The sequence below is a fragment of the Gadus morhua genome, chromosome 18 (assembly GCF_902167405.1).
Source record: "Gadus morhua chromosome 18, gadMor3.0, whole genome shotgun sequence".
NCBI classification, from domain to species: Eukaryota; Metazoa; Chordata; class Actinopteri; order Gadiformes; family Gadidae; genus Gadus; species Gadus morhua.
Window position 1 is genome coordinate 19,964,981 of NC_044065.1, and position 71,389 is coordinate 20,036,369.

The following is a 71,389-nucleotide window of genomic DNA, read 5'->3' on the forward strand; positions in this document are numbered from 1 at the left end:
GTGCGTCGGTTCATGATTATGATCTGTGGTAGTCTGCAACTCTCTGCTCTATGGGACCAATAACCTATAATAATTGATCTCTACCCCCGCCTATGAATGACTTAAATCAAATCCTGGAGTGGACCGGTCACTAGTGGACTGGAGTTAGATGCTGTTGGGCTGGTGGGTCTGTGCAGAGCAACCCCCCCCCCCCCCTCAACATGCTGGGGCCTGCTGATGAGTTTGGTATTAAGCTAGGTGAGAGACGCAAAGAGAGAGAGAGAGACAGAGAGAGTGAGAGAGACGCAAAGAGAGAGAGAGAGAGACAGACAGAGAGAGAGAGAGAGAGACAGAGAGAGTGAGAGAGAGACGCAAAGAGAGAGACGCAAAGAGAGAGAGAGAGAGAGAGAGAGAGAGAGAGAGAGAGAGAGAGAGAGAGAGAGAGAGACGCAGAGAGAGGGAGAGAGAGACAGACAGAGAGACAGACAGAGACAGAGAGAGAGAGGGAGCGAGAGAGAGAGAGACGCAGAGAGAGAGAGAGAGAGAGAGACAGACAGAGACAGAGAGAGAGACAGACAGAGACAGAGAGAGAGAGCGAGAGAGAGAGACAGACAGAGACAGAGACAGAGAGCGAGAGCGAGAGAGAGAGACAGAGACAGAGAGAGAGTATCTTGACCACACTATATAGATAATGGCTTTTTCTCGTGACCTGAAGTGAACTCTGGAAGAGGTGGGAAACGTTTGAAACCACAAACAAACAAACCAACAGTGGACCTGTTGAAGTACCGTCGTGTTCCTCCTGGAACACCAGTGCAGCTTCTGGGACGGGGTGGGAGGGTTCAAGTGTACAAGCGAGGATGCTGATTGGCTCGTTAGGCTCAGTAGTGAGAGCGCATCCTCAACAATCCTCTGGCAGGGAATCCAGAGTGCATGTTTCCCGTGCACGCCCCTCGATCCTCGTGCACGCCCACAGGCAAGTGCACTCAAGAGTCTTTTGGGGGCGTGGCGGAAAATAAGTCAAACAATTATTATGATCCTGACTTCCTGTTGATCCAGGAAGTCAACCCCCCCCCCCCACCCCTTCCCCCATGGCACATCCCCACTGCAAGACCTGGTGACCCCCAGTGTGTGGAGGTCATTGAGGTCACAGGTCGGGGGGGGTCATAGCGGCCGGGGCCGGTGCAGGCCGTCGATGTCGGGGGTGAGCTGGGGGCTGTGCGTGGCCTTGGTGGGGGTCCAGTCGCCCAGGGAGGCCTGCGCCGCCTTGCGGTGTGCCAGCCGGTGGGTGATGGAGAAGCCTGCGTTGCCCTCCAGCTGGGACAGCACCACCAGCACCTGCCTGCAGGGGGCGACAGAGCAGCGCCGCCTTTAACACTTTGTACCCGTCTTCTGTTTTACTTTGTACCCTTTACACTATACGCCATGCTGTCCGACTTAGTTAGACCAAAGAAAGATTAACATGCGTACCATTTGATGGAAACGTCTTTCTGTGCGTGCGTGCGTGCCTGTGGGGATGAGTGTGTGTGTGTGTGTGTCAGCGTGTGCGTACCTGTGTAGAGGCGGGACACTGTCGATGGTCTTGAGGCTGCAGCGCGTGGAGACCACGTTGAAGCTGTCTGTGCAGTCACATGACACATGCAGGAAGTACTTGGGGTGGCGATTCTCCACCACCACGATAAGCCCCGCCCACCCGTGGGTCAGGTAGTAGCAGGTCATCCCCTCACGGCCCTGAACACAAACACACACACGGTCACACAACATAGATACATAGACAGTAGGGATGGGCACGAGTAGTAAATTCCAAACTCGAGTGATCGAAGGAATTCCTCGAGGATCAATCGAGTACTCGTTTCATCAAATCTATTTTTAGAATGCAACGCATCTTCAGCAGGAATTGGCCTAATGATGAACGGCAATATTACCAACCAAACATGTAATGCTTATTCTCCATCAAAACAGTCAGAGTTATCAGAGAGTATTCATTATTTATTTTTGCAAACGTTCAAAACACATTTTCCGTACAAAAATAAATATGCGTCTCACAATTTAAATGACGTCGAACCAAGGCCTGTAACGGTTTAAAAAAAACAAAAACGCACGCGCCACACAGAAATTGGATACATTTCATTTGCTTTGTGCCCACGGCATGCGTTAGTGCCGCCGCACAGAATTGATACATTTGCTTCAGAAAACTTTGTTTGTGTGTGTATATGCAAACTCGAGTTTGCCTGTCCACCAACCGAGTTCATTTGTAACGAGGAGTACTCGAGTAATCGATTCCTCACGCCCATCCCTAATAGACAGCTACACAGGGAACAGACAGACATCTAGACAGACAGACAGATAGACAGACAGACAGACAGACAGAGAACAGACAGATGCCTGGACAGACATACAGACGGATGGACAGCCTGAGAGACAGCCTGAGAGACAGACAGGCGGACAGACAGAGAACAGACAGACAGACGGACAGACAGACGGACAGACAGAGAACAGGCAGACAGACGGACAGACAGACGGACAGACAGACAGACAGACGGACAGACAGAGAACAGACAGACAGACGGACAGACAGACAGAGAACAGACAGACAGACGGTGTGCGTGGGCTCGTACCTCGTGTCTCTCCCCCTTGTTCTCGGTGAGCAGGATGATGGCGTCGGCCAGGGTGGTGGGCGTCACCTCCACCTGCTCAACCATCACCTGCCGGGAGCTGTACACCGCCAGGATGTGAGCCGGGTAGTCCTGGCCCCGCCACGCCCCCCCGGCCCCACTGCCGCTGCTCGCTGTGGGGCTGGACACTACGCACACGCACACACACACACACACACACACACACACACACATGAATATACACATTTATATACAGACACACAAAAACATATATACACACGCACACAAACGTTGACACACGCACACGCATTTCCTAAGAACGCAATATTTAACAAATACACAAACGCACCAGACAAGCATTACACACACGTGTATCTGTACACACAAACACACAAAAGTATAGTCGTACACATAAAGGCACACACACACACACACACACGCAAACTCTACATACAATTCTCCATACATGCAAACAAGAGGATAAATATAACCATGTATATTGTTTAGTGCAGCAGTACATGTGACAATATGCCCATATCTGGGTGTGGGCGGGGCCTCACCAGGAGTGGGCGGTCCTATAGAGGCGTTCATCTGCCAGTGGTTGAAGGCGCAGCAGACCACGGCGTACTCCCCGGGCTCCAGCATCACGTCGCAGCCCACAAACTTCTTGACCGCTCGCTTGCTGTGGGCTAGCAGGCGGCCTAGCGTTAGCCTGTTGGCGCCGCCGAACGAGGCGCGGAACACCATGATGCACAGGTCCAGCAGGTGGCTGTCTGCTGTGTCCGAGCGCCTGGGGGGGGGGGGGGGGGGGGGGGGCTGGGTTAGCACACTATATAGCTGCTAAAGTAGCATCTGGGAGCAGGCAACGTAGCGGCTAGTTAAACAGACGATGCACATGCTAGCTGAGCAGCTAGTTCAGCTGCTAGGCAGACTAAGAGGAATGACTTAATGGTAACCGGGACAGGTGCTCTGCATGAATAAGACAAATCAATGAAGAACTTATAATAAATAATAAAGCTTACGAAGTAATTCATTATCAAAATATGAATTAAATAAATGATGTGGGCTGTATATTCAGAAAGATTGATGTAGAAGACTTGGACCCCTGTGGTTCCCCCCCCCCCTCCCCGTTGGTCCAGCCCTGATCACCTTAAACTGGTCTCCACGTCTCCTTCCATCCACATCATTAACAGAACTAGTGCGCTTACCCCCGGACTCAAGACTAACCTGTTCAGAGTTCCCCTGGACTCTGCTCAGCCTCCCCCATCCCACACACTTATTGTATGTTGTTCCCCCTGGCACTTAACAATAGTACTTAGCATTGTGTAGCATCTAATCCTAGCTATCTTTGTTGTATACGGGAAATGGGATAACCTTTACCCGATTGTTAGCGCTTTGCCCCCTCTATGAATATCTTTAGTGTACCAACAGCGATATATTGTTGTCTCTTCTTCTTCGGACAAATGTACTTATTGTAAGTCGCTTTGGATCAAAGTGTCTGCTAAATGCCCTGAATGTAAAATGTAATGTAAACGGATGTTGAATGTGCTCCAGTCTGGAGGTGTGGGGGGGGGTCACCTGCTGCCCTCCTGGAACAGGGCCAGCTCCAGGGCGGTCCTCTCCAGCACGGTGAGGGCGGTGACGGTGATGGGCCCGCTGGCCCGGCTGGGGAAGCAGCCCTGCAGCCGCACCTCCTGCCAGTCCGAGTGGATCTTGCAGATGTCCACCGAGTCAAAGAACCTGCGGCGGGAAAACAACAGGGCTCGTGTTGACGTTCACATGGAGGACTCACATGTGGACCTGTGTTATCCTAAAGCCACTCCCAGGTCAGGCTGAGGAGCCTCAGAACATACCGTCTAAAAGACGCGTCATCACATCTGGTCTTTTTTTCACAAGAGAAAGACAGAGAAGACAGAGGGACATAGAGAGAGACAGAGAGACAGAGAGACAGAGAGACAGAGAGACAGAGAGAGAGAGAGAGAGAGAGATGGAGAATGAAAGACAGAGAGAGTGGGAGACAGAGAGATATATTCAAGGCAACATGGTCTACTACACTACCAGGGGTCTTAGAACATCTCAAACCCAAAAGACCGTCACAGATTAGTGTCAGTCTCCTTGACAACAGATTCCTCAACAACAAAGCACCTCAAGAACAAGCCTCCCTGACAACAAGCCTTCTTCATAACCCATTTACTAAAGCTTTAGACAGAGAGAGAGACAAGCCCAGTGACAGTCAGACAGACAAGCGTATAGGCAGAGAGATAGAGAGACGGACAGGCTGACAGAAACATACACAGACAGACAAACATGCAGAGAAAGACACACACACAAAACACGTGACCAGACAGACGGGTAGACCTACTTGATGAAGTCAGAGTACTCCATCCAGAACACTCCCTCGCTGCTGCCGTGAGCCATCAGCTCGCTTCGAAGGTGCTGCGGCCAATCAGACCACTCGTCCGACCAGCTCCCGTTCCACGAGAACCGCCCCCATGGGTTACGTAACCGTAGCAACCTGCAAGAGCCAGAGAGATGGAGAGAAGGGGGCAAGGGGGAGAGAGACGAGGGATGGAAGAAGGAGTCAGGAAGGAAGAAAGCACGTGGTCAGGTGTTTTAAAATAACAAAGTAGTCCAAGTGACGCATTGTGTGCACGTCCAATGTGCTGAAGTAATGTTTACTCTAATCATTCTTTATCAAATGTGTTGATGCAATGTTTGCTCTAAGATTTTTCTATCAAATGTGTTGATGTAATGATTAACTTTAATCATTCTTTATCAAATGTGTTGATGTAATGTCCAAGTCTTATCAACATTAATCAAATGCCGGCATTTCTTAATAGTGTAATGTATAACTTTATAAAACACACTAAACAATCCAGACACCAAAATGACGGCCAGGTCATGTGACCTGCATGTGTGTGTGGGGGACGGGGGGACGGGCGGTCACCTGTATCCCTGGACGTCCCGGACGTCCAAGATGGAGTAGGCGTGTCGCGGGCGCAGGCCCTTGGACTCGTAGACGACATCGTCCACCTTCATGTTGCCCCCGCCGCACGACGCGCCCATCAGGAACCTGACACACACACACACACACACACACACACACACACACACACACACACACACACACACACACACACACACACACACACACACACACAGTTTAATGGTTGGAACATAACTTGATCACTTTAGGAAAGCACAAGGGGAGGGATAGAAGGGAAAGGGAATAGGTCAGCATCTCCGTGCGTCGTAATGCATATTAAAGCATCCGAGTGCGTCTCAGTGAGTCTAATTTAGACGACTTCAAGTTTGTCATGGTGTCTTTCCTGCTGGAGCTATTTACTCCAGGGAAAAAGGCCCTTTCTTTCGTTTTCATTTTGTGCACAAGTCTGTTTCAGCTTCCACCATTGTACACATATTGAAAGACAGTATAGGCTGCATTTCTTTATCCAGTCTATGTGTGTCCACACGGTAGCACCTCTGGCCACAGCGTTTTACCTGCTTCTGACTGTGGTACAGCTTCTGTGATACACTTCCAGACAGTGAATCCTGTTGGATTCGGTTTAAGTTGGGTTACTTTGTAATGCCCCTAATGTGTAGAAATATTGACCAATCGATGGCTCTATTGAGGAGTACGTGTTGAATATGAAAGATCTTTCTTACAAGCGAAAAACCATGATCAAACTATATGAAGTGCTATTGAGATGTGTTGTTACTGAATCCACCATCACAGGAGGGAGGTGCTCTACATTACGCTGAGGTTCATAACTGGAACACTGTCGCCCGGGGAAACGTCTAGCGGCCAGCAACTGGGCGCTGGCTACAGACCTGTTTCAGTCCACCATATGGAACAGAGAAGAACTAACGGCTGTTTAATAATATGTGGTGCCTCAAAATCGTTACCAAAATACTTCAACATAATATGATATATAATTATCGGATCATTTATATGACACTAAAATATGTATGGAATTTTGTGGTTTGCTTGAGGAGTCATCGTTTACTTGAGTACAGTTGGCACCACTCATATACTCCATTCAATAAATAGAACTAGGAAGGCCAAAGCCATCGGTGAGTGACAGCCGTCAGCCATCGGTGAGTGACAGCCGTCAGCCATCGGTGAGTGACAGCCGTCAGCCATCGGTGAGTGACAGCCGTCCGCCATCGGTGAGTGACAGCCGTCCGTCATCTGTGAGTGACAGCCGTTAGCCATCTGTGAGTGACATGCTGTGACCCCCGTACAACGGCCAGCCCATTTGTGATCGGCATGCCTTCTATTCACTTTGTATCGGACACGTCCTCACGTGGCATTGAAAGGGCGGGACAGAAGTTGAATCCTATCTTTATGCAAATGATAGCATTCGGCCAGGTGATTGGACAATTGACATTCGGAGTTCTATCGGAACCAACAGACTCCTGTTGATCTTAAGCACTGCCACCGACCACCTGGTGAACTCCCACAAGCAGCCACCAGAGGGCCGTGGGTCACGCCACACCCTGTGAGACTTTATCTGGTCGGACCGGGCCTGAGACCACTGACATTTAAGACCGCTCTCCACTCATTTCTGACCAATCAGGGCAACTCTTCCCCGGATTGGTCAGGGGGAGCCAGCTCGGCAGTCATTCACATGCAGGCACACCGCGTTAGCACAGCTCCACCACAGGGGCAGGGTGCAACACGGAGGGAGGGAGACGTTCTGATCGCTCTCTCTTCAACTGATCCCTCCTACAGCGTCTTTAAGGGGCTCAAATTCAGTCAGTCTACAAGGTTCAAACTCAAGTCTGTCTCAGGTCAAGCCTGCCCCCTCACCCAGCCTCCTTGGAGCTCAGCATTTTGGCCCAGATGAGGTCTGTGTCGATGGCCTCCTCGCGGGGGTTGGTGGAGCTGACCTGCAGCATGAGGGAGTCGCAGGGGGCCCCGGTCAGCGTGGCCAGGCCCTCGATGGCCCGCCCCGCCTGCAGGGCGTAGTACGACCCGTGGAGCTTGGCCAGCGCCTTCTCGATCAGAGCCACCCACAGCTGCTTCCTCTGGGCCTGCGGAGGACACAGCCGTCACTCCACTGGTCGGGCCACCGGGCGTACCGGTGGAACCGGTTACACTGGCGCCGCCGCGTGCCGCCCCTCCTACCTGAGAGAAGAGCAGGTAGCCGTAGTCGTCGCAGGGCAGCATGTCGTCCACCAGGACCGTGGTCCAGGTGCCGTCCTTGCACAGCCTCACCTGGTAGGCCCCCTGCGGACACAGGCCGCGCGTGATCATGACCCGCTCCACCAGCTCGGGACGCTCCGCCAGCACCGCCAGGGCACTCAGGAACCTGGAGGGAGGGGGGGGGCAGAGAGGACGGAGAGCTTACACACACACACAGACAACCAGAGAGGACGGAGAGCTTACCCACACACACACGGACATCCAGAGAGGACGTAGGGTGAGGAAGGAGAAGAAGGGGGGAGAGAGAGAACGGGTGAGGGAGAGAGAGGGAGGGGGGAGATAGGGAACGGGTGAGGGAGAGAGAGGGAGGGGGGAGAGAGAGAACGGGTGAGGGAGAGAGAGGGAGGGGGGAGATAGGGAACGGGTGAGGGAGAGAGAGGGAGGGGGGAGAGAGAGAACGGGTGAGGGAGAGAGAGGGAGGGGGGAGATAGGGAACGGGTGAGGGAGAGAGAGGGAGGGGGAAGAGGAGTGATCTACCTCGCCCACCTCCTCCCTATCTATACACCCCAATGGGCTCCTCGCTCCCCCCCACCAGGTGAGAACACTGCGGAGGGCCCTCTAGGGGAGGGGCCCTCTCGGGGAGGGGCCCTGTAGTGCAGGGGCCTGAAGGGCGATGGACCTATCTCCCTGACCCCATTCACACAAGACCCCTCCGGCCCCCCGAGGCACAGCTCAAAGCCGCGTCTCGTTGAAGTGTGTGTCCTCACCAGCAGTTTCCCAGCAGGCCTTGCAGGATGTCGGAGGGGCGGGGCGTCCGGAACACAGACCACTTCACTCCTCTGTCCTTGAAGTTGCTGCAGTTAATCTCGTGGGGGCGGAGCCACTTTTTGATTCGCTGCTGGACGCTGTCACTCTCAGGGAAGCCCACTGAGCTCGGACCGGGGGGGAAGCTGTCGTCCACAAAGTTCACCACGTTCTGGTGGAGAGACAGAGGGACGATATGAATATGGAGGACACACACACACACACACACACACACACACACACACACACACACACACACACACACACACACACACACACACACACACACACACACACACACACACACACACACACACACACAGAGAGCATGCTAGCAGTTAGCCAGCCCAGCTGTGAGGATCCAGTCAGTCCCTGGGCCTCATCACACTGCGCCTCATTGCCCCTGGCACCGGGAGCCAACATGGCCGCCGCTGGCCTGGGAAGATCCACTAAAGAGGGCATTTAAGGGATCAAGATACGCTATCCGACACCCAGAGCTGCCCTGGAACCGCCTGGAGCAGAACCACCAGGCCCTGGTCCGGGTGTCGGACTGGACCCGGTCCAGGACAGCGAGGGGAGGCAGATTGATCATTGTTCCCATGAATAAATAAACAGGACCCCTGTATGAAGGAACCTAATCCTGTGTCCTTGGCACACACAGTGCTACCAGTGCCAGGCTAACAGGACTCCAGACTACACACTGGCTAGCCATTGCTGGGTGGTGCTCTGGGACTTCTTAAGTCCCCTGGAGCCAAATGGACCACTACGTTTGGAATAGATTGGGAAGAGCTCAAGCTCTGTTCATCTCTACAGACCTCCCTGCTTTTTGCTCTCCATTCATTTCTCTATGTCTTGCCATTTCTCTCTTTATAGTCTTTACAAATGGCTCTCTATCTCTCTCTCTCTCTCTCTCTACAGTCTGTCCGAATGTCTCTCTCCCGCTCTCTCTCGCTGGAAGATGTCGATGCCGGTTGTCTTCGCTACAGCAGGGAAGATAATTGCTGCAGCTCTCAGGCTAAAAATACAGCAGCCTCAAGTTCACCTCACACACACACACACACACACACACACACACACACACACACACACACACACACACACACACACACACACACACACACACACACACACACACACACACACACACACACACACACACGATGGGGTGCTACCCTGCGGGTGTGTTTATGAGGAGGAGGAAAGAGGGGTCTCTCTCTCTCTCTCTTTCTCTCTCTCCCCCCCAGCCTAGATATTGATAAGCGATGCTGGGGGATCATCCAGGTTCATCGCTCGTCGTATATTGTAAACACACCGTGAATTCTAATCCATGTGATGAGTACTATAAAGCGCCATACCGTCAGTAATGGATTATGGAGGTGAAGGAGCGTCTATAGATCCACAAACTTAGCATTTTACAATACTTCTGCAATAGGAAGGAGCAGTGTAGTGTTTGAATATAATTCCATATGTGTATATATATATACATACACAAATTATAAATTACATAGGACAACATCATCTTTCCTATCTTAACCATCCTGGGATCAAATCTCCCTGTCATGTTCTGAGAACCAATCAGGGGTCAGCAGTAGACGATGGGGAATGGCTGTGTAGAGTAACTGGAGAACGACGCCACAGAAACACCGCCACTAATACCGATCTGCTAATATGAAGGATGCCATCTATCTTCCAGCCGAGCGGCAGAGAGTGACAGACCACTGGGTTGCCAAGGGCAACAGTAGAACCGGCGCAAAACTGCCGAGTCAGGCCAATGAGAAGCTCGAACAAGACAGGGTGACCTCCCTGACCCCGCCCCCTGACCAGCTTCCAGCGCTGACGCGGTCTGACGCCGTGGGTCTCCTCTTGGGTCAAAGGTCCTCACAGAGATCACTGGATCAATCTATAGCTACATATAAGCCTTTCATTAACGCCGTCTCTCTTTAGCCTTCAAACTGCTGAGAGAGAGTTCATCGTTTTTGACCTGAATTATAATCATTCGACTATTTTTTTTTTTAAGATGCACTTGATGAAAGTTTTTCCTTCGGATCGGATGAGATGTCATCAGGTGAGGCCGAGGCAGTGAGGTGTGGAGTCTACACAGGGTCATCTTCAGCTGAGGACGCTGTCTACACCACCGACCGCTGCTCCTCCTGTGTGTGGGACATGTTCTCCCTATGGGTTCACCTTCCTGCTCTCAAAACAACTCGCCGGCTAAGAGAAGCTCCAGCTGGGGATTACGGCTAACACAGGCTATGCTAACTAAAGCAAACATCCGTAAACAGCTTCTCTTGGCAGGCTGTCGTAGACAGACAGGTCGAGAGGGCGGGCGAACCGCCAACCTCTTCAAACAGACCGGCTACGACGCCTTAAGCATGCGTGTGAGGACACATTGTACAACATTCTCAGGGTGATGTAATTCTAGAATTAATATGCCGTTGCAGGTGTGCCAAAAACCCTGCAGGTGTGCAGTATTTGGAAGGTTGTTCTTGCAAAATGTCTGCGCTAGATACTTTGTTTGTTTGACTTTTTCTATTTGTATATGTTGTTGTGCCCAGGTTCTGTGTTGTGAGCAGTTCTTCCTCACCAGCTAAACCAAACAGCTATTTCCCCTCGCTATTGGATCCTGGTTGCATCATGTATCAAAGTTCCTGGGCTCACCACTACACTAACTTAGGCTCAAGGAGGCTAAAGGGAGGGAGTCAGGCAGCAACGTTCTGTTTCTGTTTACAGTCTGTTACCAAATGTGGGGGGAAAGCTAACGATCTGTATCCCAGGATTAACCATCAAAGAAAGAGTTCAGAAGCCTGGCGCCTTATCACTCTTGTGGGACCTCAAAAACTGGGAATCCGTCATATTATTAAACCCTCAGGCTCACGATATTCTCAATCATCTCCAAGAAACATGACTGAACTCATGTGAGTGAACACCTCCTCCCCTCGTCTCATGGAGACCCTCTCCCACCAAGCCCATCGGGGCAGGGGTCCCGGCTTGGAGAGGGGTCATGGGCCAAACCTTCATCTTCAGAACGGGCCCACGAGCACACAACACGCATCCCGCCGGGGGGGAAAGACAACGCGTTCAAAGAGTCGGGCGTTCACGTTGCCATGACGACGGCGCCTCTTACCTCCTGACAGAAGCTGACGATGTTCTCCCAGAGCTCCTTGGCCTCGCCTTCGTCGTTGCGCCGCCGCGCCTCCACGTGCATGCTCTCCCGCCTCTTCAGCGGCTTGGCCACCTTGCGCAGCGTCAGGTACTGCTGCGGCGTGTGGCACGCCACACAGTTCTTGGCGGGGCCGGCGTTCAGCAGCGTGCAGGCCGGACATGCCCACTGCCCCGCCTTCTCCAGAGAGGAGGAGGAGGAGGAGGAGGCGGCGGCAGGGGGGAAGGCGCGGGCCTGTTTCCGTGCCTTGTGCCCAGAGGTGGCGTTGGAGCAGGAGCAGGCCGAGCCGCCGGCCCCCGTCGGGGGTCCATGGAGGGGGCAGCAGCGTGGGGCCCCGGCCTCGCGGTCCACGAAGCCGTGCAGCTTGGAGGAGCCGCAGGCCGAGCACTGCGCCGCCCCGGTGGGGTTGTGGAGGGTGCACTTGGAGCAGGCCCAGGTGCTGAAGTCCGGGCTGGAGGGGCTGGCCGGGGTGAAGCGCACCGCCTCGCAGCCCACCAGGTCGATGAGGTCGGCGCCCGCCCGCGAGCCACGGCACCCCTCGCACTTGGAAGCCCCGCCGAGGTTGGGCAGTGCGCAGCCCGGGCACTTCCAGGTGGAGGACGAAGAGGTGGAGGTGGAGGAGGAGGGGGGGTGGGGGGCTGTGGGGTGGTGGTGGTGGGGGAGGGGGTCTCCCTCCTCCAGCACGCTGAGCCTCTTGCCCGGGAAGGGGGGCTCCTGGGGCTGGGCCTGGGGTTTGGGTTTGGTCCGCAGCTGGGGGCAGGGCTGGGGGGGCGCCGTGGCGGCTAAGGGGGAGGTGGGGCTGGGGGAGCCGCCGGGGTTGGGGGGCCGCCCCGTGGGGGGCACCTCCCTCCGGCTGCGCGGCACGGGGTTGTTCTGGAGGGAGGAGAAGGGCGTGAAGGGGGAGGCGAGGGCCTGGGGGGAGGGTTGGGGGGGCTCCGGGGCCTCACAGGGCGGGGGGGCCGGCGGGGGGGAGTCGTCCGTGAGGTCTATGAGCAGTGGGGCGGCGGGCGGGACGGGGAAGCCCAGCAGCAGGGGGGTGTGGACCTCCGGGACCACCAGCGCCTCGGGGGGGATCTTGGGCAGGGAGAGCTTGCGGGGGCCGCCGCACGCCGAGCACGACAGCGCCACCGCCGTGTTGTGCAGCGTGCAGCGCGGACACGCCCAGCCGGCGCCTTGCGCCCCCCCGCCCGCCTCCCCGCCACCGCCCTCGGCCCGCCGCGCCGCCGCCGCCTCCTGCTGCTTGGGGGGCGGGGGCTGCTGCCCGCGGGGCTCCAGCAGGACGGGGGCCGGGGCGGACGGCTCCACCGCCGCCGGGGGCAGCACGCCGTTCACCACCACCGCGGGGGCGGTGGGGGAGGGGGAGGGGTTGACGGGCGGCGGAGGGGGGGCGGTGGCGGGCCAGGGGCCGAAGCCGCACACGGAGCAGGCCCCGGAGCCCGGGGGGTTCTTCAGGGTGCAGCGGGGGCAGGCCCAGCGCGGCTCCTCGCCGCTGCTCAGCCGCAGGATGTGGTTCAGGTCGGGCTTCTGGCGCGGCGCCTCGCAGATGGAGCAGCGGGGGGCTCCGCCCGCGTTCAGGAAGGTGCAGCGGCCGCAGGACCACTCGCTGCCCTGCACCACCGTTGCCATGGAGCCAGGGGAGTGGGAGTGGCTAGACAAGAGGGGGGCGGGGTTACTAAACATTATCTCTCTCCGTTTAGAAGGCATTGTTCGGTGCTGACATTTGTTAATATACAAAAATAGTAATATATATATGCCTATATAATATACTGATATTTGATATCATCTATGTATAGTCCTCCTTTAAAAAAACATGAACTCTATCTACCATAGAAAAGGTGCAGGTTTTTGATGTTGCATAACACCCTTATTAACAAGAACAGAGCTGAGCCTGCTGGCCCCACTTTAAAGATTAATTTGAAGATATTTAACTAATTTTAATGTAATGTAAATATCCTGTGACTAACCCTTTGATACCGACTCTACCGATTTTACAAGCATTTAAAGAAATCATTTAGAAAACGACTACATCTCAATTGTGACCCCAGATCCCAGTGAAAAACTACAAAAACTAGAGAACAATGGAGGAACTGGAGACAACGCACCCCACGGGGAGAATCAAGAGAGAGCAAGACAGAGAGCGAGAGAGTGTGAGAGAGAGTGAGAGCGAGAGCGAGAGAGAGAGAGACAGAGCAAGAGAGAGCAAGAGAGAGCGAGAGAGAAAGCTCAAGTGAGAGAGAAAGCGCGAGCGAGAGAGCGAGACAGAGAGCGAGACAGAGAGCGAGACAGAGAGCGAGACAGAGAGCGAGACAGAGAGCGAGACAGAGAGCGAGACAGAGCGAGAGGCAGAGAGCCAGGCAGAGAGCGAGACAGAGAGCGAGGCAGAGAGCGAGACAGAGAGCGAGACAGAGAGCGAGACAGAGGGCCAGACAGAGAGAGAAATTAAGAGAGAGAGAGAGACAGAGAGTGAGACGGAGCAGAAGAGAGAGCGAGACAGAGCCAGAGAGACAGAGCCAGAGAGAGGGCGAGACAGAGCAGGAGAGAGAGAGATTAGTGAGTGCAGGGAGTTCAGGTCTGCCTCCTGGGTTTACGAGGGCAGTACAGTCAGGGACTAGAGGAGGAGCAGAGGGGAGAGGAGAGCAGGGTGGGGGAGAGGAGAGAGGCGAGGGCAGGAGATAAGTGGAGGGGGGATGTTAGAGGAGAGAAGAGGAAACAAGAGAGGTCGGAAGAGAGAGGAGAAGGGAACATTAGAGGAGGAACCAGAGAGACACCAGAGGAGGAGAGGAAAGGAGGCCTTAGAGTCGAGACTACAGCAGGTCAAATAGAGGTTGCATCAATCAAAACCTAAGACAGCTCTTCTAAAAAATGATGATTCCCCATGACAAATTTACATTATTAAATATTCCCATAAATTCACAATGATTTCAAAGTACCAAAATACATTAAAAGAAATTTCAAAAAAAAGGAAGACTTTCTTTGCCGGAGCTCTCTTGCCATTCCTACAACTCATCAGCCAATGGTAACGAGGCCAAGACAACTGTGACAACTGGATCTGCAAACACAGGGTTTCTGTTCTGCAGAGCAGCCTGCCAGCTAACCCTTAGCCCTGCCATATATCTGTTCAAACCACCCCTTTCTCTAAGAGATTACCAAAAAAGAAACTTTCACTAGACTATAACTAGGTAACTAACAAGCTAGCTCAGCCAACAAAAATAATAGCTACCTATCTAACTTAGTAGCTACCAAACAACCTACCTACCGAACTAGTAAGCCAACTAACTCATTATTAAGAAGCCAACTACCTAGCTATCTAGCCAATTAGCTAGATATTTAGTAAGTCAACTAGCTAGCTACATATATAGCTGAACTACCTAGCTTGCTTGTTGGCTACCTAACTAGCTAGGGAAACAACAAACCAGCTACCCAAATAACTAGCCGGTAAGCGAACCAACACTGTGCATCAGAGAAGAAATCTGTTAATGCTGAATCAACCCAAGGGCCACAGAAAGGTGTCACACACACACACACACCCCCCCCCCCCCCCCCCCCCCCCCCCTCTGGGTCCTAAGCTCCACTTTGTATCCCCGTGCTGTGCCTGCTGCCTACAGACTTTATGCCCGGATAATTGCCCTTAGTTCAATTCCGTTAAAGCCTTTCTAAACGGGCCAGGCACAAGGACCCTGGAGAGAACTCTCCAAGACCTCCTCTACTCCTCTGTCCTCCCCCTGAGAGGTGAAGGGGGCGAGAGAGAGCATGAGAGCGAACTAGTCTCAATGTGATGTTGCATGTTGTGCGTGTCTCTTTGTGTGGCAAGTCATTAGGGAGGGCTTTGCCAGGGCATCGGATACAGCCAATCATGGAATTACATGGCCAACAAAGTGAGGCAGGGCTTCCTCCGTCCCTGCTCGACCCTGTAATACCCCCTCCGTCAGCCCCCCGGGGCAGGGCAGTGCAGGGTTGGAGAGGAGCTCACCTACACTCAGAAGCATCCATATCTTTTTTTATTTTTTTCACTTAGCACAATCACAGTGGGGATTGCAACTGGCAAGACTGGCAGCCAGTTCAATGAAAGCAATACGTTAACAGATTATTTGATGGTGGTTTAGGATGTGTTGAATATTGGTTCTCATATTTGATTGGATGCAACCCTAAGCTAAATTACTATTGTTATCTAGTATTAAACATAAAGGAAGTCCTTAATTATTCATAGCTGCATAGAATATCAATTTCTATGTTGATGACTCACTGCAGAAATTCCCATGGTACCCATCTGAACTGGCCTTCGAAACCCAGGCCAGAAGGAATGTAATGGTTGCAGGAAACTAGTTTGCTTAAGTATGCTCAACACTGGACCAGTATTAATGGTACAGGAACCAGTCACTTTATGTTTTGAGTCTGAACATTTGACAATGAAATAGGGTCTGGTCATAGTAATAACATCTCAAAACATCCTTTATATTACAATGTGCACAGTCAGACCAGCAAACAGACAGAAAGGGTTTATTAAGGCTAGATAATGGTAGGGGTGGGAAAAATTATCGATTCTTCGATGCATCGCGATATTATCTAGAACGATTCCTTCTCCATGCAGATAAATTAATAATCGGAATTTCTACAATAAAAAAGAAAATGTTGTTTTATTTTTATTATTTGTTTGCCTGCTTCAACATTCTGTTCACCAGAGAGGGATTTTTGTAATTTAAAAATATTTCAATTATGTTCAGTGTTTATTGGCCAATCTGATTTGTCTTGACACGATTGAGATTCAGGCTACGCATAGCATGCATGCAAACTCACAGCCAGACACAAGAACTCCTTCTAATTCAAGAGCAGCATTTTCTTTAATGACATAGAAAAGAAAGAATTAAAAAGTGAAGAAAACTGAACCCTATTTTTTTTACATACTACCATATTGTGTTGTAATGCAAGCTGCAATGATTATTGCATTGTTCATAGAAAGTCATATTTGTGACAAAAGCTTTTTCTCTAATAAAATATTAGATAAGGTATTTCATCTGTTGATGTCTTTAATGATCATTACAAAAGTAGGAAGTGATTAGCAAAATCTGAGTAGCAAACTCAAAAAAAATGATATGTTGCATCGAGATGCATCAATAATCGTTTTAGAATCGAATCGTTAACCTCATAATCGAAAAAAAAAAAATCGAATCGAATCGTGAGGTGCCAAGAGATTCCCATCCCTAGATAATGGCATGCTCTCATAAGTCAGGAAGCCTTCATACATAAACTGGAATTTTTGGCATGTGATTACAGTTTATGAGTTAGAGATGTTGCAAGGACATCTTTTCCGTTCCGTTTGTTTTTCCTACAACTTTTCTGCTCGAGTCATCCAGTTCTGGGAATGTGAGTGGAGCCAACCCCGAGAACACACTGAGCTCCACCATATCAAATCATCTCTCATTAATTCTTAATGTTCTGTTTTCACAAGGAAGACATCCTCACTGAGAACCACACCAGCTGTTGTTGACGCATCTTTCCGGGGATAACACTAATAAATCTTTGGCAGATGAACCATGTTTACCTGATCCACACAAGCACTGCTTACACTGGTGAGTGAATCCATATGCATACAAACCTAGCCACATGCCACCTAGCATGGCTCAGCTAATGTCGGTACACCAAGAGTTTAGCCGTGAACCGAACTGAGAGTGCATGCCACCTAGCATGGCTAAGCTTAAGCCGCTACGCCCAGGGATCAGCCAGGGAAGAAAGAACACCATACATCAACAGAGCAGTGGTTGAGGGAGTACGGGGTCAGTCCAAACCCATCCAGGAAGTTCACAACCCCATCTTGTTAGGTCATATAGAGATATATAAAAATACAGATGTATATCGTTAAATGTAGGCTATTTATTTAGAGAGGGAGATAGATGGTGAGTGATAGCTGCAGAGATAGATAGGAAAGATTAATAAGGTATAAATTAGAGTATAGATAGTTAACAGGGTTCAAATTAACACATGCCACCAGCGATCTAACCATTTTGCATTTGGTTGGATGCAGGCTTACATATAAAAACCAATTATTGGCCAGTAAATGTTTCCCTTCTGGCAGGTAAAAAGACTAAAATCTAATTTGGACCCTGAGGAAGACAGATGGCGATGGCTAGTGACAGGTGTCAGGCAAAAAAGTGAGTCTACCTGGGGGTGAAAAGGTCTGTGCCATTCCTCTCTACAGTACACATTTACCCATCCACCGGTCAATGTCCCTGACATGATGTGACAGCCCAGCACACAGGATGCTGAGATCTGCCTTTATATCTACAAGATCCTACCCGTCATCATCATCCAAGTCATCCCACCTTCATTGCAGAGGGGAGGACAACCAGTCCGTTCAGCTTAACCCCATAACACACACAAACGTGGACTTGCACGCTGGCACCTGGTCAGGCTGGTGCCAATACACAACAGCCTCGTACTACCATCCTAAACTGGCCAGGGCCCCTTCTGTCTCTGCACCAGAGTGGCACTGCATCAGTCTGGCCGCGAGTCGGTTGATAGTGTTTTTCAAAAACAACCATAGGACTAACCAAGGGGAGGGAATTGTGCCCAAGTGTCGCAGTCTATGGAGCAATGGAAAACGATTATTCTGAGATGGACTAACGATGTTAAAAGATTAACATAAATCTGCACAGAAGGCTTTTCTCAGATAATACATTTTTGCTTTACTTCCAAACGAATTCGGTGAAGCGAGTTGGTTATTCAATATGATTGGCTCAAGTTTTTTGAGCAACGTAAGACAGCAATCATATTTTGGGTTAATCAATTGCTGCCCGGTCAAGGCCAGACTGATCATTGCAAAACGCTAACTGGATGATCTTGTTAGGCCAACAGTTCACTGACTGAACACTTCAGAATGAAGTGTAGATATGTCAATTAGGATGAGTATGGCTCAGGCTTGGCTGGAGGTTGGCGCGGGGGCTGCTTGATTATCTTCAAGTTCGCAGTGCTAGCGACAGTGGCATGGGTCCTGGTTCCCATCGTCGATGCCATACTGCAGTCTGAGGGACGGCTGCATAATGTGTTGCGCTAGCGGCTGGTGTAGCTAGCTGGCAGAAGACGTTTGCTGGTGGTAGTTGGACTCGCAGGTGTGAGCCATTAGGGTTGGGCAAGGTAGTGTATACCAGGGTATTTAGAAATAGAAGGTAGGATCTTCAATACAGTCAAACATATAGATTCTCCTCTTTCTATTAAACTTTTATCCAACATCTTAACAAAATTTGTTTTTTATGTTGATATGCATTTAAGCCAGGTTTTGAAGTAGGTTATACAAGGAAATGGTCCTAAAGATATTCCACAGATATAAACCCTCTAAATGCAGCTATCTGACACTGTGAACTAAGACTTGATCCTTGTATGAGTGTGTGTGTCTCGCTGTGTTTACCTGCCCAGGAGACGGGCAGCAGCCCTCCTCTCTATAGAGCCATTGTTTGGTCAGTATTTCTACACAATCAGGGCATTGTAAAGTACTGTGCCCTTAATAGCCAAACTGAAAACACAATTCAACTGATTACGTCTCATCTTAGAAATTGTCTTCCGCTAACTAAACAGTCAAGAGCAAGTAAAAAAAGTGTGGCCAGTGGCACTCCAGTGTGGGTTTAACGCACATGGACTGAGGACATATTGAACTGACCCGATTTTCGTACACAACTTCCCATTGAAATTTGAACCGTGTATTAGGGCTTTGACTTTTGGCCAAAAATCATATTCGAAGTTCGTTTGTTTATTAATATTAGTATTCGAATATATTCGAATATTTATTAATAATATTTTGACCATTAAATGCCTTCAGTAATACCTGGGCTGAATCCGAGTACTTAGTACATACTATTTATGTTCAGTGTGTACTACTTGACCGTACTACACTTGTAGTACGGTCTACAGCTGCGTAGAACGCCTCTGAACTCTTCCGAACACCGCCGTAACTCCACCGGATGTTTGGAGATGACGTGTCTCCCCTCAGATGCCGGCAAAATTACCTTGATAAGTTACCTGTTTTCCATCTTGTCATCGTTGCTATTAAATTAAAATTGTCTCTTTTTACTTAATTACTTACTTTACTTTTTTACTCTTTTTAATGTCTCTTTTTTTCGCCGCTTTCTATGACGTCTTTCTAAGCCGCTGTTGGTAGTGTCGGGTCAGCCATCTCTTCTTCGTTCGTTACCACACCCGTAGTCTGGTAACGTAGTGACCTACCGTTGTATACTGTGGCGGTAGTACGCATTCGGAAACGTTTTCCGTGCTACACAATGCACACTGAGCATTCGGACGCGCTATATTTGTGGCGTACTACAAAATGCATACTATAAGTATGAGTATTCGGATTCAGCCCTGGATTGGGCTTTGCGAGGTTTGTTTACAGGCGTTGCTATGGTTACCGGTCTTGTGTTCCAACTGTTTATTATGTTTCTAATAAATCGCTGTCTAATCAATACTTCATTCACTGCCTCTTCCGTGGTCATTACAATATTATGAATAGACTGCATGGGTTCTCCGACGTCTCTCCCTCTTGGCCTGCCCATAACAGGTTCGAATATTAAGGGCTGCCTAATATTCGTTCGAATTATTATTTTTTTTGATATTCGAATTATATTCGAATCACGAAGTTCGAAGTCAAAGCCCTACCGTGTATACAGTTGTTTTTTTGGTATTTCTTGCATCCCTAGTCTGCCACCACCAGCTGCACATCATCTCTATTCACCCACTGATGTGTCCATAACCGCTGCGGGAACAAGTGTCATTGGTTCCTCTACCTAGGATCTATGGTCCAGCAAAACTTGTTTAACAAGGCAGATAGACTATTAGCATAGCGTTAGCTATATTATAAAAACACACAGCATTGTCTAATATGCTGATTTACAAGATATGTCTGCATATCTAGCCCACCCATCGGCCAACGTCAGCCATCTACAGACGTCGACCAGCCATAAACCGACACCATCGATGACTGACGTTGACTGACTATGGCGTACGTCAGCCATTGACCGACGTCAGCCATAGTCAGTCAACATCGGCCAATGTTAGCCATCGGCTGAGGCGCGCCTGGCACACTGTGGGCCTCCAGAGGAGAGACTCAAGGGTACGGTTACAGGCTCCAACTGCCAGGGTGTCACCGGCCGATCAAGTAGCAGAGCTGGGGATCCCTCCACACTCCTCCGGCACTCGTGTTCCTTCTCAGAGGTAAACCCTGGTGGATAGCATTTCACTGCCCAGCTCGACTGGTTCATCATCAAGCCAAGTGGAATAGAATGTAGTTGCATGGCCATTTATCATCGCTCGACCTCATAGAGGCATCACCGGCGCAATAGGCACATGCTTTGGGGAGTCATGAAGCTTGACTTCATGCTTACTACATTATAATAACCCAATCAAACCTTATATAGAGGCCTACCATATCAGAAAGTCATGACAGAAATCAGTGGCAAGAGAAAACAATAAATACAAGAGAACTTTTGCTCCATGAGGAGATGTATTTCATGAATTTTAATGAATAGGCCACATATAAAAAACCTAACCATGTAGACCAACAGTGGAACCGGCAGGTCAAGTGGTGCCTGGTTAATTCTGAAAAGCCAATGGGGTCCAAGCTGGGAAGAAAGGCATCCCGGTCAGGTTTCAACGGTGTTTGACGGCTCTAGCCTGCAAATACAATCAGTTTAACCAATCCCAAGCAGGAATATTTGTGAAAGTTACCATGCCAACTCTATATTTTGTAGGACATTTTATGTTTCTCACATATGTTAATCATATTATTAGGGTTAGGGTTATGGGCCCCGTTTAAGCGTTCATTTTTGACCGATGTGTTTTAATCTCTAAATGTAAATTGAATGAAATTGTCAGTTTATTTACCGTTCTACACTGTTGCAGACTTGGCAGCTTTGGTGGTTAATAAACTGAGGATTCGTGAATTCGACATTCACCTACGACCTGTATGTGAAAAGTTTACAATAATTATACTTACTTTAGTCTTCAAGATGTCATTTTTTTTACCCTTTTTAACTGAATGCTGCCAATTCTATACAATATACCTTAAATATCCATGTGTTATGTTTAAAGTTGGTTCTCTTCTATGGTTGGTCTTATCATATGGATCCGACACGCCCCTTACTTCAACTTGCTTTGGTTACCGTTTATGGTATTTATTTGTATTAGTATTTAATTTAAAGACGTGAATGCAGAATAGTTGATTATTTGATCGAGCTGGGGACTCAGAGTACTTGGAAGCGTCAGCTTTGGTTAAAGCTCTACCACATACTGCAATAGCAGTGATACAATCCTATTTCTACACATTTCATCACCAACATTTGACATCGTATTCAACCCATGGTCTCTTTTCTTCTCTCAAATAATTTAACATGTGAGCCTTGATGTTATAGCGGACATACCCTGCACACTCCTCCCCATCAAAAACATCACTGCACTAACATCGTTGTTCCACCAAATATGGAAACGTAACCTTGGGGAAATAAATGGGAAACAAATGGGTTCAAAACAAGAACGTCCACGTTGTAAGAGGTAAATGAGGCCAGTCCTTAGCCAGACAAGCTGCATTTTATTTACACAAACAAATGTGTCGCCCTGCACTGTACAACTGAAAGCCCACACAAAGAACCCTTTCAAACATAAGTACACTTGACTCAAAGCAGCTGAGGGCCAGTCTTTATGTTGGGAGGAGGGAGGGGGAACACACATCTCCAAAGAAAGGACATAAGGAGCGCCTTGTTGACAACGTCGTCATGTGTCCAAATGATGCAATCGCTGGGGCTCCGGGCTCCCCGGTTCCAGAGAGGAACGATTGTCAGCAGCGATGACTCAACGGTGGAGGGTTCCTGAATCTAGGCCGAGCAGAAGAACACATGACCGCCAATCCAGGCTACCAAGGAGACTCAGAAAGGGAGAGCTCGTCAGACGGACTCAGACAGAGAGAACAGTGACTCAGAAAGAGAGCCAGAGGGAGGGCCTGCTTCTAACCATTACTTCATAGTTGATTTATTGTAAGAAAATGTATTTCTGATGACATTAAGAATTTGGTCTAAATGTCCTTAATAATAGCAAATACTCATCACAAGATACAAGATAATCAATGCTGCTGCAGCCCCAGTGTGCACATTGGTTCTGACCCCTAGATGTCCCCACACACTCCTATACCTGGTTCATATTTCACCAGGGGTCCTGGGGGATCTTCCTCCCTCTCTTGATGTGGGGGAACGTTGGGGAGGTGTGAACGTTTCACCAGAGTTAACGGCCAAGCTGGGTTACAGCGTGGCAGCCCACAGGAGAGAGGGACCAGGACGGAGAAAGGCTGGATGGAGAGGGCTATGCTAAGCAGCTGATTGACTATATGAAAACACAGTATCATCACAGCCCTGGTCGGGGGGCCTTATCAACTGGGATCACCAAACGTGCCCAGGTGTTGGTCATTTCATACATTTTCAAAGTAAATATTTGTATTATTTCCTAAGACTACATTTTGGGACTATTATAAGGTCTACATTTGTACTGCTGGTTTTGACGCTAGTCTATGCTGAGATGTTGCCTGATGCTGCCTAATGCTCTTCTCAGGCATGTGCTGTCACCCCCCATTTGTTCTTAGAGAGATGCTCTTCTCAATTTTATGCCGATGGCAGCGTTATACTGCCGTGTGTCACCTCTTTTGCAGGCCATTGAAATCATGCAAAATACTTTTGTGGTCCAAAATACCGTATAGTATAGTTCAGCAGAAACTCTTTCTTAATGAAGATAGTACCAAGCTGGTGTTGTTTACCAACTCCATAATAGAGTTTTTAGTCCATTAGTCTTTAGGGTTTGTTTTTTAGGTAACCAGGGTGTTTTGTTTATGCTGCTGCCTGTTTGGGCCAGGTCTTCCTGGAAAAAGAGATTCTTGAATCTCAATGGGACTCGCCCGGTTAAATAAAAGATCAATCCAAACAGGTCAATGTTGTTGCATCCGACAAGTACAATGTCAGCTGGGCGTTTTCAGGTAAAGCAGGTGACTCAACAGATGATCTGATAACACCCAGTGTCATCATCAATACTGCGAATTAGTGTGACGAACACAAAAAAGTAAAAAAAAAATACAATCTCACAATACTTTATTCTACAGATCGACAGTGGGGTACCCACTTCAACAATATTCCTGACAGTAATGTTCTGATTAATCTTTCCCCCCCCCGTCTCCATGGGGATGGCGAAATCAGATCACCACAAACTAGGTCTGCCTTGCTTTTCTGACTAACGGCACAGAAGGTTTGCATCGCCGCCATCTGCAGAGATTTTGTCAGGTAAATTAATTCGGGAGGCGTGCGTTTGTTTGCTTACTCTGCGATCACGAGGTCAGAGGTTGGACCACCCGGCCAAAAATCGACTCCGTTTGATACATCATGCTGGGCCGAGCTGGCTATGGTGGTCTGATTTGGGGAGAACGGGCTGGTTTCAGAAAAACAAACTACTCAAAAACAAGCGCGCAGAGAGCCATGCTGGAGGCTAAGTGTAGCCTCAGTGCGTCGGCTGGGGAAACAGGGGGGATTGGAATGCCCCCATTTGTGTTGTAAAGGGTCCGTTTCATCCAAAAACAGAACCATCAGGTAGCCATGAATCCACCCAGCTGGTGCTCTGGTTTCTATTAAGGCTGCTTTATGTATGATTTGAGAGTTGTCGCGAAAGAAAGAGCTGCAAGATCAATAAAGAAACACTTGCTCACTCTGCGCTCCCTGCCTACGTTTCTCTGCCATTCAGGGATGTTGCTTTTTCACACCTGTGCTTGCAAGATAGACTCCCCAAAACAGTCAGTGAAGAGATGTACACTCATACACTTAACATATTGTCCCAGCACATGTCACTGACACTCATTAATTACGCTGATGGTTGGCTTGGGCTTTTCTCACAAGATACCATTAAACGTCCCTCACCTACAGCACCTTAAGACCCACGCACTGCGCCGCTCCCCCCTATAACTGTTCTGTGTAGCTCTAAATATCACAGTTAGAGAGTTAATTGCCTGACATTTACTAGGACCAGAATTCCACTGTGTGCCTGGTGATGATGAAGCACTTCAGAATGCCACCGAACCAGTGTTCAACGGACAACACATTTACTAAAGGCTGGGTCACCGCCGCATAGCCGTCTGCTGACTATTCGCATGATACATTGCTAGGACACGCTATGACACATCACAGACCTGTATGGACAGAGGGAGCTCCGCCTCCAGCACTCCCTGTTGCCGTGGAAACGGTATCTCTAACAATCCCAACGGTTTCCCTTGAACTCTCAGTACAATTAATTTCCTTTTAGTGCAGGCAGAAACTGGGATGGAAAACCTGTGACTGAGACACAGCGAGTGATTTGAACTGTAGTTTAAGAAGAAATAGGTGGACGGACATGTAATCAAATCAAACGGACGCATAAGAAAAGTAAATTTGTCATTCCCTTTAAATCCAAAAGCCAACACCTAATATCACATGTAGGGAAAATAATCCCTTGCTGAGTGTGTGGCCCTCATAAGGACCCAGGGGTCGGTGTAACAAACAGGGCAGAGGCTAAAACACCGTCCCACCCACCAGAAACCCTGCTGAGGGTAAGCTCACAGCTCCTGGTCGTTTCCAGATCTCATGCGGTCACATCTGGCCGGGCCTTGCCTGAACCCGTTAGCTTCGCGCTACAATGTGCGTGTCTGACAGCACCAAAGAGCACGGCAGGAAGAGTGGTGCACGCATACACTGAGCGCATGCACTCAAACACGCACGCACGCACAAACATTTTAATGTGCTTGCATGGGTGTGTGTCTGGGTGTCTGCCAGGATGCAGGAAAATGTCTGCCTGTGTCTGACAGACCAACTGAGGGAGGGACACACGGAGAGGAAGACAAGTTACGATGTTGCCATGAGCCACCGTATGATTGGAGAAGGGGCAGTCGCTCTGTTGCCATGGTGACGGGAACGCAGAGGAAGAGGGCTTCCCGGAACAACAAAAGACAATTTTGAAGCAGACCTCTACTGACAGAGGAAGCTCCGCCTCCAACACACCCGGTTACTATGGAAGCGCTATCTTTAACAAGCCCCAATGTTTTCCCTTGAAATCTCAACCACAATTCTGTAAATAGGTGACTATAATTTGATACAGGACAGGTCTTGTACAGTAAAGAAACCTTTCATCACCATAAGGCTCTCCTAAGCCTGAGCGCTGAGCTAATCTGTAAGTAAGGGAGTATCGTGTGCATGAGTCCAGAACTCCTGGAAGCAGCTTAGCTCCAGTAAGGGAGTATCATCATGGTGTGCTTGAGTCCAGAACTCCCGGAAGCAGCTTAGCTCCAGTGGGAGTGGGAATGTTTTCGATAAGGCAGATATTTCAACTTCAGAACCATCTACTCATGTAATTTTAGGAATAGTGGACACACATTGTTGATACTTTCATACATTTACGAGAAATTAAGGCATTCATATCGGCCTTCACATGACCTGCTACCCCACCATGCATAAGTAAATAAAATGAAGAATAAGGAGAGCAGCCAATCAATCAAAGATAGGGTGGCCGGAATGCATAGTGATGGCAGCTCAGGCAAAATGGGAGCAGTGGCTGGGAGAGAGGATCAATACGGAGCTACAGCGAGGTCCACAGGGACTGGGCTGACGGGCTGAATGTACTCCGGCGGGTCGATAAACACACTGCCCACTTCCCGCTCGGAGGAGCGCCTCGTGGGGATAACACACTAAGCACACACCACTGTCTCCGACACGCCTCTACACACATGACCCCTAAAAGGACAAATACATCTTTTTTCATAAACCAGAATAACCACTTATCAGTTGCTGTTGAGAAGCTGGGCTGTGCAGCAGAAAACATGTTGGGTAGATTTTGCTTGAATGATTTCAGTGTTCTCCGCCTCACTCATCAGCAGCTGCTGAAGGACTCAAAGTCAAATGTAAGTGTGGTGGAGTGTGGTGAGAGTGGTCTGTCGCCATGTGTCGGGAACAGCTCAGGAAGTCATAAGCTGACTCATGGCTCTGCCGACTCTAAAAGTTTAACATTTCATCACATCCTGGACCCGGGTTGTTCGCACAGAATTTTCAATTAACAGTGAACGTTTTTACACTGGCAAAAATGCCCATCTACACTGACCGAGGTAATAAACCGGCATGATTTTGCACCCCAATTTACCCTCTCGGACCTTTCACATATTGGGGGTTTCATTTTCATGTAAATTAGATTAGATGGCTTTGCGGTTCCAGGGGCGTGACTTGGATAGAGCCGTTGCTGCGTTGTCTCTTCAGACAATGCAGCGATAAACATGGAAGTTCTAACAGGAGGGACGGCGAATTACAGGGGTTACGTATAGAGCTGCTGACCATCATGGGAGAGAAGGAGATGCAGTTGCATTTAACAGACCCTCCAGGATTTGTGATTTGCAACTTCAACGCAATATCAACCAAACACTGCGAATTGAGGGCGGTGTCGCAATTTTAACCAACCACCGCAACTTTCCAGCAAATTTGACCAATAAGTGGCGTCGTCTTGAACTAACGTCGACAAACTACCTTCCGCCTTACTTCTGTTTTTACTACTTCAAGCGATTCAAGCATTCATGCAGCATGTACGCCGCGTCCAACGTTTCACACAACGTTTAACTATCCTGGTATTCTACATGAAAGCGGGGGGAAATTATTTTATACTGCATGCAACATTGTGGTGGAACATAAGCGGAAATCTTCCATTGATAAGCATTTTTCCACCGCGAAACATATCCACAGAACTGCAGAACAGCAGGACGTCAAACGACGAGGGAGATCACTATGACATGACACAGGCTGTGGCATCCAAGTCAATTGCCAGCGCGGAAAGAATCAAGAATCTATTATTCATAGGACCATTTCTCAGTGTTTTTTGTTCGTTTAATGAATTTTTTTTTTTTGTAATAACTTAATATTTAACAAATTACTCAGGGAAAATTGCAGTAATAACTTAATATTTAACATCAGGAAAACTTTTATCGCAACTTTCACTTCCTCTCGCACTGTAATTGCGACAGAAACCTAGAAAACACTGCCACTATCATCGCAACTTTTTGGAAAATCTCACGCAACATCAGGCATTTTAGGCTGCAACAATCTCGAAAAAGGCCCGCGAAATCCTGGAGGGACTGATTTAACAAAGACGGGGAAAGATGGTACGATCTACAAGAAAGGCTTTAGTCGGGATAAAAAACAAGTGGTCAGCAAAATAAAGAATTTGTTGGTGTTTTTGCACTTGTAAATAGTTAATAGCATTTGTAGCCTGCATTCAGACGTATACTCATTCTTGCATGCGAGTGTCTTGATTCACATTTAAATATGATATAAGATATTGAAATTGCAGGGCGTGCCAACTGCCAAGCCGCAACCGTACCGGCTTGGCAGCATTAAAATGCCTAGTGCCAAACGATCCAAACCAACTACTAAAAGACAGTGACAGTGTGAGAGAGAGAGACAGTGTGAGAGTGAGACAGTGTGTGTGTGAGAGAGACAGTGAGAGAGAGACAGATGGACAGAGAAATCTGAATCATAAAGGGCTTTCCCGAATGTCTTTCAGCGAGGTTGCACTCTGCCTGCACAGGCCTTTGTGCTGCTAACTCCTTAATGTGCACTTTCACTGTAACACAAGAGGCTAAGCCCGCTCAGAGAGCATTGCTGTCGTCCTATTTGACATTCTGAAGTCTCCCAAACTGCCTATGTCTCTCAGCCTCAAGGGACCGCCCTGATCCCAGTTCTGCTTCTCTCTGCAGATCAGTCTGGTCTAAATAGCGTTGGAAACCTTCCTAAACACGTTCAAATTAAAAAGGTACGAGCAGCGCTTTGAAAGCTTGTATCAGCTCTTGACAAACCAGGAGCACCGGTCTGCCAAAGAAGAACAAATAACGGCATGCCAAGAACGGTTTAGCAATCTACGGAGCAATCACAACCGTTGATATTACAAGTCGACTGAATAACCCTGATAAACAATATACACAAATCTGCATGTTCTTCTTCTCTAGGAGAATATGTTTTGGCTGTAGTTGCAGCCAGAGTCAGCAAGCTGAACAAGAGCATGATCATCACTCTGATTGGTTAGAGTTTGACATTTTTTTACTAAGGCCGAGGCCATATTTGGAAATCAATCCCTCCCCAGCCATGGCCCTACTGATATTCACTGACCAAACCCTTCCAATAAAAGACCCAGCCACATACAATCTCCTGAAGACCAAATGATAAGTAGAGATAGGTTGGTAGGGAAGTGACCAGGAGATGAGGGTGATGCTGGCTATCAGAATACAGGTGACTGCTGCATCTGGTTTCATGCTACTGTCAACACACTTGTGTGGTTCGGGAAGTTTAGTAGAACTCTACTCAGCCTTTACTCTCCATTCAAAGAACCCCTGGTACCGGTTCTGAGCAGACCATTTCTACTGAACCTCAGGGGGCGTGGCCTAATCTCACACAGAGCCAGGGGGCGTGGTCCCATCTCAGACACACAGCCAGGCCAGGGGGGCGTGGTCCAGGCCAGGGGGGTGTGGCCCCAACTCCTACCTGCGCTCCCGGTGAGGAAGAGGATGGTGCTGCTGGCGGGTGATGAAGGTGGTTCCCCACAGAGGGCTGCTGTGGCTGGTCCGCAACCAGCCCACCGGGGGCGGGGGAGGGGATGAGGAGGAGGAGGATGGGGAGGAGGGGGGCGCCGGGTACCCCCCCGAACCGCCTCCAAACCCGTGGTCCGACTCCGCCTCCGTCGTCAGCGACGACGCTGAGCTCCCCATCGCCAGGGCGGCGATGGCAAACTCCCGCCCAGGGCTGACCCCCTCTCAGTGGGAGTCGGGGGGGGGGTCCAAAAAAAAGAAGAGAACTGGAGAGGGGAAGGGCCAGGCCAAAAGAACCCTCTACTCTCAGGACCCTTTCACTCCTGCTGAGATGTGTACCGTGGTGGCCTGAGATTTAGCTGAACGTCCTCACCCACCACGTTCAACGAAGGACACACACACATGCAAACTACAAAAGGACAAATCCAGAGAAAAGACAAATATCATCCAATCAAAACACGGCTTTAACGTTTGGGTTAGAAACCAAAACATCCACAGTGAAGCAGACCGGGTCCGTATTGTCCAAGGCACGTTCACGTGTCCACCAAACCGAGAGTTCAGGGAGACTGAAGGAGCTGCACTCACGAGTCCAGACTGACTCTCTCAACGGGGGAAAGCTGAGCTCTCACAGCACGTGTCCAGAGAGGCCCGAGATTGCTCACAGGATGTTGGCAGACTAGGGGAACAGCGTTATTGACCGACCCGTGTCATCTTCCACAGATCCGCAGCTGCGGCGCAGGATTAACTGGAGATATCCATAGTAAAAAAAGAATAAGACCCACACAGGGTATGCTGCACACCTGCGCTCAGACCACAACAACAAGCAGTGCAAGCCAAGGCCAGGGTCCGTTTTGTAGGGCTAGACTACTGCACCGCAGTCAGTCTTCCATGCATTTAGAAACTCCAAAATCCAACATCGAAATCCGAACATGAAATATTTGGAAACGATTCTTTTGACGGCCCAGGGCTGGGGCCCTCCCAGACAGAGCCGACAGCTCTACAAGTGATCCTGCTGCTCATGATGGAACTTCATCGGTGCCAGGGTGCGAGCTGGGTCCCAAGAGGATCTGGGTGCCGGGTCAGTCTGCGTGCGTACGTCGGGCGGCTGTGTGTGTGTGGGGGGGGGGGCAGGAAGTCGAGCTGATAATGCCAGGGGGGACGGGACGGGACGTCAGAACACGTCGGCAGTGGAATCGGGAGCAAAACCAGTTAACAGACTGGTTTTGTGTGTTCCACATGCACAGAAACAACACAACCCGTATAAATCCGTCCTCAAAGTGATATCCAGATGCAGACGAGGTGGTTACAGCGGGAGGCCAGCCTAAGCTGTAGTCCCGCGGGTTCTGTGAGCGTAAATAACCACGCAGCACCGCTCACGTCATTCCACATCCATGGTGGATCACAGGGGCTAACGCGCAGGTCTCACACATCGGACGTATTCACATTGAAATAATGACAACGTGCACATATCGGGCGACTGGAGGATGAGGTAGGACGATCCGCTCTGCTACACCTGAGACAGGACGGCGGCGTGGACACAAGACGCGCCACAACACGGGGCTGGAACCACGAAAACCCCTAGGTCTTTCTTCCACCAACGCGAGGGTGCACCTCCCATCACATCACAACCGCGGGACACAGTCCCCGGGACTGGGGACTCCAGCCTGCAGTGTGCTCGCGACCCCAGCAGCCGTCCGGTCGTCGCGGAGCCCCGGCTGGTGATGAGGAAGAGGAAGATTCATCCTCGCCTACCGAGTCCGACGGTCGCTCTGATGCGAATTACGAAACGCCTGTCCCCTCTAGAACCCCCGTTTATCTCCTCATCTCGTCTCTGTCCGATGTAAGAGGTCGGAGAAGGATGTTTGTATTCCAGATTGCGTGTGCGGTGTGCCTCTTGTTCTCTTTACAGCGTTTACAGGGGTTTCAGTGATGCGCAGGCGCACTGGCGCGCCAGAGGGGTATAAGGTTCAGCCTATCAGAATAAGTGGAGAGTCGACCTCTGGGGAACTCACCCACTTAAAGGAAATGGTTTTATTTCGGGACAAACTATAAAATCAATCGTAATATCACCAGATAATATCATTATTGTTGTTTTAATTGTTTCCCTCTGTAGCTTTTTGTTCATAATTGGGTCAAAGTTTGTATTATGTATTATTAGGAGTGCAAAATGTAAAAAGGTTATTAAGGCGATATATGTTCTTTGGTAGAAGACTATAGCAACAGCTTTTAAATCAAGATGTTAGAGACTGAGGGGTTACAATATAACTGGATTACATACTTTTATAATGTTACAAGCAGCTCTGATTTACGTGTGTCTGACAGTGACAAGAGGCAGTGAAATTGCGAGAGAAACTGAGATAGAAAGATCCATCCCTTTGTCTCGTTGCGTCTCTCTTTCTCCGTCTCTTGTCACTCCGTCTCAAGGGAAAGAGGGAGAGATAAGACGGTGAAAGAGAGTGAAAATTACAGAAATCCGATAGTTTTTCCCGTTTTGCCGGGATGTGATTCCTGCCTAATCTCCAGATGTTTGGTACATCTGGAGCCGCTGTTCCGGGCATGGAATGCTGGACCAGCCCATCGTCCTGGGATGGAGACTGCATGAGGGTATCCTAATAGGAAGTGACTTGGCCACTCTTGCACTACGTCGTCAGACATGTACATCTCGCTGCGGTATAGGACCATGGCTACAGAGTGGAAGTTTAGGAGGTATTAGCTACGTCAATCGTTTAAAGGAGAAATATTATACCACCAGGTGTGAGTGCGATTAGCCTTACAAGCCGTTTCAAAAATCTGCTCCATATGACATCACTAGTGGGTGTGTCCACCTAGATCTGATAAGTAAAATGAAAAACAATCCAGTAAGAAAATGTTTAGACTTTCGGGGGATGCAATGATCAAAATCAGTACACAAAACAAAAGGTTACAAACCAAATATTTATTTGTTATTGTAATACAGTCAAATGTTCCGCTGAACTGACTGCATGAAAAGCTTTTTGTAGGCCAACAAAAATAATAATAATAATAATAATATAAAATGGTGAAACAGATCTACATGTAAATCAGTCTGTATCCCACCTCCGATCCTGATCAGGCCAGAGGACCATATCTACAACACAGCAGAGATCACCTGAGGCCTCTTTCATGCTCTGACACTGGGTTGAAGTGTTTAACCAGTTGATTTTGAACAAGTGAGTTAGACTTACGGTAATTAGTTGTTGCGTTTTGAAGGCTAGTGTTTCCAGGCGAACCAAGTGTGCTAAATGATGAGATTTGTGCTTAGAATTTTGCAAAAAAATGTGATTTAGAATTTCTGTGTGAAAACAGTGTAATTGTGCTTAGAGTTTAGCATTCTGGAGTCTTGTAGTTGATACATGAGCTTCAAATTTTCAGAATTGTGTGCATAGTTCCATTTTTTGTGGGTATACAATCGAGAAAAACTGAAGCTGAAGCGGCTCTCCAAACGACCCAACTCCACGGTACCCCTTTATTGAGTTAATGCTGGTGCTCAAGTGATCCAGAGAGACAGAGAGAGACGGGGACAGAGACAGAGAGAAATAAATAAATAAAGAATGAGATAAACAAAGGGAGAGAGACCGACAGAGAGAGACCGACACAGAGACAGAGACAGAGACAGACAGACAGACAGACAGAGACAAAGAAAGACACACACACAGACAGAGAGAGAGAGAAAGAGGCATACAGATAGAGACAGAGAGAGACCGACAGAGAAAGACAGATACAGAGAGAGACAGACAGAGACAGACAAACAGACAGACAGACACCGAGCGAGACAGAGGTATTACGACATGATGGGGATTCCTTGCAAGACCTGTTGGTATTCTTTAGAGTAGTGGGGCTAGGTTCACACCAGATCATTGTCACTACAGCATGGCTGAGTCATGAGCCGTTAGTGGCCGGGTTCTCCATCTCGACGTCTGCTCACTCTCCATATCGTCATTCCCTGTAGCTTGTTCTTATACACCTCACATTCATTACCAAATCGAGGCCCATCTGTAATTCCACGTTTCCCCACACAGTAACTAACTGAAGCTATCGCGCTGCAAGATGCCCTTTAAACTCCAATGTTTGCCCCAGATTAACTGGAAAAGGTCATGAGAGTTTAACTCACTGCCCATCCCCACTATAGCAGAACTAAACTCACTGCTTAACACCACCATAGCAGAACTAAACTCACTGCTTATCCCCACTATGGCAGCACTAAAACAGGCCAGGTGAGCTACACTCACGGCCCACTTTAATGATGTAAACTGAGCCAAGCCAATCAGATGCTGTAGATTACCAACTCGTTAAATATTAACATTAAAAAGAAAGAACGACTTGAACTTGAGTTTGTCACTAAATACCTCAGAGAGCAACTGAAGATGTCGTTACAAATCGATTTCACACACACACACACACACACACACACACACACACACACACACACACACACACACACACACACACACACACACACGACACACACGACACACACGACACACACACACACACACACCTGTTCTTCTTCCAGCTGCCTCTGAGCAAGGCAACTGGAAGGAGACCTAGCAACTGTTAGAGACCGACAGAGAGAGAAAGCCGCTTCATTCAAGTTCCGGGTTGAAGTGATCTCGACCGACAGAGAGGTCTTGGTTTCATATCCCATTTCCACTTCGAGCAGCAGGGTTAGTGTTGGAGCAGACTGAACACCTGAACTGTCAGAACAACTGCCACAACAACTTTCTCACAATCCCTCCTAAACATTTCCCCCTACTAAGTATCAGGGCAGATTTGCCCCAGACCCAATCCATGTTCATTACTGCTTCATTCCGACTGCAATGAAAACCCATTGAACACACCTTCACACCAAAACGCGTAAAGCGCGCGCGCGCGCGCACGCACACACACACACACACACACACACACACACACACACACACACACACACACACACACACACACACACACACACACACACACACACACACACACACACACACACACACACACACACACACACCTCTCTTTGGGACCCCTGTCAGTGACTGAACATAAAGAAGAGACACTAGGGTCCATCCTATTGGACCCCAGCAGACCGCGGGGGTCGGACTCCGTAACACAAAGACGCGTCTATTTCAACCCTCCGATTAAACGGTTTAGTTTCCAAGATAACTTCCTTGAATTCAGCTAGAAGTGCTCTTACCTCCAAAAGCTCTTCGGCTTGAAAAGCAAACGATAGACCCTTTTTAGAGTCGTAAACGCGGTTAACTTCTGCTGGCCATGGAGAACCCACCAAGTTGTTCCTGGATCGGACCCGGGACGGGTGTTATCTCCGCGGGTTACCTCTGGTCCTTAACACCGCCGGCCCGTCCATGCTCCACACATCTTGGTTATGGACAGAGATCGCTCCATAAACGAACCAAACCATCGAGTATCGCCGAGATCCCGCAGATATACCTCAAAGAACACCTCAGGAAGGGGAATCTCCAGGCAGGCACGATAAAGATTTGGCGTACTCCTCTGGCGTAGAACCGGTAGCACCGGTTGTCTGCGTCAAGAAGGTTTAGCGCAAGTCTGTCTGAGAATACTAACGGATAAGAACTCAGTTTCCCATCTCCGGGGACTACAAATCAAACCCGGATATCCGGCACGTCTCACGTCAAAATAATCACGTTATGAAACATGATGAATGAGTAGATCAAGTCATCGTTTTATTTTTTATATAATTGGTTTTCGGTGTAGATATTTAAACCTGAGCCGGATCCGATAATGTCAATAGAAAAATCAGATTATTCAATTATGTGTGGCCAGAATCATAAAATAATGAGTAATATGCAGACCATAAGTTTTTGGTCTGGCTTCAATTTGAAAGCAGTAAAAATCTTTACCGTTCCAGAATGTGTAAAATAGATATAATTAGGCTACATTTAAATTAATTCTAGTCGAGTCCTAGTCTATTGAGTATAGCCTATCCACGCTATCTAGTGGTTGTTGTTAGTATAACCTTTAACGATTAATCGGTATAAATCTCACGCACACACACACACACACACACACACACACACACACACACACACACACACACACACACACACACACACACACACACACACACACACACACACACACTACTGGTAGGATTCTCCGCTCAGATATAGGTGCAGCTTATATACTTTCGGTATCAGAACAGCTCAAGGAAAAAGGTTGTCCTGCTGAATACTTTACAATCATTCCCTACAACTTTGCCCTACTTGCACTTCACTTTAATTAGAAGCGTTGTTATTAACTATTTGCTGCAAAGATATTATACTGTACATATATTTATAAATACTCAAAAAGATTGTTGCACTCTGGCTAGACCCACCTACATTTCGCGGCATTGTAACCTTTTTTTATGTGATGAAAATAGAAAATAAAGTGAATCTAATCTAATTTAATCATTCATGTACTGAAGTACATGACTATTGATCCACAAGGGGGGTTGATATTGCGCCCCTGGTGAAGGGGGTTGTATTCACCCCCCACATGGTATCTGGAGGGTTGGTGGAGAGGGTGGGGGAACAGCTAATGTCCTCCCTGATGCCAGTGTTAGCCCTTGGGTTTGAACCCAGAACCGTTCTGCATGGATTATTGTTCTGTTTGGTTGTGTTCTGTCCAGCGGTTGTTTTGTGCCAAACTTACATTTCCTGCACATCCCTGTTTAAATGTATTCTAAACCAAACCATCATAGAGTGCCACTCTCTATCCACACTACTTTATTCATACATCATGTGGCATTAATTCACAGACTTTCCAGACCCTGCGTACCGTCAGTTGCTTTTATTAATCAGAAACTCTGTAAAAAAAAAATATTTTTACACTAAACCCAAACCGAACGGATTCCACATAAAACTAGGACATGTATCTTTAGATTATGAGTCTGAACATTATAAAATCTCTCTCTGTCCACACACACACACACACACACACACACACACACACACACACACACACACACACACACACACACACACACACACACACACACACACACACACACACACACACACACACACGTATAACGAAACAATAGGATTACTATTATTACTATTACTACTATTCTAAAAAATAAAATAAAAATACAGACTAAAAACTATTGATATCAAAGACAGTGGATTAATAATACAAATAAATAAATAACCTATGGAAAGAGAGGGAAATATGGACCAGCTACAGTGTGATATCTTCATTATCATTACATACAGTAGGTTATAAAAAAAAACATCCCTGTTTCAGGTATCCGATTGGTCAAATGGAAGATGACTCCTCCTGTATTGACTCTGAAAGTAGAAGATAGAACACATAGAATAGAACCAGGATTGACCTTCCTATTTCTACAGTTTGATCAGATCAGATATTGGTAAGGGAGCAGCTGATCCTAACCAACCCCCAACCTCTAACCCCCCACCCCCAAACTTGAAACACCAAACTCTAACCTCCTAACCCTACGCTACTTACCCTTGCTTCCTAACCTTTGCTTCCTAATCCAACCCTATCCTCCTACCCTAATACCTAAACCTAACCTCCAACTGATATCCTCCTAACCCCACCCTCTGAACCCTGACTCCAAAGACCTAACCCTGACCCCAAACACCTAACCCTCAGCTCCTAACTCTACCTTTACTTCCTAACTTGAGATCATCCCTACTAAGCGAAATAACCGGCAATTGAAGTAGAGAACGAGGATACCAATGCGAGATCAGGCTGCTCTAGTGGCCTTAACTGCTTTAGGAAACCCATTCCTATTGCATCACTTCTCCCACCGAAAGATTTGATCCAGAGAAGCATAGAGCTTTAGTAATAATAATCATAATTAATATGAAGCAGTGCACTAGTAACCAAAGGGCATACCTGTCCATGTTCTGTAGACAGGCAGAGCGAGGGCCGGGTGTGAGATCTCCACACATACCCGCAGACCCCTCCTAACTTGGCGGGCGGGCGTCCTCACGTCCACCCGGTTTATGTGCAGGCCCCCGGGCCCAACCTCTTCCTCATCGCTCTCCTCATCCTCCCCATGGCTCTCCTCTTCGGACAGCGTCTTGGTCCCTGCCCAGCTCTCCACATTGTTGTTGTTCTCTCCGTCCACCTTCTGGTCCATGTACTCAATGTCCTCTGTGTCGCCAGGGCTCACCGCCGCCTTACCGCCTGCCAGACAAGAGATCACAGCAAACTCTATTGAAGACCCCATTTGTGCAAAACAACAAGACAAAGTTCTTCTCAACTTTTAAGGAAAAGCCAACCTCAAACTGTTTTGTTGCAAGATAATGTTTAAAAATGGACAACTAAATCATCATCGAAATTGAAAAGATCTGTATTCGTAGATGATTTAAGAATTTGATTCAAAGGTTTATTTATTCATAGCTACATCCGTAGCTATGTTTGCTCATAGCTACGGATCATTGGGGGGGATAAGACGCTTTGTCTTGCTTGTTTCTTTGACCTTCCTTCTCCTTTCTTGGCTTTCCTTTTTTCCATCCTTCCCTTGCTTCTTACCCTTTCTACTTAAGCATTTGCCTGTTCATATACTAAATACACAGACTTTTACAGTTGAAAATGTTTGATAAAAAGGATTAACGTCAAACATCTTCAGCTGTCAAGCAAGAAATCCCCCCTCCCTCCCCACCGTCTGGGGTCGCCCATCCCAGCTGACCCGATACATACTGACACATACTTGATATAAAAGATGCAACCCAGCGGGCGCCCCATTGAAGCCCTAACCTCTGCTCAGAGCACGTCCTCCACTCGGCCGTGTCCCTGGCGCCTCCCCTCCGGGGCCGGCCCGCTGCAGGGCACACACGCTCCGCAGCTCCCGACGCCCGTCGTCCCCCATCTCCTCCGTCTCGCTGGAGGTCAGGGGCGAGAGGGTGGCGGCCCCGGCTGTCCAGAGCAGGCGCGCCCGCGGCTGACCACCCCGCAGCAGCAGGGAGAAGACCCCCACGCCCTCGGTGCTCCAGCACACTGACATGGAGAGGGGGATGGAGGGAGGGGCTGGGAGAGGAAGGGAGAGAGAGAGATTAGGGAGTAGGTACAGGCTCACATGATAGCACTTAAGGTGTATGGGCTTATATAGCATAGCAAGCGTCAAACATAAAAGCTTGATAGGATTTGATCCGTGGCACATTCAGGCAACGAAACCCCGCCATACAGAGGTTGATTCCTTGAATCCAGGCAATACGGCAAGATCCCATTCAAATCTATGCTGACAAGCTTTAAATTATGCTATGTATGCATCTATTGATATAAATTCAATGAACCAAACCACGTTGCCGCTAAATGTAATAACTACAAGAAACATTAAGCGTGGGATATCTGAAAAAATAAAGTAGGCCTACAAATATTTACATTTTAGTAATAACTTGTAGGAGCAGAAGGTAACAGCTGAGCCTGACCCCATGGCATTTGTAGTATTTAGTATTTGAAAACATGCTAGTATTTAATGTGTAGGCCTACTGCCTGACATGCTAGCATTGAATGTATACTGGCTGACTGGCTAATGAAGCACCCCCGAGCGTATCTGGCTATAAATGGAGTGTGCTCCCCGAATTCCCTGAGCCGGTGTGTCTAAAAGTATTGACCGCAACACACTTGGGGCCCTGTCTTGCATCCAGCGCAATTGACTTTCTACACTGACGCATGTGTCGTTGCTAGTTTGCAACTGGTGCAGAGCGTTCCTTTCCCTCCACCGCCACGTGTCGGTAAATTAGGGAATGACCTTGCTCCCCAAGGGGCGGTTCGGCGAAAGGAAGAGGCGTGTTCTGGCGCAAACGTTCCCTGGTGCTATTTTGCAGTTTGAGAAAACAATTCCGCCACAAACCAGGAAAATACCTGGTTTAAAGTCAGTGGCGCGTTGTTCAGATCCTATTTTAAGGGCGCATGCATAATGTTGCTTGTGCACCTCGCCCATACACTATGCTACTCTCATCTACAGCCACACAGTCTTGGTAAATTATTTGGGAAAGAACAGCTGATACAGCGGTAATAAATTGTACTTTTAAATCAATGCATCTGCAAACAACGTAAGGCAAACACATATTTTCTTGACACAGACATCGTGAACAAGCCCATAACTGTTAGGATTGATGACTATTTGATTGTGAAAAAACATTGTTTTACCGCAATTGAGTGTTAAAACTAATGAATGAACGCGGGCGCGCGTGTGTGTACGTATAAAACAATGAATGAATGCGGGCGCGCGTGTGTGTATGCGTAAAATGATTATTGAATGCGGGCGCTCATGTGTGCGTACATCTGTTTAAACACACGCAAACTAAACACGTAACGTGTAATACAGTCCATGGCAATGTATATTTTTTGGGGGACACATGCATATTAGGAACACAAGTCGATAACGATAATGCATGCAATACTGGTAAGAAACGATGTTTGTTAATGTATTGCGTGTATCATTAAATAGAAACCACAGGTACTATTTATTTGAGGAAGTTGTGGAAGAAAACGCTATTCCATGTGGGAATTAGGCCATATTATTTGGCCATAACAGGGTATCTGCAGGTTTCAGCAAGTCAAATTTAAGACTTTTTAAGACCTTTTTAAGACCACCTTGAATGAAATTTAAGACCTTAAACCCGCGATGGTCGGGGGGATCCCGCTGTATTACAACCCAAGCGTAGCATGTGTGTCACTCAATGAGACTCATTCAAGTTTACTTTTTGTCTGTTTATTGAACATAAAGTGATACTCAGTGCTCTCTGGTTCAAAAACTGTAAGAACAAGTGCATGTTTCCGAACAAGAAGTTTACAAAATAATATACAAAAATACACAAACAAATTTAGTAAATTGAGTCAAACAGCATTGGCTCTGTGGTTCATGAAATAACAAGTGCAGCTGCAAACCTCTAACAAAAAAAAACAACGAATGAACCTAACACACACACACACACACACACACACACACACACACACACACACACACACACACACACACACACACACACACACACACACACACACACACACACACACACACACACACACACACACACACACACACACACACACACAATGAGCCTCAGGTGAGCCTCAGTTCTGTGGCCTTAATCTCCAGTTCTGCCTCAATCCTTTTCAGCTCACTTAATTTTTCCTTGCATCTCTTCCTGAGGATGTTTGATTTCGTTATGAGCTGAGCCATCAAGGTGCCGGACTTACCCTCAGCTTGCTCGGCAAACAGGTCAGCATCTTTCTCCAGAGAGCCACATACCTCCAGGAGAGTTTTCTTTTTCTTCTTAAGCTCAGCGACGTGTTCTTCTGCAGCTTTCCTCTTCTGCCCTTGTGCAGCACCTTGGCTCTTCCTCTTTTCCAGGTCAAGGTGTTCTCTATATTTTGACCTTGCTGATCCCACCGAGGTCAGCAGCTCCTTGGTGAGAGGGACATTGGCAACCCCCCCACAAACGGCAACGTAGTCACATACCAGTCTCTGGGCAATGACACCGTCCTCCTTAAGGTTTACAGTTTCCACCTCCTTATTTATCGAGAAGCCTCTCTCGACCGTTGCCTGCCCATGGGATAACAGTAGGATCTTCTGACAGAAACCCCAAAGCTCAGGGTAGGGTTGGCTGAGAAAGCCATGCAGAAACACATCAAGCCTGGTTTCGATGGGCCGGAAGGACAAAAACTTCTCACTTTTAGCCTCGACAGACATGAAGTTCCCAAACTGTTGGATAATCACATCACCTGTAATAAAACAGATGAAAGGAAATATGTGAAATCTTATTTAGATGATTAATTATGATAAGCAGATGGTCTTATGTCCAATTGTTCCTTATAATCAGGAACAACATTAAAACTATTCTATGAACTATTCATACCAGCAGCGACACCTCTGGACAACTGCTTGTCTTGCAGGAATTTCTGCACTACACTCCTCATTCTTCCCTGGCACCAGTCCGGGTCGGAGTACATGGCTGTGGGGTCCAGGCATGCCACCTGTCTCACAATAGGGTACTTCAGGGGGCTCTTGTCCTGGACTTTCTTTAGGATATTTGACATACCCTTCACGCAGTCCTTCCTAAACTCTAGGGCAGTGAGCTCTCCTATGCTGTTCTTTCTCTGGAGGTCCTGACAGATGGGTAATGTGTTGTAAATACAGCTGAATGGCCTAACACAGCATTCTCTCCTGCCTGGTGGATATGGAGCATCATTTGATAGAAAGTAAGTAATAAGTAATACATCTAAATTACCTTCAGGGCTGCCTCTGCACCCAAGCCTATGTCAGCTTCCTTCAAGTTGACCCAGATCTTTTGGTCAGCCACATCCAGCCTCACCAGCTGCACTGGAGTGATGTTTTGGAGATGCTCCCTCTTGACAAAACGCCTAAGCATACTCTGAAAGGGTAATAGGAATTGTTACATAGAGGGGTAGGTACCTTGATAACCACATTAACCATGATAAACATTTCTATATTAGTTATTTAAAATAATCTCTTAACATCACCATAAGAAAGTATAAATAATGATGAGTGACCTTTACTGAGCAAAAACATAATCTTTCAGTCATTTTATGTTTTGATTGGGTACGAGTTTCATGAATCAAGCTACCAAACAGCGTCTCCCATTTTTGCCTACTACACGCATGCCCGCACACATACAGTATGCCCCACACACGCTCAACTTGTTTTTCTTTTCTTCTTGATTCTTCATTATTAATTTGATTACCTGGAACAACTCCACCAAGTCCTTGCAAAGGAATGGCATGACTGGTGCGTCAGTCTGATACTTCGTCAGAAAGGGAGTGAACGTCCTTGAGATGGCCATGAAGAATTGTAGCTTAGGCAAGATGAGTGGATCTTGCTTGGCTGCTTCTATGGTGTCAAATGAGGCTGTTCCAGGGTTTGGAACCTTCTTTGTCCGCACTGCATCCACGTATGTCACCAGTGAAGGCCATACCTTTAATATTTCATCATGTATGTGTTTATTATTTCATCATGCACGTCTATTTTATCGTATTGTGCAGCACCTTGTAATTTTGTTAGAGTGCTATAATATAAATAACGTTTAATTACTATTACCTCTATGGCCCTTTCTACAACTGGCAGGTTTTCAATCCACCGATGCCCACAGAATGGTAGCGGGAAGACTGAGGATTTGGTGAGGGCAATGAAGTCATCCCTCCTTGCTGGTGTGTTATGAAAAAGGTAGTGCATCCCCCTCAACACCTTGGTGGAAGAGAGCGGAATGATGAGTTAACCGTCATCTCTGATGGAGAATGACTTTTACCCACCCATGCACACACTGATAGCACTGGTGGGACTTCTTCACTAAAATTGTTTAAAGGAGCAATATATTGCAGGCCCATTCCCCCTGTCATATCAGACTGTAAAACCAGCACCGCCCATTAGACCACACAGTGACAGTGATATCTTTTTCTCACAGGGGCAACTTGAGTCAAGGAGGCAAATGGGCTGTTGCCCGGGTAACCAAAGCAACATCCTGAGCAAATCCCGAGACTGACGGTTAATGTACATTATGTGTAAATGGTAATAAACATCTGTAATAACATTAAATCAAATTCAAGCTCTATTTATATTCTTTCTATTGTCCATGTGTGAAACTAATTTCCCTAGTGAAACTAATGAAAGATTTCTCTTAGTTATAATTATCTTACCTTCTCCAGTTGCCACATAGAGAATCCACATTTGAATGCGTTATGTAGGGTGTGGAGGCCACAGCTACCCACATTCACCAGCTGGACACCACCATACTGCTCAGCGTGCTCTTGCTGTAGAAGCTCAAAGAATTTCCAATTTACATTGGGTCCATCCATGGAGATGGACACCATGTTCCTCAGATTCAGCTCCTTCACACACTCCTGAGAAAGAAGTTGATTATGATTATAATGACATGATTGCCAATGGTTCAGTTTAATTTATTTCATCCTCAGTTAACATTAACTCTCTCCCTCTTCCATCCATCCACTCCCTCTCCCTTCTCTTATGTCCCCATCTCTGTTAGTCTAAAAAAATAATGGGGTAGAAATTACTAGCCTACACAGCATGAATACACACACATGTATGAACTTAACTCCTTTACTCACACACACATGTATAAACACACAAACATAACACTCAAAGCTGCAAGCTTTTTATATTCATCATACAGCCACATTATACCTTTTAATATGTAATTGCATTACACATATGCAAGCACACACATGCCGACACACACACACAAACACAGACACACGCACACATAATTATATATACGGCCCCCAAGCACACGCACACACACACGCACACACATGTCATCATTCCCTATTTTAGGCCGACCATTATACTGAATAGGCCTGCATAATGAAATTGCCCAAATGCATATAAAGTTCACAATTAATCATTGAAAAAAAATTATATTACTTACTTTGAAGTGGTGCAGTAAATCTCGGGCTGTTGCGTGTCCCATGAATTGTGAGCCCAAGTACCGGGAATGCACTTGATCTCCGACCCAATATCGGACGTGCACGTCAAGTTGTTTGCTCTTAGTGGCGTGGTTCAACGTCTCATCAAACATCAACACAAAATCAGCCTTGTTGACGCTGCAGATTAGCTCGTTGCGGATGAACGGCGCTAGTCCGAAGCGAGTTATATACGCCGTTTTGTCCTTTCCGGCCGTAAAGGTGCTCGCGATTTGAGAGTCGGGGAACATCATACCGAAGAGCTCTCCTATCCCCTCATTTGAGTTGTAGGACTGGTGCTTGACCACTGTGTTCAAAATCCACAACACCTCCGCTTTCAGCGTTGGTGTCGCACCAAATGCTACCCTCAGGTCAGTGCTAGCAGCGCGGACCGTCTGCGGCGGTGGCGCCGGGGCAGAGATGCAAAATGTAGAAATTGCTGGGGTCTGTGTGTGGCTCCTGGCAGAGGTTTTGTGTTTTTGGCTCTGCATATGGCTGAGGACAGCCTTAATCCCCATGGTGCCGAGCTTAAATGTACTTTTGCACAGAATGCATCTGGCCTCTTCTGGGTTGGCAACAGACGCTAGCCAACCTCTGAAACGGACGTCTTGCAGCCAACTGACGTTGAACTTGCATTTCCCCATTGTTGCAGACTAGCTAGCAAGCGCGCAGACATCCGTATATATATGCAGCTAGCAAGAAAGTAGCCTCTCTACATCTCCTTCCCGAAAAGTCCCGCGAGAAAATTTAAAAATAAAATAGTCCTGCCCCGACAAATTTAAGACCTCCGAGTTATTTATTTAAGACCAGCGTATGACATTTTTGACGAATTTAAGACTTTTTAAGGCCTTAAATTTAGAAAAATGAATTTAAGACTTTTTAAGACTTTTAAGACCTCCGCGGACACCCTGCATAAATTGAGTCATTTGAAGCTTGAAATTCATGTGGTCATGCATCTGTCTCATCGGAGACTGCGCTGTCAAAATATCAACTCGTCAAGATTCAAATGCGCTCATGGCTCTTAAAGGGGATGGGAGATGGCACTCTCATTGGTTTACTGCACTTTACGCCCAAACCACACCTACTGGTAATTAATTTACTTCAGACCAACCCTTTTTAGATTTGCGCCGGGCGCAAGAATAATTTATCCGCCGGTAAAATAACAACATCGCCATGTAACCGCCCACAAAGCTACTTGCGTTTGGCGCTTCTCACCTGCATTTCGGACCGTTAAAATAGGGCCCTTGGTGTTTTACAAGCTTTTTAAACGGCAGTGTCCAGCCTTATCACGCATGTCTTCTCCTCCATCTGTCGTTCCCTCTTGTTTAACCCACGTTCCCTTAACGTGCGTCTTCCTGACCTCTCACCCCAACTTCTGATTGGTCATTACTCCAATCATAGTCTCGCAAAGCCAGACCATACTACAGCAAGTAGAATGTTTTTTATTTCTTTAAACCAATCGTCTAGGGCGGGGCTAACCCCGGGAAGCAGCAGCGGTGTCCTTCCGAAATAGTGCAAGAACATCTTTCTTCCTCAGGAAATGCTGTAAGCAAATCTTTTGAAGTTCTTTGCAATTTTCAACGGAAAGAGCCAAACATGCTAGCTTTACAGCGCCGTCAAAGTCCTCTTCAAAACTCGCCATACTGACTCGTTTCCGAGTTTGAGGGGGAGCACAATCAGGCCCCCAGGATAGGCATATACTTCCGCAATCCACCCGTACTCAGAGGCCAAACCTGGTATTGCAGCTGTTTTAGCTGGGAGTGGACGGGGGTCCGTCATTTCATGTGGCCCAGAAGTAGATATCGCCGTCCACTCCAATACAAGTGGGGAACAGGATTGTGTCTCCGCAAAAAATGTCTGGATATCAATCAAAGGCTCAAAATTATCTTTCTACCCTGTTCTAAAAAAATGTAAGTTTTTTCTTTTCAAAACGCCTCCTCAAGCGTTTTATTAGCAGTTGATGTTGGGTGGGCAGCTGAAAGGAGCCGTACTGAAACAAACGGCTCCTTGCTATGGACCTATTTTGAAGTGCACGGCTCCATTAACTTCCGAATTAAATTAAATTCCGAATTAACTTCCATTAACTCAATGTGACAATGTGGTATTGGCATATATATTCCAGAATTTGAAAAAGGATATGGATATAGAGTGGGTGACTTTATCAGTATACTCAATCGAGATGGCCACAATAATAACCGCTCTTAGATGGGTTGTAGATACTAAGTTTTATAACAAATAATTCAATACGTGAAGATTTGGTGATAGAGGTAAAGCATCTTCTTTTAAATATTATAAGCCTTGGTTTAGTTATTCAGTTCTGTTGGATTCCAGCCCACCATGGAATATATGGCAATGAAATTGCTGATAAATTAGCTAAAAGATACTAACCTAATTAGAAGAATTTAACCTTAAGTATATATATATTTTTTTTTATTTATTCATTTCTTTTGTTAGTTTGTTTTATTTTGTTTATTTTGTTTCGTTAGTTTGTTTTTTTCTTTGAATTTATGATTTAAAGTATGATTTGCCAACGTCCTTGTCCTTGTCAACGTCCTTGTCACAAACTCCTGTGTAGTAGTCCAGTAGGTCGCGGTATATGGGGAAAAACTATGATCCGCCACTAAACTAGAAGAAGAAGAAGATCTCTGCATCCGGTACGTCACGGAATAGGTCACGTGTCTTGGCCACATAACGTGGAAGCAAATCGCTCCTGTATGTTGCCATGCGCCACTGAGCAGGTTTGCATAGGAATGAATGGGCGGCCATTTTCCAGTCCGTGGTCCATCCTTTATTATGTCCATGAGCACAATACGGAAAAGCCAGCAACAGGAAGGGGAGGAGTAGCGGTGGAATCCGACGCTGGCGCTATAGACGCTGTCCATTTCCGCTCAGCCAGACTAGTCCAATCATAACTATAAATGCATGAATTGTAACTACGATTTTCTTTAACACATGTACATATTATTACAAAAAAAATTAGACTTCAAGAAAACATTTAGGATATAAACAAAATAAACAATATAATGGATTTCAGAAATGCCCAAAATCCCATATGTCCTCATAATACATAAAACACTCATAACCTTACAACTATGTAGAGAAGTACACTTTAAAACCTGAACTCAAAGTTTCTATCATTTTTATCATCATCATTTTATGATAATACCTATGAACTAGGGTAAGTGGTTGGTCACTTGCCTCTCCAGGTTCAGGTTCATCATAAGTCTCACTTCTGGTTTTACTTGTCTTTTTTCAGTTGTTCTTGGTTAGTGCTCTATTTTCAGTTGCAATTGGTCTAAGTACTCTATTTTGTTTTGTGTTAGAGCTCAAGCTTTCCTTTGGTGCATGCATCCCTGATGGCTCCACTTGTAGAGCCAATCAGAGTGCAAGTCTGGGGATGCTGGCGCCGACAGGACCCAGTGGCTGGAATAGCGGAGCAGTGGACTGGAGATGCAGATGGTGTTATCCCTAGTCATTAAATATTATTCTTGTAATTGTATGCGTTCGGATACCTAGGTGGCATTGGTTGCCAGAATTCGGTGATTCTGAAACTATTGGAGGACTGAAATAAGATGGAGGGCCCTGACAGGCAAATTGTGTACGTCCTTCGCTGCAAAAAGCCCTTTGACATGCTGTCCAGCCACCTAAAAAACTCCTTCATGAAGGACAGCATGCCAGAAGAAAGGAAGGCTGAGTTGCAAAAAAACAAAGATTCTCCAAAAAAAAAAATTTGCCAGGTTGGTAGACGGTGGGACTAACAGGAACTTTAATCATTGGTAGAGGATGTAGGATCATTCCAAGCACTGGCTGACCGCCTGAGAAGAAAAGGCTTCTTTGTTGTCAGTGGGACAACGGAGAAAGCCCCAGAAGCATAGGTGAGCTTTTCAGGGAAAGGAAATAAATCCTTGTCTAAGCACGAGGCACTGCTGCAGACAACAAAATAATGGATGCAGGACACTTGTCAAAAGCTCCAAATAGGCAAGCACTTGGTGACAGACTGGAATGACAGGATAGGTGTTAGCGGCGGAGTATCAATAATTATTCAAAGATCGACGTGAGGCCTGTGAAATCAAAATAAGAAGAGGAGAGGTGGTTTGAGGCCTACTTCACCCACATCAGACCACTAACTGAAGAGGCTAAATCAAGCCACAGACGACAAGGGCTGTTTCTACCTGGGGAAATCGGGAGGTCCCAGTTCCGATTTGGACCATCTCTGGAAGCACTGTAAGAAGATCGGCAAGAGAGCGGGCCCTGGAACAGACCTGTATGAACCAGCCAGTGAGGTTGCAGAGACGTCCTCCCAAGGCCAAAGTTCTGTGTCTGTGAAACGGCCAGCTCAAGACCGCTGGGGAAGGTTTCCTTCAAGTGTTCCCTATCTCTTGATGGCCATGCACATTCCAGAGGCGATAGCATCAGAGCTGGATTTGTAGAGGACGTTGATTCTATTTCAAGTGGAGGAGGTTGCAACTGGAAAAACGTGTGCAACAACTCTCAGCTTGCTCTGGCAGACACCCACCAAAAGAGGCAAAATGATAGCCCTTTCTGCCAAGCAGAAGCGGGACACAAACCTCCCTGCTTTCCAATAAGTTCTTTGGGTCTGGGTATCACCCTTGAAATCAGCCATTGAAGATGATGAAGCCATTCCCAAATCAATCATTGACCAGATGTCTAAGGGGATAGACATTAAGGATTTTGGAGAACCAAAGGGCAAAAAGTGTTATTGCGACCATGCCTTTCTCCAAAGGAGATATCCTCTGTGACCACGGGCAGCTCATCTCAGAATCTGAGGGGAAGGCACTGATAGAGGAGCAGCAGGAGGCTATCTACCTCTTCTTTATCAAGGGCAAGGGTGGTGCCAACTAGGGATGGGCATGATTAATCGACGATAGGCTACTTGATCATTAAGAATTTCGTAGATGACGGACATTTTTAATCGATAAAACTAATGCTAAAAAATATCTTCACGAGGTGGGTCTTTCAACAATTACCATTCCTAGTGTTATTCAGCAGAGAAATAGTCCGCGAAAGACGTTGACGTTGCTTAGCAACCGGACACGCTGGGGTTGATAAGTTAGCGGACTACTTGTGGAATGATAAGAAAGATGTGAATCAGGCAAAAAAACAGATTTCCTTGACAGCGGTCAATTTTGTGTGCATAAAAGTACGGACGGACCAATTACGAACTACTGCAGCTGCTGATGCCATCTCTCTAAGTTAAAAAGTAGCCGCACCCACCCCTAACTAATCAGAATAAGTGTATACATGTTGATTATAGCGGACTACACCACCTCTTCTATTCCACATGGAATTCTATTCCGAACAGAGAATTGTATTCTGATTGAGGCGTATATATGATAGTTTTTCAGGGCTCCGTTGCTTTAGAGCGCAGTAGGGCATATCAAGTGTAACCATTGAACGGATCCGGTTTAACTGCCACAAGAGTTGTCTAAAAATAAAGATCTCATTGAGGAAAACACGCTTTGTTCTTGTATTTTCTTTACATTTTGAATATAGCATATAAATAGTTAATATTAATCTAAAAATATAAATGATTAATAAAAAAAATGATTGTTAATTCTCCCGAAGATCGACTAAGACAATTTAATCAAATGCCCATCCCTAGTGCCAAACTCTGCATCGACGCTAAGACATTCCCCTGTCAGTATCACTCTGACAAGGACACCTTTGGCCGGCGCATGAACCACTCTGGCAAGGCTATCAACGTGAAGCCTGTGGTCTTCCAGTTGAACTATCCTGGACGAGCCCCCATTTTATGTAGCACCCCCCTAGCGTATCAGGCATAAGTGGAGTGCGCTATCCGAATTCCTATTTAGCGAGAGATCTCTCTCTCTAGTGTTAAATAATGCACTATTGTAATTAATTCATACTAACTAACTTGTTGGCACTTAAACCTGTTCTCATGACACTAATAATACCTATTAGTCTTTAATTTGAGGTAAGGTTTGAATAAAGTGACTATATAGCTTAATTAAATAATCACTTTATGCATGCAGCTTAATTCAATGCTATTTAGGTAGCTTAATGCAACGAGTGAAATAGCAGGTAATCAATAATCACTATGCAATACTATCAGTGCAAATTCCCTTAAACCCTTTACCTATAAGTTTACTTATCCAACTGTATCAGTATCAAAACCCCAAAGACATAGGCAACTATTCAAGGGATCAAGTTTAAACAATTTACTTGATTAAAAATATATTATAAACAAAAGCTACAGTTCAACGCAATGACCCAATAGTTCAGTTTCCAAAATACCTCAAACTAAGCCGGCATATAACTAAATAACTTTTAAATTGCGTGCAATAGATTGGCTACTCAAGTCGACAGTCACGTGGCAGGCCCGTAGCGTAGCTTGTGAATGAAATTGTGGGAACTTGAACAAATGTGCTTTGTGCCAATCCGCCAAAAAAAAAAAATGCTGGTCGTCCCGGTGGGTGAAGACGTTGTCGCAGCTGATCAGGGATGGTGCTTGAGAGGATGAGCTCGTTCGGATGATGCACTCGTGGTGGTCAACTGAGCAGGCTACTAATTGGCAAGGTCCTGGGCCAAATTCGGAAAGTAAAATCTCCTAACCTTTATGCCACCTAACCTTTGTGGAAACGACTTCGAGTCAAGGCGAGATGAAATGGTGCTTCGTTTCGAACATAGGAAGAGACAGCACTGTTTAAAATGAATTCGACACCACTCTTCCGACCCGGTGAGTATTGCTGATCTCTAGCGTGAAACTACAACAAGAGCTCTTTCGATCACTGCGTTCTTGTTGTATTGATTCAATCAGGTTGTCTCCAACACTTTGTTGTCACTTCTCACTGAGGTCAGATTTGGCCAACGGGAATATTTTACGCCACTTGAATCATCAATTAACATGCGAAAAAAATAGGCTAAACTTAGGTTGATGTTGAAATGAACTGCCCCCAGTAGTCTTTCTTAAAGTTGGCATTTTCTTTTACTCACTTCTCTTCTTCTGCTTTACCGCGTCTCTCATGCGTCTTCGCGTAGAGTTGGTAAACTTCATCGGTGGCCTGTTGCTTTAAATATTGCCGCCGTAAAGAATTATGGCATACAAATTTCTCCTTTCATTTCGTACAGGTTGGCCTTTCTTTATAGGTCCTTGGCTATTCCTCCAAGTATTTCCATGTCATCTCGTAAGGAAATTTCCTTTCCTATGCCAACATTACATGCCAACATTATGTGTATGGGCTAATATGCTGGTATACAATACTGGCTAGTATCAGTATTAGCCTACATATATTACGGACTAACATCCTAGTTTCACCTGCGTACTACAGCCCGTGTTGAATGTATACATGCTAGTATTAAATACGTACTGAGCTGGGCGTTCCTCCATCGTCTCTCGATGGGATGATCCAGGGAGCGGTGCTCCACCCGACAGACCGCTCCCCCGCCTCCCCTTTCTCCTCCTGCTCTCTCCTTGGCCTCGTCCCTCCTCCTGGTGGGGTGCAGTATGGCCGTGGCGCGGTACAGTCGGGCCTGAGTCTGGACGGGCCCCCACAGCTCACCTCCCTCCACCACCTCCTCCTCCCGGTCGTCCTGCTCGCCCTCCCTCAGGCGGAGCCAGGTCACCGTGAGGTCGGGGGGGTAGAACCCTGTGATGTCACAGCCCAGGGTCGGGGGTTCCCCTGGCATGGAGGCGGAGCTCACAATCTCCGCCACGCACGGCGTCCTGATGAAGCCTGACCGGGCCGGAGACGAGAATCAGACGCTTTCTGTCGTTTGCTTGTTTGACTCTTCTTTCTACTCCTTCATTCCTTTCTTCCTTGAGTCCTTACTCTCTCTCTTCCTACCCCCTCCCCTTCATCCCTCCCAACCACCCTCCTCTCCCTCCTCCATCTCTCCCCACCTTCCTTACCTCCCTCCCCTCCATCACTCCTCACCTCTGGTCTCGCGGGTGACCGGTAGTCGGAGGGCCACGTGGTGCACTGTCACCCAGACCTTGGTGTTCCCTCGCTCCAGCTCGCTGCGGGGGAGGCGGCACTGACTGGAGGCGGTGAAGAAGCCCTGGGGGTCGGGCCGCGGCGAGGACGAGGCCTGCGAGGCCACAGGGCTCAGCTCGCTGCCCTCGCAGAACCAGCGGAACGTGATGATGTCCGGGTGGAAGTGGGACGCGTGCACCGTCAAGGTGATGGTGTCTAGGAGGAGGAGGATGGATCACATGTCAGATCAAAGATGCCCATCGACACAGAGGTCACTTACTCCCGGGGGTAACCATGTCTGGACGGTCGCTCAAACCATGTACGCCATACGCCATGTATATTTAGAAATATCAGAAAGGTATCAAACAACCATCCCTGACCAAAGATCCTACCCTGTGAGCATCAAATCACAAACCCACGAGAGCAACACCTCACTCAGTTTGTGGAGGACCCGTGTGGAGGCAAAATAGATTAAATATGAAGACTGACGTATCTGGGCCTTACCTGAGTCCTCAGATACCTCCGCTAGCTGTATCTCGGACACTTCTGGAGCAGCTGGAACAGACAAGTTGATTCATCGGTTAGCATTTCCCAAGGGCCATAACTAGGATCATGGAGCCGTAGCAAAAGTAGCACAAATGTTTACCAACGATTGAATCCCTGCTATTACATTCAATTTAGGACATTAAGGTTAGCAAAGTGTGTAAATGCCATCGGTTTGTCCATGGCACTCTGTTTTAATTAATTTATCTAGGGATGTGGTACATTTATTGTATCAAGGTTTTTGGGATTGAAAATAACAAATAGGGGAAAAGAAAAAAAGGACACCTTATCGTCTCTTACCCAGGACAGTGAACCTTTCGGAAACTCTCTCGACCACCACCTTGTCCTTGCCCATGTAGGACACCTGGCATTTGAACACCGCCCCCTTATGGACGGAGATCTGCGGGACGAAGGTGAGCGATGACACCAGCTGCTGCCGGTTTCCAGTGGAGTGCAAGGGGCCCTGGTTGTGCAGCTTGTAGTACTCAGTCTGTCCTCTGGAGGGAAGCAGAGGTCCTTTCTCTGATACTGGGGAGGTGAGGGTTAGACCGTAGGGCAGGTGGATGGTGGTTAAGGTGTTATAGAGGCAGTTAAAGTTAGTCTTGGAGGTCCCTTTGGGGGCATAGGGATTGTGATTAGAGTATGTTTTGTTAGTATTACGAGTAGAAGAGAAAACAAAGATTGTTCAAAGTGCATTGTACTTTTTAAAACCATAAGTAAAAGATTGTGCGGATTCAACATCCTTGGAGATGCTTCTGTTCTACATATCCAATTCACTTTCTATGGAGATTGCTTGGAAGCTCATATTTGAATTAAATTCTCTTTATGTGTAATCAATGCATCAACCCCTTCCTGCAGTACCTGTCGGTCAAACACGGTCGAGCTGGTTTACCTGTACCTGAGATGGGAGTGGCCTAGCTGGTTTACCTGTGCGTGAGGTGGGAGTGGCCTAGCTGGTTTACCTGTGCCTGAGATGGTAGTGGCCTAGCTGGTTTACCTGTGCGTGAGGTGGGAGTGGCCTAGTTGGTTTACCTGTGCGTGAGGTGGGAGTGGCCTAGTTGGTTTACCTGTGCATGAGGTGGGAGTGGCCTAGTTGGTTTACCTGTGCGTGAGGTGGGAGTGGCCTAGCTTGTTTACCTGTGCATGATGTGGGATTGGCCTAGCTGGTTTACCTGTGTGTGAGGTGGGAGTGGCCTAGCTGGTTTACCTGTATGTGAGGTGGAAGTGGCCTAGCTGGTTTACCTGTGCGTGAGGTGGGAGTGGCCTCGCTGATTTGTGAGAGGTGGGTAGGTGTAGCCTTGTGGTTGTACCTGTGCGGGCAGTGGCCTAGCCTACCCATTCATGAAGTGTAACAAGACATCATTGCGTCAGGTGTGAGGGGGGGGCGGGGTCGAGCTTGTGTACCTGCGCATCACGACTAAGTAAAGGGAGTGGTCTAACTGGTGTACCTGTGCATCATGTCTAAGTAAAGGGCGTGGTCTAACTGGTGTACCTGTGCATCACGTCTAAGTAAAGGGTTCGGTTGAGCTGTCGTACCTTTGCGTGAGGTGTCGGCGATGGGTGTGTCATTGAGGAACCAGCTGGTTTCGACTCGGTCGACTCTGCGTCCCTCAATGCTAACAGTCACACGGCCCTTCTGTCCAACCACCACGTGGGGAGGCAGAATGATCCCGGACACGCTCAGAGACTTCTGCTTCTCTACAGTAGAAGAGAGCGTGAAAGGTGTACATATTAAGGTCGATATGCATTTACTTTGTATTTGACTTCCATTGCAGAATGACTTTGAGTCTACAAAAGAGCTAGAAAAACTAAATGTAAACATGTGTCAAATCTTGGCTTGAAGCCAGTTTTGAATTGGTCTGTAGAAGATAAACGTGCTCCATAAAGCACGCACCTTATTAAGAGGTTTGGAGGTGCCTTACATTAGCAACTTTGGGGATTAGCCAAGTCAGTAACTTAATCACATTGCCTAATAAATGTATGGCAAATATAGCTGAATCTCAGGCAGAAGCAAAGGATACATCCCTGTTGGCCGAAACAATAGCCGTCATGTATTATAATGCTTTAGACATGCAGTAGTCTCATGTCTTTAGTGGCTGCTGCAGGTTTGGTGCAGTATTGGTTTGATGTGCTTCAGGGTTCAAGGACTCACCGTCCCTCCTGCGCCAGGAGAAGCCGAAGCAGAGCAGGAAGACCAGGACCAGGGAGATGCACATGAGAGCCACAGAGGCCTTGGCAGACTTGATCAGGACTGGATCTGAATCTGCACTCAAGAGAGTGAGAGTCAGAGTGAGAGTGAAAGAGAGAGAGACTGTACCTTATGGTTGGTTAATACCTAACCCTAAAACATCTCAAACCATACAAATGAACTTAGGACACCTCTTACCTAGTACCTTACTTAACAATCTCTTACCTAGTACCTGAAATTATTCATCTCTAACGTAATACCTGAATTAACGATCTCTAACCTATTACCAGAACGTAACCATCTCTAACCTAATACCTTAACTTAACCATCTCTAACTTAATACCATCTAATAACATCTCTAACCTAATACCTAAACTTCACCATCTCTTACCCTAATACCTAAACTTAACCATCTACAACCTGATACCGAAACTCAACCATCTCTAACTTAATGCCTGAACTTAACCATCTTTAACCTAATACCTAAAGTTAAAGGGGAACTCAAAATTGCTTCTTTTTGTTTTAAACGTGGTAACATGTATTTTATGATCTTCAACATGGTCATCCATGCCATTTTGTCAATGTTACAAAAAATAAGACCGCCATTTAGGGCACACATGTTAAATCTAATGTTTTTGACAGTGTCTGTGTTCTACTGACCTCCAGACACTAGTCATGTTCTTTTTAGGACGTCAATGTGCCTTTTTCCAAGGAATTATACCATGGGTAATGCCACGGTGTGTGCCACACTGCCTATACAACATCGCTCCTACACAATGATGCTACTTATAAAACAGAGTTGGCTTGGGTCGTAAACATTGGGATAAAACATCCCAACTCCTTCCTAAAACTCTCAAAACCCCTTTTTTATAATCTCCTTGCGTTTAAATTCAATCAGAGGCAGGGGGTTCACTTTCAGTTGAACAATTTCTAACCCAAGAACTAAACTTAAATCTCTCACCGAACACTTAAACACAACTTGAATGCTCTGCTTTTGGACTCGTGCACTCAGCCTAGAGACGTACAGGTGGGGCCCCTTCCTTGAGAGAGCCAAACCACACATTTATCTTAATCTCTAGTGAGAAGTGGGAAGAGGGGGGAATTTGGTTGTGGTACCGGGTGGGTCCAGGACTTCCAGGCTGGCGTGGACCTGTGCCGGCTCCAAGGCTCCCGGCTGGTCCACCACACACTGTATATGGCCTGCCTGCTCCCGCTGCTCGGTGCTGAGCGTGAGGTAGCGTGTGGTCCGGAAGGTCCCGTCGGGGGTGGGCTCGCTGACAGGGCTCTGGGGTAGGGTGGTCCCGTTCTGGACCCAGGACACATTGATCTCTTCTGGGTAGAAGCCGTCCAGGTCGCAGGCAAGCGTGAGGGCGGAGGACCGAGAGGAAACAGGGACGGCCGACATTCGGATGGACGGCAGGACTGCAAGGGAACCGGGAGAGAAGAGGAAGACCGAATGATCGTTTGTAAGCTTCTGGAACATTCTAGAGTATAGGACACTGTCCTCCTAGAATTGTAAGTGTTATTAAACAAGGTTTATAGAGGGGGGTCTAGATGGATTGAATTGTATTTTGTTGCGACTTAGTATTCAAATGCCCTCCAGGGGTTTTGGTCCCACCAACGCAGCACTAGAAAACTGTATGGCTTTAGTATTTTTATTCGAGAGTCCAAACACAATGTTCTACATTAATGCTACATTTCAAATACAGGCGCTATTCTGAAAACTGAATGGTTTTCTTGCCAAACTCTGTCCTGACTTAAGGTCAGGCAAAACAATAGAATAAATTGCCCATAGTCCATGTGTCGTTAGACTGTTATCCAAAAAGAGTGGCATAACAGCCTTGTTAATACAAATGCGCCAGTGAGCTAGCCTCCTAAGGGGAGCCAGCCCACTCTCACACAGAGAGTACAGTGAGGCATCAGGGACGTTCTTCACCGGTGAAGTTGAGCTGGAAGGTCAGGCTCCTGTGGACCGAGCCGTGGGTCACCTCACAGCCGAACGTAGCGTTCTGGTCGTCTCGGGAGGGATAGAAGGTCATGTTCCCGATGGCCCGGTGCAACCCGACCGGACCTGCTGGTGCCCCGTCCACAGGGTGGGGGGCCTTGATCTCCTCCCCCTCCCTGGTCCAGGAGAAGAGGACAGGTGGAGGGAAGAACCCCTCTGCCAGACACTCCAGTTGGCTCTCCCGTTCCAAGACCACCCACTGGGAGACCACCTGGATGGTGGGTGGGGCTGTATTCCGGTGACAGGAGAGAGAGAGAGAGAAGATCTAATCAAGTTGAGACCATGTCAACGCTGAAGCAGATACTTTGAAAATCATGAAAAAATTATCTTAAACAGATAAGGTTTGACATGGAAAGTGTACTAGGGACATAGTACACCTGCATGTTTATCCTTAACTTGGTGCTCATTGGCTGAGCACATCTCTTTAAAGAGGGAGGGAAAGCAGGGAACAGGGTCACTGTGTTTCAGTCTGGCTTTGTCTCATGTATGAAATAGAGTGATTTAATGGGTTTGTATTTGACACCGTCTTCGGGACCCCAGATGATCTCACCCAGGACGCTCAGCGAGACGTTGTGGGACCCCAGTCGGGAGGAGTTGTAGCTGACGGAGCAGACGTACGCCCCCTGGTGGGCCGGGACCACGTCACTGGCCGTCAGCGAGAAGTTCCCCCGGAGGAACGCAGGGGGGTTCCACAGGAAGCCCCCCTGGACGTGCTGCTGCTGCGCGGGGCCGAAGGAGGCCACCTCGGAGCCGTTGCCGCGGGTCCAGGTGACGCGGAGCAGGGACAGGTTGCTCAGCCTGCTGCTGGTGGGGGGCAGGGGGCAGGGCAGCAGCACGGTGGAGCCCAGGGCCACGCTGAGCTGGAGGGGAGACGCTGAGGAGCCAGAAGGAGGTGGGGGGGGAGGGAGATAGAGGGGGGGAGTGGGAGAGAAGGAGACCGGAGAGAGAGTGTTGCGGTGAGACATTAGGGAGGTATAGGGAGAGGGTGGGAGATCATTCAGGGGGATGGGGGGAGAGGCAGAGATAAAGGGTTGAAAAGAAGAATTACAAGCAAGAGAGAGAGAGAGAGAGAGAGAGAGAGAGAGAGAGAGAGAGAGAGAGAGCTGGAGGGAGTGTTGTGGAAATATTAATCGTAACTAAAACATTCAATTATATATAAACTATACAAACCTTGTTTATATTACTTTAAACATTTATATAATTGCTAGTCAATTGAAAATGTTTTAGATAGATAGTTCACATCTGCATTACCACTGGAGCCAGGAGGTCTGATACTGAGGTCAATCTAATGACTTATTTGTTTCCTTTGTTTTGTAGTTTCCTTTAAATGTCTTGCAGCCTTGAAGACATGTTCACTTTACCCATAGTTTATTGCAATTTAACTTGGTCTCTCGCGCCATGGGAGGATTCGCTGTGGCCAATCCTCTCCTCGATGATCACTCCCCCTCACCTTTGTTTCCTTTGGATTTACTACCCACGATGTGAAAGTCTCCCTTTAAGAATCATGTTCTTCCATTGTGTCATTGAATGTATGCTTGGTCAATCCCTGCCCGTAGTATCTTCCAATGATCATCCACTAAGATGCAATCAACTATTTTGCTGTCAATAAGTTTTCTAAAAATAAAAGAGAGAGAGAGAGAGAGAGAGAGAGAGAGAGAGAGAGAGAGAGAGAGAGAGAGAGAGAGAGAGAGAGAGAGAGAGAGAGAGAGAGAGAGAGAGAGAGAAAGAGAGAGAGAGAGAGAGAGAGAGAGAGAATGAACCCTTATTTTTCCTGGTGCCATCTGCAACTTTAGACATGAATGTGTTCATGTGTCTTATTTTAACGACACCGCTGCCTTTCAAACCCCCCCCCCCCCCCCCCCCCGCCCCAGAGAGACACCGACCCTATCCTCCCTACCATCAACTGCAGATAACAGCATGCTTCACAAATTTCATTTAAGTCTGTTGGTTTTTTTAATTATAAAAAATTATAAATATTATATTTATTATTAATTATATATTTTGGACACATCAGACAGTCGCTAGCCTACCCTTTATGTTTCGAAGCATAGCGTTACAAGATCAACCTATCAAAATGGCCTGGTCATTTCGGTAATTCACACCAGTGGGAAAAAAAACATTCTATAGCTCCTCTACTGCCTCGAGTGACAGCCATCGATAATCGGAAACAAGTCTTCAACCCGTTTCAGAAATAAGACAGGGATGTTTGTTCAGGATAACTATGGCCGTTTAGATGAAGCTTGTTCACCTTGATGGAAAATAACACAGAAACACGGCCCTGTTAGGAAACAATGCAGTCTGGGAAATCATTCCACAATCGCAGCCTTGATCTGGAAGTGCAGGTCAGCACACCTTCCCTCAGGTGAGAAGGAGTGTGTGCTTGAGCCTTAACCCATAAATCAGTTTAATCACTAACAGGCTGCTCTGCCTGAGATCTGTAATGGAAAGTTGCCCCATTCTGATGGTTGTGGGCTAGATGTAAGTGCTCACATTCCTGTTCTATATTCCTACTCACCGCCTTTTTCTAGATGTTATTGCTCACATTCCTGTTCTATATTCATGTTCACCTCTTGGTACTAGATGCTCGTTGTGCAGCACTTGGGATATTTTGAAGGCATGCTCCAATTTCTATTGATGCTTTGATTTGTTCTCATCCTCACTTGTAAGTGGCTTGAGGAGAGTAGTCAACATAATGTAAACATGACATACGACAAATGACATATGACTACTGACAAATGACATGTGAATGACATGAGGGAGTAATGATTAATAAATGATTGATGATAGATGAAAGGCGTCAAAGATTGGTGTGTCCCATTTAGTACTGCTTGACAAATGCATAATCTTTAATGTACACACACACACACACACACACACACACACACACACACACACACACACACACACACACACACACACACACACACACACAGACTTAACACACACACACACACACACACCAATGGTCCTTCATTTGATCATGCTTTGCAATTAGGTTATGTTTCTAAATCAACAACCTGGTCACACACACGCACGCACACACACACACACACACACACACACACACACACACACACACACACACACACACACACACACACACACACACAAACACACGCGCACGCACACACACAAACACACACACGCACACACACACACACAAACACACACACACACACACACACACACAACCAAACACACGAAATCTGTCAAATTGTTAAACTATTATCTCTACGTTGCCAATCCTTTGAATTTAGAATCCACTGATATTTACCGGACTTAAACATACACACACATTCATTCATTCATTGTACACTCATGCACTAAAGCTCACACACACACAGACACACACAATCACATTCACTCTTTTTTCAAACACATGCTCACAGGCAACCACACACACAATCACCCGAACTCACTTCCCCACACTCATTCGTATTCACACACTCCGTGCAGGTGTGTGTGTGTACTCACCAGTGTTTATGACAGCCAGCAGGCTGAGGAGGAGGAGGACTTTACACCACATGTCACAACAGCGGGCAGCGGACTCCTGTCCCTTATCGCCAGTACTTCACTGGCCCTTTGCACTGGCCCTTATATAGCCCCCAGGGTCCCGGCCCCGCCCTCCAAGACAATAGAATAAATATTGTCTTTGGGCCCTGAAGGAGAGAGAGAGAGAGTGAGAATCAGAGACAGGGAGAGAGAGGGGGAGAAAGAGGGAATGAGAAAGAGAGACGGGAGAGAGAGAGGGGGGGAGAAGGAGAAAGCAAGAAAGGGAGTGAGAGAAAAGGACAGAAGGATAGAGGGAGAAAGAGAGAAAGGTAGTGAGAGAGAAAATAAAGACGGGACAATAGAGAAAGCGAGAAAGAGAGAGTGAGGTGGAAAAGGGCAGGGTTAGGAAAAGAGAGAGAGAGAGGGAGAGAGTTTGTTACGACCAGCAGCGGTCACTTAATATTCAGACGGGCCCGGGGCCAAGGTGTGGGGGCTACTTTACATGGGTGCTGCGTTGCCCTTAGCAAACATGGAGGGGCGACCCACTGGGCGCACTGTGGACACCCAGTGAGCCCGAATACACCCGGCCTGTTACTGTACTGCCGGCCCGCGGAGAGGAAGAAAGACGAGAGAGAGAGAGAGAGAGAGACAGCATGGAGCAGCGTGGTGAATAAATAAAGCCAGCCTAGAGCCGTGGAGAGGCCGCTGCCCGCGCCGCCGTCCAGTGGTTAAAGTTTAGCCAGCAGCAACAATGCGTCAAGTGTGAACAAGTGTGCACAACACAAGTCCTATAACCGTCATATTGATTCACTTAACGAGCGGCTTTCAGACTCTCTCCGCTTTCTCTTCCCTCACCCAGCGTGTGTTGTGTGAGTCCAGAAACAAACTCATCAGTCACTCTCGGAGAGGATCCCGCATCTTTGTTCACCTGGCAGCGCAGGTGACATGGTCTCAAGACATCACGTCACACCTTTCATCCTCTGGACTTCAACAACATAACTCAAGATTAAAAGGAGAGCACACACTGGAGGTGTCGTGGTGGTGCGTGCTGCGGTGTTTGAGCTCAACACACACACACACACACACACACACACACACACACACACACGCACGCACGCACGCACACACACGCACGCACGCACGCACACACACACACACACACACACACACACACACACACACACACACACACACACACAAGGGAGAGAGGGAGAGAGAGAGAGAGAGAGAGAGAGAGAGAGAGAGAGAGAGAGAGAGAGAGAGAGAGAGGGAGAGAGAGAGAGAGGGAGAGAAAGGGAGCGAGGGAGTGAGAGGGAGGGAGGGAGAGAGAGGGAGAAAGAGGAAGAGGGCGGGAGAGAGGGAGAGGGGGAGAGAAAGAGAGAGGGAGAGTCGTTCATTCAACTGTTCTCTCACTCCCCTTTCTCTCACAGACACGGTCTCTTCTTTCATTAGGCAAAGATTGACGAGCGTGCGAATAGTGGGAAGCACCAATCCAACGGAATAAATAACTTTTAGCCTCACTTTGAGAAGGCAAAAATAATAATAATAAAAAAGAAATCTTATTCATATCTCTATTTCAGCAGGAAAGCAATGTGCGTTGAAGGAGTGGTAGATACACACGCGTACACACACGCTAAATAACATTGAAAGTAGGCTACCAATCGTGGAACAGAATCCTTTATTTGTTCATTATTATGAATTGGATTACATACAGTCTGAGAGAACAGACCATCTGATTGTTTCGAGCTTTAAAATCAACCTTCCTTTTTCTTCTGTTTAAGAAGGGCTAATCGTTGACCTTGTGAACCACAGCCCGCGATATTCTGTAGGCCTCCTGTAGGAGCCCAGAAGTCAGATAAGAAGGCCTTTTATCCAAATTCCATAGCCTACATCTAGCATGGTTACCTGCAAGCCACATGTTTCAGCCCTTCAACATTGGATACTGCAGCAGCACGCAGTGGCCTGAACACACAAGTGAAGGGGTTCTGATGAGATAATACTATTATTATAATCATAGGCATATAAATAAAGTAACAATATAAATAATCTAACCGCAAGCGGTGATTAACGGGGTCCGAGCAAAATGAAAAGTCAAGAACACACTAATGGAAGATGTATAAATATGACATATAATTATGAAAGAAAGATGTTGATGTTCCCCTTAATGCCATGCTGTGCCTCGGCTTTCAGGTGACTGGGCTGCAGAGCAATGGCCGAATGTCATGTTCAGCATGTTCATAAACGCCTAATCAGGATTCAAACTCTCAAACTAAGGATCACCAGTACAAGGCATTATCCCATTGAGCCACTGACAAACCTGAAATGTAGCCTCGTTCACATGGTGAAAGTGTCTATTGATAAGCACACAACATCCAGAAAACTCCAAGCACACATTTCTTAAATTAATTAAGGGCTTTCTTAGAAAATACCTGAAAAATCGTTGAAATTCTGGGGAAATTAAACATTTGTTGTCAAGAACACTAACCGAAGAAAAAATAATTTGACAGAGGTCATTATGAAGGAAAAATGGTTAATGAGTATGTTCCCCTTAATGCCATACTGTGTCTTGTCAGTCAGATTCTTGGAAACTAATGAGCCGGAATATTGATTGCCTATAGATCTGAAAATGTGCAATATTAATGGTATCCACCAAATGATAGCCGTATGGTAGTTATACAATAACAAAATGGTCAAAGAGGCAAAATGGGTTGAGACTGTGGACGTTTGGCTTTTCTATGAAATTATTGGAAAAGCAAACATTTTGGAGCAGAAGACCAGGGTGAAAAAGATGCATCTGATTTTAGAGATTATTATGATGAAAGAATTTTGAGTCCAGGTCAATGGAGGAGAAATAAGGCTAGTTCATATATTTTTTAAATAGCGCCACCTTTGGGTGCAGGACCACAATTTGGGTTTATTAGTAGTGGGGGGTATTGGTATCCACCTAATAATAGTATTTTTTTTATACAATAACAAAATGGTTACTTAAGAAAAATTGACTAACTGCTCCAACTTTATTGGCCAATTTTTCTGAAATGGAACTAAATAAAACAAATTCTGTTGAGGATTTTTGTGAGGCTTGGTCTAAAGATTTTATTTGGTGATTTTGGTGAATTTTTGATTATTTTTGTAGCCTGTGAATCTTTTTATAATGCTTGGCTTTAATATGAAATTGTGTGAAAAGTAAACATTTTTAGGGCATAAGAGGCGCGGTTTTATAGATGCATCTGATTCTAGAGATTAATATTATGAAAGAGTTTTGAGTCCAGACCCCAAATAAACTGTGAGCTTAAGAATTTAAAATGCCAGCATTGAATTCATCATATTTTTCTGTTCGAAACTTCTCTTGGTATGGATGTTTGGGTCGAAGCGTTACCGTTTATTTGAAGGAATAGACACCACCGATCCCCCAGGCAATTTTCTGATCCTCCTCTGAAGGAGGCTCTTCAGTGCACTCTGCTGGCGGCGTCCTGGTGCCATCTGTTATAGAAAGGAACGTGATTTTAGCCCTGGGGCCCTCGCCCCACTCGACTTTTAACTCCTTGAAGCTACCTAGCATTACTCAACAGAGTATTTTTTTTCTAATTTCGGATTCATACATAAACCTTTTGTTGTTTTTATTCACCAAGTGATAAAAACTGAGGCTCCAGTATTCTTCCAAAAAATATATATGTGTATACAAATATTATTCATGCATTTTTCAGCTGAAATCAGACATCTGCGTGCCACACATTCGCTTATGCGCATCAATGGCTCGATATGCATCTGCTTTGTTTGCCTGAACTCCATTGGCACACACCAATGTTTTTTCAAGTGTTATTACACCATGTACCGTTGATTAACCTACCAACTATTCAAACCAACAATTAAAATCAAAGTATTTACTGGGGGTCTAGGCAATTAACAAAAGTGAAACTTCAAAAAACCGTCCAAAAGGTCCAATGGTAATCAATCAAGACATTGAATAGGCAACATCCAGAGCCTGGGATACAGGCCAGATCAAAACGAGGGAGATCAAACAAGAACATGTCAGGGCTGAATGGCACTGTGTACACACTGAGGAACAAGGACAATCTGGCCAGGGGACAAAGAAAACAGGGAGGTCCGATCAGGCTGATGAGTAACTGAAAACAGGCGTGGAAAACAAAGGTTTACAAAGAGTAGGAAGGTATTAAGTTGGAAAACAGGAATAACAGGGGTGATATTACCCCCTATCTAGAGACGACTACACGCTGGTCCGGGTAGCTTTGGTAAGGCATGATGAGGTCCTGGATGTCCCAAGAGGGGACCTCGCCAACAGCCCACCAATGGTTGACCCGGTAGACCGGACCACCCTTGAAAACCCGGGGGGGTTTGAGGAGGTCAGGAGGGGGGATCTAGTTGACTGCTCCTTGTGGGTTTGACCTTTGAGAAATGGAAGATGGGGTGCACTCTCATGGTGTTGGGGAGCTGTAGCTGGACTGCCGCGAAGTCGACCACCTTGGATATTGGAAAGGACCAAGAACCTTCCACACTGAGGGCAAGGTTCTGAGGGGAGAATCAGACCTTCTGTCCCACCCAGTAGAGAGGGGCAGGAATGTGATGCTGGTCAGCCACCATTTGATTTGGCGCCCCCCACAAATATGGCGCCCCGGGCGGCTGCCTGGTTCGCCTGTGCCTAAAACCGCCACTGTCAGCCACTCTATTGAGGTGGCCAGGTGCCCTGAGTAGAGCAGCATGGGCCCTCTTTGTCGACAGCCCCAAAACCCCATCCTCCAGCTACATGAACAGCGGTGGTTGACAGCCGTAGACAACCTGGAAAGCAGACATCCCTGGCTGAAACCGTGTGAAACTGATGCAAATACTCAATCCAAGTCAAATGATGACCCATGCAGGATGGGTAATGTCAATGTGGCATCAGACAGAGGAGCCCTGTCGCTAGCATCTGGTTGTGGCACTGGGATGGTAGCCAGAAGAGAGACTAGCAGTGGAACAGATCTTCAGACGGTCTTCAAAACTCCTTTCAAAAACTATAAACAACTGAGGGCCCAGTCAGAGGCTGCAAAGGAGCAGCCCCCATACTGCTGTTTCTTATGGAGGTCTCTTGAATATACAAGGCCCAAGAACCTCCGTAACTGTTTGCAATCTGAGGGAACAGGCCATTCCTTGACGGCCCTAACATCTAGCTTGAAATAAATCTGATTCTCCAACAGCCACTGGAGAACCATTGGGATGTGCTGTAAATGCTCCCTCCCTCACTCTCATCTCAACAATGTCATATTGTACGTATTATTATTGAAACAAATACTCATAGGGAGCACTAATAGTATTGAACGCTGTCTTACAGTCATCTCCCTCCCTGATGCGGCCTATGTGCCAAGTCTTTTACAAGACACAATGCTAAGAAGTGCCCAAGTTGTCTCCCCCCTCCCTCACACTGATGCTGATGCTGCCTGGGCTCCTCCCCACTCCCAGAAGGTCCTGTAAGCCCGAAACCAGTAACCCCCGTGGCTCTGGAAGGCAGACCGTGATGGCGCGTGTATTTGACTATCTCCAGTCTCTCTTCCTCCTCCCCTCATGAAACCGTTTGTCCATCTTGATCAAGTGGAGCTAACTGGTATCTGAATGGCTGGGCAGGAAAGTGTCAGAAAGGTAGGATTTGATCCAAGTGCTGTCAGCAGCCATGGTACAGAAATGGTTAGCATGACAGCAGAACCACACCCTGCCTCAACCTTGTTTGAGCCCCAACACCCCTTGCACCGCGACAGATGTGGTCAGTAGAGACCCAGACACAGAGACACAGGACGCAAGGTAAAGTTCAAATCAAAGTCTTTACTGCAAAGCTACACAATTTACAAAGGTAATTCTGAATAAAACAAACTCAAACATCCAGATAATCAAACTCCCAAAGGTCAAATGTAAACTATTACCAATAGGGAAGATCAAAAATCAGGAAGATCAAACAGAAAGACATTGAGGCTGAAAGGAAAATGTGTGCTCACTGGGGAACAAAGAAAACAGGAAGCTTAAATACAATGGATTCAAATTAGGATTTGAATGCTGTTGTCTCAAAATCATGGGCCTTTATTAGTAACCTGACAAAACGGCATACTATGTTCATGATCATATGAGACATGACCACTTTTTAAACAGAAGCAGAAAATATTTTGGGTTCAGTGCGCCTCTGATTACCTCGATTTCATGATCTACTTCATTTTAAGCAGTGGTGTGTCTCTAGTTGGATGTCGCGATAAATTCACTGTCAAGACAGCAAGAGACGGGGTTGATGTGTCCGCAACCAGAGACCTCATTCATGTTATAAAGGGTCACATCTAGCATTGGCCCAGCCAACCACTGTAAAGCAGGATATGGCCAGGTTATTTATATTTCCAGAGGAAGAATTCAGCATCTTAATCTGGTTTTGATGGTTTTATGTAAAAGAAAAAAATAATGTGACATGATGTTTACTTCAACCTTCTACATTCAGGAGATGTGGAATTTGTTCAAGTTGGGGTAAGGTCTATTGGGTGATGTTGGGTTATGTTATGGCATACACAATTATTCAAATTTTTGAAAATATACTAATTTGACATACCTATTTATTTGTTTATGATTTATTTTTGCATTTATATGCTTTATGATAGAGAGGAAGGTACGGGAGGGCATGCAGCAAAGGACCACGTGCAGGAATCGAACCCACGTCGGTGCAACCAGGACTAAGCCTTAATGTTGCGAACTCTACCAGGTGAGCCCCCGGGGCGCCCATAAAACATACTTATTAATATGATATTCCAATTCTACCCAGTCTGTTCCGGTCCAGGCCACTTCATTAAACACACTTCACCTAATTAACGCACTTAGTTCCGGATATAGAAACACAAATCGATTGGGAGTCACTGAGCTGATGGACTAAAAGAGGTCTGGCTTATTTGGTCTAGCCCCGGGAAGAAGCCCTGAAGTCAGCCTGAAGCACTCTCTCTCCCACATGCCATGAGTGAAGAGTTGTACGCGAGATAAGAAGGAGTTGGAGATGGGCCAGATATGGTACCGTGGTGCCCCCCCTTTTGGGGTTATCGCTGCCCAGTGATCTCGCAGTGATCTAATTCAGACTACAATCAACCCAAAGAAGGATCCATATAAAACCAAACTCAAGTTTCACAATACAAATGTTTGTTGCTCTGCATTACCCCCATTTTTGGTAATAGAAGTAATAGTGGTATGAAAAAGAAACTTTTCATTTATTTATTGATTAAACTTTGATTGTATAAACTGCTGGTACGTGCGTGATCGCGATGAGGAGCATGTGGTTGTTTACCAAGTGTCATTCAACCTTCTTATTGATGAAATATAACAAGTCCAGACACAGAACCACTCTCATTAACACCTGCATACACCTGACTTCAGTGCACTTGTTCAAGCCATCAGAGACTTAGCTCCTCCCACTGAGTACTTTTTTATATGTGTGGGTTGTAATGCAATTAAATGATTTTATTCATATTCGTTTTGAGCGACTTTTGATTACAAATGCTTGATTAGAATTGCAGCAATATATTTTCTATAATCCAATCTAATGGTTAAGACATGACAACATTTTCTCAGCCCTCCAAGACATTCTGAATGAAAAAATATTGCCCAGCCCTGCTATATGAGAAGGTTTTGGCAATTATTTTTTGTAGTCGATGGTTCAATGATAACATCTGGTATTGATAAAGTCGATGGTTTAATGACAACGTCTGGTTAATGTAGTTGATGGTTCAATGATAACATCTGGTATTAATATAGTCGATGGTTCAATGATAACATCTGGTATTATGGTTCAATGACAACATCTAGTATTAATGTAATCGATGGGTCATTCATAACATCTGGTATTAATCTAGTCGATGGTTCAATGATAACATCTGGTATTATGGTTCAATGACAACATCTAGTATTAATGTAATCGATGGGTCATTCACAACATCTGGTATTAATATAGTCGATGGTTCAATGACAACGTCGGGTTAATGTAGTCGATGGTTCAATGATAACATCTGGTATTTCTTTTTTTATAATTAGTATTTTATTGAGTTTTTTAACACAACTGTTCCATTGCAGTCAACATTGTAGTCAACAATACAATGACATCTTAACATATATCCCTTAGTGATGATACTTTTTTTAATACAAATAAATAAACAATATAGCCTAAAGCGGTAATAGAAATCAGATAGAAATAATTTGTTGGTGGTTTAATAATAACATCTGGTATTAATGTAGTCGATGTGCACCCGGTTTAACTCAGGGTGAATTTCTGGCTACGTGTGGATGATTGCAAAGAAATCATACTTACTAAAACCTTTAGTTTAAGTTTGACTTGGCATGCTTAATGCCCTGCCCTGTTGTCCAGGGTTTAGTGATGATCTGTTGCCTTCAGGGCCCCTCTAGACCTTATCTGCATGTAGGCCTCGCCGTCCAGTGTCTAGTGATATTCTGTTGTAAGCATCCTGATGCAGTTTGTGAGAAGGCCTGCACCTTTTGCTAGTTAACAATGGAATTCTATTGTTATGAAATCTTACAGTAATACATCAATACGCTTAAAATATAAATTAATCTTGGACACACACCAACAATATGGCCACGCCGTTCAATTTGGAGATGAGCGGACTCCTAATCCGCCCTTGGAATGATGAGCAACAATGTTTTAAGATGTCTCCCTACCAGTGTTCAAACCAAACCTACGCCCTCATTGAACGCATTGTAAGAAACAAAACAGAAGAGCCCAACCCGAATCAATTCTAAAGGAACACGTCATCCCAAGGGACGGCTGCGTCCTCCTCACGTCAATCAGCTGCATTATGAGACCTCAACAACAACACACGCCCAGTTAGGGCGCAGGCGGGACGCTGCAGCCAAATCCAACTGAAGAACCCAGGCACATCTTTATTGGCAGAAACTATTTGATGACCGACTGTCAATACGTCTTTAGTGCTGTTATTGTGACGTGACTCAGCCATAGGATTGCTTTCTTCTTCCCTTAATTATATCTCACATTTAAACACAAACCTGTTTTGTTACATTTTTTATCAATTATACATCCGTTACTAGTAGAGCCCTGAAGAGTGAAGAGGGGCAGGTCCTACAGAGCAGAACAGGAGACAGTTGGACCTGAGTGTGTCAAGAGTTCAGTGAACAGCAGACGGTTGAACCTGAGTGTGTGAAGAGTTCAGTGCTTAAAGAGTTTATCAAACAGTTTTGACGATGGCATCATGGGCACTAGGACTCCTGCTATTGGCCTTTGCATGGAATGGGCAAGGTATGTTTAAATACTGTACTGGGTTAATGTTCTGAATTTGATATTTGAGTCACAGTTTATTTCGGTTTTGAATCATTGCAATAATTGCGACAAATGAAATTGAAATAGAACAGAAATATGCCGGTCTATGTTTGTATGAATATATAAAAAAACAGTGTTCTTCTTTGTGTTTGTCTAACAGAAATCCAGGCACAGGGTGAGTGAAATTGTGTTTTTTTGCCTTACAAAATGCATGAAGTAGGCCTATCCTAAACACAAAGAGACAATCAAGAGTATAGCAGCTTACTACTCTCTTTCACCTCCCTATCACATGCTCAGAAGAAGGAAAAGTTGATTCTAGAGACAGACATACATTACATTGAATGTTTTACAGTCTACAGAAGAGGAATCGGGCCATATGTGATTATTTTGGAGTCCTGACTTTAATCTCAGTATTCTGACTTCAAACTCAGAAATCTGATTTTAAACTCAGAATTAGGACTTTATTCTCAGATTTCTTACTTTAAAGTCTGAATGAAAAGAGTTCTGACTTCAAAGTCAGAATCCTGACTTTAATCTCAGAATTCTCACTTTCTTCTCAGAATTCTGACTAAAAAGTCAGAACTCAAACTAAATTCACATGTGTCCCTAATCCCGTTCCGTACATTCACATCCAATTGTAAAGGTAAAGATTCAGTGAGGCTGCAAATTGGCACTGTGGCTCGCTCAGAGGAGTTGTTTTTGCTTTACTTCTGAGTTACCCGAGTGTTCTTAATCAGATTGGCTAATGTAAGAGAATCAAGAAACGCAGAATTTAATACCTGTGTTGGGTTGCATAACTGTCTGCGGCAACGGGGAAGGATACATGATGAGGTGTACACAGTAGGCCGTTACTGGAACCACTTAGGCCTACTTGGTTCTTTAATTATAGCATTTATTTTATCACCACAATCAGCTAAAATTAAATTATCATATGGTGGTTTCAGAATAATGCTTTTATGTTGTCAAGCAGAATTGATGTCGATAGTACCACCAGACTGTTGTTTTGAACGTTAGATTCGTAGCGCATTGATGGGGAAAGGAAGAGCAGTCCTTGGAACCTATTCACTAACCAGAAGCAACAAGTTCAACAGTGCTCTGGTATCCCCTTCAACATCGACGTCATGCCCAATGTGGTGGTCTGTTTCGCCAGATTGTGGAATGGCCCCCCTCAACATGAGGGTGGTGGGGGGCGCGAGCTCATCCGAAGGGAGCTGGCCCTGGCTGGCCAGCCTGCACATCGGCAGCGCCGGCATCCCCAGGTTCCACACGTGCGGAGGCACCCTGCTCAACCAGCAGTGGGTGCTGACCGCCGCCCACTGCATACAGTCGTAAGCTGCCGCCACCCAGAGGCACATAACCGCCATAACACCCTGATTTGAACGCTTCACCACCTCTAACTGAATACCGGAAATTGAAGCTGCTCGGCGAATTGAGGTTTGAGAGCTGGAAAGGCAGCCCCAATGCAAGCCTTCCCCTCAGAACCTAAACTAAACCATCTCTAACCTAATCCTAAACTTAACCATCTCTAACCTTATGCTAAATGAATCCATATGTAACCTAATCCAACATTTAACCATCTCTAACCTGATCCTGAATTTAACCATCTTTAACCTAACCCTAAACTTAGGTTAGGTTACATCTCTAACCTATTCTTAAGCATAACCATGTCTAACCTAAGCCTAAGCATCAGACGTAACCCTCCCTGATGTAATCCTCTCGTCCCCCACCAGGATGACGGTGGGCGACTACACCGTGTTCCTGGGCCGGCAGACCCAGCAGGGACCCAACCCCAACGAGATTCAGCGAAGCGTGCGTCAGATCCTCATCCACCCTAGCTACAACGTCAGCCCCTTGAACGGCAGCGACCTGGCCCTCCTGCTCCTCGACAGTGCCGTCCAGTACAGCAACTACATCAGACCCGTCTGCCTCGCGGACAGTGCCAGCACTTTCAATGACACTTTCTGTTATTTGACAGGCTGGGGCAAGCAGACACAAAATGGTAAGATAAGAGTGAAAGCAAAGGTTGATTGGTTCCTCTTTAGTTAAAACCTTTCGAGTGACACAGTTTTGGGAGGGTTGGTTATGTGAACAGAAAGGATAATTATTAGGCTGAGGACTAATACAAATAAGATATAATTAGTAGCTGACAACATTTAGAAACCACACGATTGCTAT

General features: G+C 46.7%; 4 protein-coding genes across 8 annotated transcripts in view; 1 reads left to right on the plus strand and 3 right to left on the minus strand.

Annotated features, from left to right (window-relative positions):
- Nucleotides 1-538: 538 nt before the first annotated feature.
- On the minus strand, nt 539-34,836 carry capn15 (calpain 15). Of its 2 annotated transcripts, none has more exons than XM_030340379.1 (12): nt 34,498-34,836; nt 11,669-13,352; nt 8,508-8,716; nt 7,723-7,906; nt 7,405-7,628; nt 5,539-5,664; nt 4,954-5,106; nt 4,170-4,331; nt 3,152-3,381; nt 2,595-2,779; nt 1,529-1,707; nt 539-1,318 (listed from the first exon to the last, which is right to left on the minus strand). In XM_030340379.1, the coding sequence occupies exons 2-12, from the start codon at nt 13,328-13,330 to the stop codon at nt 1,141-1,143; spliced, it is 3,492 nt and encodes a 1,163-aa protein (XP_030196239.1). In that variant the 5' UTR covers nt 13,331-13,352; nt 34,498-34,836; the 3' UTR covers nt 539-1,140. The 2 variants fall into 2 exon arrangements, with proteins under 2 accessions (XP_030196239.1, XP_030196238.1); XM_030340378.1 differs by lacking the exon at nt 34,498-34,836 and adding an exon at nt 29,254-32,523.
- A 1,262-nt stretch (nt 34,837-36,098) lies between these two features.
- Nucleotides 36,099-60,154, minus strand: si:ch211-180a12.2 (uncharacterized). 2 transcript variants are annotated; one of them, XM_030340799.1, is made up of 13 exons: nt 59,902-60,154; nt 56,978-57,301; nt 56,359-56,655; nt 55,539-55,844; nt 54,387-54,497; nt 53,771-53,932; nt 52,535-52,846; nt 52,196-52,246; nt 51,653-51,907; nt 51,086-51,451; nt 38,052-38,321; nt 37,185-37,478; nt 36,099-36,613 (listed from the first exon to the last, which is right to left on the minus strand). In XM_030340799.1, the coding sequence occupies exons 1-13, from the start codon at nt 59,951-59,953 to the stop codon at nt 36,582-36,584; spliced, it is 2,832 nt and encodes a 943-aa protein (XP_030196659.1). In that variant the 5' UTR covers nt 59,954-60,154; the 3' UTR covers nt 36,099-36,581. The 2 variants fall into 2 exon arrangements, with proteins under 2 accessions (XP_030196659.1, XP_030196660.1); XM_030340800.1 differs by having other exon boundaries at nt 52,535-52,762; nt 59,902-60,151.
- LOC115531492 (uncharacterized) lies at nt 39,964-43,693 on the minus strand. 2 transcript variants are annotated; one of them, XM_030340802.1, is made up of 5 exons: nt 42,954-43,690; nt 42,358-42,504; nt 42,005-42,235; nt 41,531-41,674; nt 39,964-41,024 (listed from the first exon to the last, which is right to left on the minus strand). In XM_030340802.1, the coding sequence occupies exons 1-5, from the start codon at nt 43,125-43,127 to the stop codon at nt 41,016-41,018; spliced, it is 705 nt and encodes a 234-aa protein (XP_030196662.1). In that variant the 5' UTR covers nt 43,128-43,690; the 3' UTR covers nt 39,964-41,015. The 2 variants fall into 2 exon arrangements, with proteins under 2 accessions (XP_030196662.1, XP_030196661.1); XM_030340801.1 differs by lacking the exon at nt 39,964-41,024 and adding an exon at nt 41,055-41,408 and having other exon boundaries at nt 42,954-43,693.
- Nucleotides 60,155-68,931: 8,777 nt separating the features above from the next.
- Nucleotides 68,932-71,389, plus strand: part of LOC115530693 (chymotrypsin-like protease CTRL-1) — an 8,372-nt gene continuing 5,914 nt past the window's right edge. Inside the window, exons 1-4 of one of the 2 annotated variants that reach the window (XM_030339387.1) lie at nt 68,932-69,193; nt 69,375-69,389; nt 70,365-70,542; nt 70,945-71,213. In XM_030339387.1, coding sequence (XP_030195247.1) covers nt 69,139-69,193; nt 69,375-69,389; nt 70,365-70,542; nt 70,945-71,213 — 517 coding nt within the window. In that variant the 5' untranslated portion in view covers nt 68,932-69,138. Of the gene's footprint in view, nt 69,194-69,374; nt 69,390-69,864; nt 69,962-70,364; nt 70,543-70,944; nt 71,214-71,389 lie in introns of those variants that run through there. The other variant, XM_030339388.1, reaches the window with a different exon arrangement.

Excerpts from the sequence above, each read along its gene's own strand:
- capn15 (XM_030340378.1), bottom strand. The coding sequence starts at position 29,477 with ATGGGGAGCTCAGCGTCGTCGCTGACGACGGAGGCGGAGTCGGACCAC. Across the intron at positions 7,907-8,507 it reads GGCCTGCTGGGAAACTGCTG|GTTCCTGAGTGCCCTGGCGG; the intron begins GTGAGGACACAC and ends CCCTCCCTCCAG. Across the intron at positions 3,382-4,169 it reads CTGTTCCAGGAGGGCAGCAG|GCGCTCGGACACAGCAGACA; the intron begins GTGACCCCCCCC and ends CCCCCCCCCCAG.
- LOC115531492 (XM_030340801.1), bottom strand. The coding sequence starts at position 43,127 with ATGGTGTCCATCTCCATGGATGGACCCAATGTAAATTGGAAATTCTTT. Across the intron at positions 42,236-42,357 it reads TTGTAGAAAGGGCCATAGAG|GTATGGCCTTCACTGGTGAC; the intron begins GTAATAGTAATT and ends GAAATATTAAAG. Across the intron at positions 41,675-42,004 it reads ACTTGGTGGAGTTGTTCCAG|AGTATGCTTAGGCGTTTTGT; the intron begins GTAATCAAATTA and ends TTACCCTTTCAG.
- si:ch211-180a12.2 (XM_030340799.1), bottom strand. The coding sequence starts at position 59,953 with ATGTGGTGTAAAGTCCTCCTCCTCCTCAGCCTGCTGGCTGTCATAAAC. Across the intron at positions 54,498-55,538 it reads GGAAGTCCTGGACCCACCCG|ATTCAGATCCAGTCCTGATC; the intron begins GTACCACAACCA and ends TCTTGAGTGCAG. Across the intron at positions 52,247-52,534 it reads CGAAAGGTTCACTGTCCTGG|CTGCTCCAGAAGTGTCCGAG; the intron begins GTAAGAGACGAT and ends TGTCTGTTCCAG.